Genomic DNA, 58,751 nt, shown 5'->3' on the forward strand with positions numbered 1-58,751 from the left:
TGTACTTACCAACAATAAATCCAGTTAACCCCACAATAAATCATGACCTTGAGTTCTTGCCTTTATAATCCCGGTTCACCCCAGAGCTCTCGTATGTAATTGAAAACACTTGTGAACCTTGTAAATTGACAACTGTATGATTGACAGAGGTGCTGACGCGGGGCCATATGAAAGGTGAGGGTTAATGGAACCTCGCGTTAGACAACTCAATGATTTCTGATTTCAATCAATATGAATTTATGACTGTAATATGTTACGACCATAAAAAGAACATCAATTTCGATCGTTGACAACGCGGACCTCCGATTCTGAACGTCTACTTTATTAAATGTAATGTCAAATCACATGTCAGCTTTACCGATCCGTTATTGTTTTAGATAGTCCATTACAATAGCAATCATACCATTCGACATCAGGGAAATTAATTTACTTACTATTGAAGGCAGTCAAACGGATATTTTTGTTGTTGTCTCGAACATTTCCAGAAGTTTATGGGCGATTTGTTTTACAACCGAAGCCTTAAACATTTAAGTAAAATGCAGTACGTCTCTAATTGATGGATTAAGCTGAACTTTGTTTTGTCTTCGTCTCTAAAATACAATAAAAGCAAGAGACGAAATACTAATCCCACCTACATTAGGGCGAGGATAAAAGGATTTTGTGAATGGCCCACGATTTGGGAGCATTTACTTTCACAACAAAAATAAAATTGTACAATAAATTGAATTTGTCAAAGCGAAAATGACAGTCATTGTAGATCAATTGTATTAGGCAATAAATGTTAAATGAAGACCTAATTATAAGAGAGCAGTGTCAACATCAATCAAAATGACATCCTTTAATTTATTACATTTTAATTATCTCGAAACTGAACACTAATCTTGATTAATGTTTTAAACTATTGAGCTATCATTCTCAAATACGTATTAAACAAAATTCCCCTGCGGAGAGAAATGTAAGTTATATTCGGTTCACGAAAAGCCTTTTGTTGTGTGGGACATCCCACTCCGTCAATCAGAGTCACGAGCACCAAAGTAATCAAAGTTTATAACGAGTTACATAATTATTAAATCTCGCGTATAATTTTAGTTCCTCCCCCAATTTGAAAGCAAGCTGAGATATAAAATGCATTTATTCAGTTCAAGTTAGTGACCTAAAAACAAGGAGTTAACTGGATTAATGTTTCCCAAAACTTTGTAATTAATGATTCGCTAATCTTTACGAAGACTGACATGCGGATAAAAGTTTCCGGCCTTCACAAAACTCTTAAATTTTTGCCTTAAACTTTCACGACTAAAGTACACATGCAGCGAAAATGGGTCGGACAATCGATATTAATTTATGGCAAGGAAATATCCTGGGATTGCGTACAGACCTTCCCGCTAATGACTCAATCCCTCCTCCGACTATCTAAATTAGAAATTCGATATTTTCACAAGATAGTGTGTTAATTTCGTAACTGTTTATCGAGCGGAAACGTGGCTTTAGTTTGCAATAACTATCAAAACTATGAGAATGAGCAAGTAGCCGCGGCGACGGCGAGTGGAGGCAGTTCGACGTCAGACAAGGTACGAGACAGCCCCACCAACTCCCAACTACAAGTAAAGCGCTTTAGCGGCAGATTAAGATATACATCTAATAGATGGTGCGGTTACCTAGATCAGATTACAAACTTGACAAATGACATGGATAGCAGCTAAGATATCTCTCCAATGTGGTTCGTGGGTCGATATCAATCAAGTACAAACTCAGACCTTAGCTACCCTCAGGGCTCAGAAGTTGGTACATCATTAATCACTGCTTTGAATTTGGAATTCAGACCACATTTATAAACATTTATGGAGTTTAGATTTTTCTTGTTTAAAACTGTTTAACGAATGTTCGACCTGTGAAGTTTGGGGAACTCGATAAGTCATATTTTTCCGGGTGTCCGCTGTCGCCTAAGCGCACCGCGCTTGTCGCAAGTCGCGCCGCGCAGTTCTCCAAGTGTTTGAGATAACAAGTGCGGGGGTGACAAGAGTCCTCGCAACTTGCGCCCGATGCTCACAACTTTCCCCGCAAATGCACCTTAACTAGTGTTGTCTTAGGTAAGGGGAACAATCTGAATGTTCTCTCGGTAAACTGTTACGTGCTACAGAAAAATGTTGATTATGTTTGTGGAGCTAAATTGAGTAGGTAAACATCTCACGGCACAAAGAGATGATTTTAATTATCCGTGAAAATTAAAATTAATTGCAAATAAATTGCGTTCAGAAATACAGGTATTTATCTTCGTAATTGCTGATAAGTATATTCGTTCGAATCTCAATAATTCAAATTGAAATTACTTAAAGTAGGTATCTTCTTCTGTTATAAACTTAATTGGTTGCGAATCGAAAAATAAATAAAATACAAAACGTAATTTTTGTCTAACGTGATAATAATACAAATATATCATTGAATAAATGGGCAGTGTTATCGGCGGCAGAAAGCTAGGCCGCGGCTTTCAACCCCTGACTGTTCGCGATAAATTGTTGACGATAAAGTAACAACTGAGTACCTACCTATTTCAACATTTTCTGAGAGCGGCCTCTTTGTACATATATTTTTATTCTGTGAATAACTTGTATTCATAATAAATGTATACAAAGTCTATACAGTGTCTTTCGTGAATTTGTTCGTCGTAGTTGCAGAGTAAGGTGGACAAATGCAGCGGTGCACGTTTTCTGAAGGAGCGTAGTTTTGAAGTCTGCAAGATAACAGATGCGAGCGGCTCCCCTCGCTGCGAGTCGAGAACTCGCTGCCCCACGCTTGCGTCTTGAGAAACGCTTACCAATTGTATCTCTTAGTACTTGAACTACACACACTACTTCTTTTTTAAATATAGTCCAAAAATAGAGTAAAATTTGTGTTTTATTTTATTCAATGAACGCATTTAAGATATAGTAGTAGATGAACGCATTTAAGAGATCTCTTTGACAGAGATTCAATTAATAACTACAAGGATAACTAATTGAATGTTGTTTATCTAAAACTGACTTAACCGTTTGTTTAGATTAAAATTCTGTTCTTTTTAAAACGAAAAAAAATCCCAAAGTTTTGTTTTATTTAGAACTTTTAACATTTTAATTTCATCAGTATGCTAAATGTGTGAAACATGTTCCATTTTATGTATTAATTCAACACCAGACTACACGTCGAAGCAACGAGTACACAGTGATCATACCATACAAAGCTCGCACGGCCCGTAGAGCTATCTAATTAATAGGTCGCGTTGTCCTACGTGGATAGTTTTCGTTTGAACGAAGGCAATGATAGTCTCGCGGTGCCCTTTGTACAGTCGGCAGCCTCGTTAGTCGAGCCACTTCAAAGCCACGCACAAAGGATTCCCCACACTACTCCACCTGTACCTTTATTGTTCTTTATCTCTATTTAGCGTTAGTCAGTAACGTGAGTTTACTATAGCCATTTGAAATGAATACCCAGTTAAACTCCACCTATTGTCACGTTATCAATTTGGTGGCGAAGCCGTTTCTTTGTGTCGATGTTATATTACTGTTTGTATTGTGTTTATTTCTTTGGATTTTGTGCGTATTGATAAGTCATTTTTATACATTTATATGTATCATTGCGCTAATGTAAATCTGTAATATCATACCGTTTATACAAATGTATATTATACGTACTTGATAGAAAAAATAATAATTAAATAACAAACTGTAAAATAATGAACACTGTAGATTATCTCTTTTCGTCTAGTTAGGGATCCTTTGCTTATTTTTGTGTGAAGTTGCGAGACCACGGTAATGTTACCTCTTCCCAAAAAACTGTGAAAGAGAGAGTTTAGGTGACATCATTAAAAGTTCAGTGTAAAGCTACAGATATTTGTTACGAAAACTAGGTGTAACTACAAACTAGGTTAGTTTATTTCATTCCGTATTTTGTCACTAATGCCTCGTGACCATTCAGAGTTTTCTGAGATATTATGTTGTTGGAATCGTGGAATATATAACATAGGTATTAAAACAATTTAATAAACAATACAACTATCGCTATAAAATTGTTTAAATCACTGACTAGAAGGTAGCAAAGATTTTACGAATAATGAATAAATAAATTCAATATCAAATGTTTTGTAAATATTTTTCCATATTTTTTTTTTGTTTTTTACAATTTTACAATATTCTATATCCAGTTAGCAACAACAATAAAACTTTTATGCATTGAAATTGATATTTAGAGTAAAATAGTTATGTTTTCACTCAGTTACATTTCCAATACAGTCTATGGTAATATTAATACTCTACAGAATATTATTTTGCCGAGCTATCCTAACGTGTTCTTTTATTTGTATTTGTTTTCAGTACTTTAATATCACATCAGTTATGCACCTGTTTTTCACAAGTATGTAAAGAAAATGTTTACCTATTTTATAAGCAAGAATCTTAGGACATACTTATATTAATTACAATAAATCTTTTGTTTATTGCCTTCTTGAACAAATCGGCCTTCATATTGACATTTCTTGATGAATATTGAACGATTTTGCTTAAGAGAGCTTTCACTTAGCTGCCGTTGTCGTACCTTAAGTATAAGTATCTATTATTGGCAAGGCAATTATGTTCAGGACCCCGTTTTACTTACAGATAGCTTTATGAGTATCGGCGTGTGTTCAATAGCTGGAGATATAATAATTTATATTTGTAGAAGTAATATGTTCCCGGTGTAAGTATGTACTTGAAATGCTAAGCTTCCTAAGGCGAACAAAATATGAGCAAATCTTCTTATGATTTATTCAGTTCTTTATTAGTAGAACACTAATATAATACCTACCTACCAAATCATCTTGTTGATATGTTTGTTGCTAAATTAAACAACATCTTTTCCCAAATATTTCCTATAATAGCATTAGTTATCGATACCCGTGGTGGCTAAATGTTCGCCTTAGGATGTGGATAAAAGGCAACACGTGTGAAATGACATTAAATCAGTGACAAATTGCCGTAGCTGGTGAGACTCGCGGCCGGACGGACATGACGAAATTATTTTCTCGGGTTCCCGACATCACACAATTATAGTGTCTGCGAAACCCTAAAACGAGGAAACATTTTATACAGTTAGCGCGAGGGTCGTTTATTACAAGATTTTTGTCGTGCGCTCCGCCGCAATCAAACATTTCATTTACATAGAAAAATGAAGCTTTTATTCTGAAATGCGTTACAGGAGATGACGATTCATAAATTCTTGATATTAAAGCTTTTAAAATTTATAAAAATTCAAATGCGTATTTCAGTAACGTTATAAAAGGTTTTCCGTATTTTCGGTCGTATTTATGCGAATGGAATAAAAGATTTTACTTTTTAACGCTTTTTATAACTCATGAAGCTTTGTGAGCAGATTTATATTCTTATGTGTGAGTTATATGCAACGGGTGCTATATGTATGTGTTTGTAAAGGTGTGTAATCTAGTTCAATCCGGTTCGCTAAAACAGATACAGCTGCTACCTAAGAGCAGCAAAATAAGGTGTAAGAGTGACAAGGACAGATGGGGCGCATATGGTACGTGTGAGTGAGATGACAGGAAGGTAATCCTCGCCGACACAACTCACCGCCAGACTTAGGAAATGAAAGCCAACCGAACCCAAATTCATTAATGTTATCGTGTTTGCCATTCTAACACTTGCAGAGGTATGAGAGCTGCAGATAACTAGAGCAAAACTAAAACAGTTTCGAGCCAATTCCAACTTGTTGTCGGCACTTTATTCATTATTTATTTTCTCATCTGTTTACTTAGGCCGCAGAAATATTTTGGTTGTTTAAATACACCGTGTAAATTGTGTACACTTATTATCCGTCTGGCTCTAATCAAATCTCAACTTTCATCAAATAGTTGTTGGCTTAAATTCATATTTGAATTTTACAAAATTATGTGTAGATAAACTTATTTTAAACTAGAATAATATATGTAAGATATAGAATATAGAATGGAATATATTAAAATGTTCCTTTCCAGTGATGTAGTTGGGTGATTTTCTAAACTATATTTTTACTTTAGTCGATACTATTTTTTATGATAAAAACATACTAAGTTAATGGATTTATTTCAATTCTTAACTAAGAGTGAATGTTCAGAATTTTCACCAACGATGTTTCATACGTCTATTTCATAAGATTAATAATACTAATAATTTAAGAATATTACCAGTAACAAGATATTTTATAAGATGAGTAGTTACTTCAAGATATTATTATTTAGTATCTAGATTATATCGGGTGTGTCGTTCACAATCACATTAAATCATATCGCATATACTATATGTTATTCTATGGCGAATTGTAAAAAAAATAATCTAATCCATTCAGTGGTTTAACCACAGGAGTCATTTTTCGTTTTTATAATTTACAACATCATGTGTAAAGCAGAGATAAAGTTAGGAGTATCGAATGTTTTGGTCAGTTGACAGCTGTCAGTTTTCAAGGGAGAATTTCAGTTGTTTGTAATGACTGACTTTTACATGGTGTTCTAATTTTTGCACATTTTTATTCCATTTACTTTGTTTGAAAAAATCTTTTTTTTATTATTACGTATTTTTCTTATATTTTTGTGTTAATCGACATATATTAACCAGTATATTAACGCATTTCATTTAAAGTGATTATGAACGACACACCCGATATAACATTTTTCTCATCAATGTTGTTGAGATGTTGCTAAATATTTTAATATCGTAAAATGAAAATATTATATTTCATCATCAGCCTAACTTGTTAACCTAGAAATTGTCATTATAAACTCTTTTGCAAAAAAAGCACCTGTGCGAAATCTTAGTTTTAAGGACTTTACGTGTATTTCAAAGGGTTTTGATGATTGTAGTATGTTTCTACCGTCAAAAGAGTTAGCCGAGCATGCGTGAGAGTGTATTCTAAATTTGAATTTTGTACAATTGCTAAGAAATTGGTTAAACCTTGTTTTGGACTAATTGCTGACAGAAAGTTCGTCGGTGTTTCGAAAAGTTTTTGAAGTGATTTTCAGGAAAATGATAATGCAGTTTTAATTAATGATTATTGTACTTTTTTGTTAGATCAAAACATTTTTGAAAAACTATGCGTATTTGATAAAATTTTCACCTGCTCTAAATGGGCTATACTGATGGTTGATGGCAATGTTAAGAGTTTCGGTATTTTAGTGTAAAGCGTTCTATTGTTTAGATATTGTACCCACGTGTTTTAAAATATCGCTTTTTCATAATTAAACTCTATTTAGAAGAGTATCGGTACCTTTGGCTGCGACAAAACCAATTTAAAGTAAGCAGTGCCGATCACAACTCGTCACCTATCGGACTTTGACATTTTTAAAAGATTTTTAAACAACCTCGTCTCTTGGGAAACTCCGTAGACCACTGAAGATCTATGTGTCTGAGCGTTCAAATAGCGTGTTTTCATCCCATGGACATTTTATTACATAAACTTGCCTACAATGAGATTTTCTGGCATCTACAGCACTTTCCTGCTTAAATCATAACAATAAGTGGCTATCTGCTCATTTCTTAAGAAACATCCGTTTGGCCAATAATTTTGAATTCTTGACTCCCTTTCAGCTAAATCGTCGTTTAGTAACCCGATACCTATGGAGTTATCGAGAGCTTCAACGCGGCAATAATTTGACTTTTCAGATAGCTTTAACCCTTCTCATCATTTTTCATGTGGTTAATTTTAACATTTATCACAAAATTTTGTATTTTTTAAATGTCAAAGTCCGATAGGAGACGAGTTGTGATCGGCACTGCTTACTTTAAATTGGTTTTGTCGCAGCCAAAGGTACTGATACTCTTCTAAATAGTGTTTAATTATGAAAAAGCGATATTTTAAAACACGTGGGTACAATATCTAAACAATAGAACGCTTTACACTAACATACCGAAACTCTTAACATTGCCATCAACCATCAGTTTAGCCCATTTAGAGCAGGAGAAAATTTTAACAAATACGCATAGTTTTTCAAAAATGTTTTGATCTAACAAAAAAGTACATTAATCATTAATTAAAACTGCATTATCATTTTCCTGAAAATCACTTCAAAAACTTTTCGAAACACCGACGAACTTTCTGTCAGCAATTAGTCCAAAATAAGGTTTAACCAATTTCTTAGCAATTGTACAAAATTCAAATTTAGAATACACTCTCACGCATGCTTGGCTAACTCTTTTGACGGTAGAAACATACTACAATCATCAAAACCCTTTGAAATACACGTAAAGTCCTTAAAACTAAGATTTCGGAAAGGTGCCCGTTTTTTTTGCAAAAGAGTGTATAAACTATCTTTATTAAACTTGTTATAGTAATTTTTTTAAGAGTAAAGATTTGATTATTTATTTGTTTGAATTGAATAGGCTCCATAACTAGAAAACCCATTTGAAAATTTCACAGTTGGCAAGCTACACTAACCCCGAAACGCAGGCAAAACCGCGAGAAACAGCTAGTATTGCCTGTATAAAATCTCTACTCTCAGCCTCGCATCTCTTAACATTCCGAAGCCTAGATAACTAGTACAAACACATTTCTCAAGCTTAGCTAAACTCAAATGTGCCTCAGAGAGCTTTATCAACACGCGTTCGAAACTCCTTCACGACTCAGAACATTGAATTTGAAATATACTTAAGCGCGCGCGCAGACTGTAGAATAAGCATTCGGCCGACTGTAGGCCCAGAGGACGTTTATTTTTTATTTTTGGGTTGCCGTAAATTCATTTAACAAGTTTTTAGCAGGTCTGATACTAGACAAACACCTGATCGTTGTTACGTGTATACTTCCATTCATCTTCAAACTGACTTATGAGCTCAAATAGAATATTGGCCGATTAAAAGTTTGTAGTGTGCACGCGCTCTAAGAGCTCGCAAATGTCATATTTTCATATGATTTTACCGAAAACACACTTAAGTTGCGAGACTTTATTTACAGAGTCTATGTGACGCAGAACACATATAAATGTACTTTTTACGTTCAAATGTTTGCCCCAGCGAGGTCTAGATAGTTTAGATAAGAGAGGGTAAAACATTTACCTACTCACTGAAAGGGTACTGAATTTACTCGAGAGTGATATTCTTCCAATAATAGAAAAATCGAATGTACCTACAATATGTGTATGGCGACGACAATGTTTTTTCAAAGGAAATTGTATTGCGTAGTTTCGGAGCACGTAAAATTAGGGCTCCTACGTACCTTTGTAAGAGCTCAGAATAGACCTAAGAATAATATTTCTTGTCCCAGAAAAGATATAATTGCTGCCAAGAAGAACGATCAGCCACTAGAAGTTGAATCTTGAAAATTGATAAATTGAAAACATTTTAAAGCAAGCGTTCTCTGTTCATGTTCTAGTCGACAAGGAATCAGGTTGTTACGTAAAGTGAATGAATAACATCCCCCGTAGGTATCCCAATGATGATAATACCTCTAGATTGCGTAAACCGAGAATTGAAGTTGTAAAGGTCATTTTCAATATATATTATATATATACACATTTGTGCTATTTTATAAATATATATTTATTATATGTATATGTATTTTTTTTTTTTTTTTATTTTGTCTATTTTTAGGTATTAATATTATACATAGTACACCAAAAACTACCTGCAATACAGTTATTTCTTTTTTATTCTCAATCCATCCAAAGGTTGTCTGTAAGAGATCGCTTTTAGCGATAAGACCGCCCATTGTGTCACCGACTTTTAAATCTGTAGATCAGTGTTTTGTTGTTGTTTTTGTTTTTTTTTTTTAAATTGGTGTACATAATAAAGAGTATATCTATCTATCTGCTTGTTAGACTCACTTGATGTAATGTTGTATACCTAACTCATTTCTGGTTAGTTGGTACGCTAGATAATTACATTTATATAAGTTAGGTATATTTACTTTATCAGTTGTGTTAGCACCCATAACATCAGTCAATCAATAGCTTACCTTTCTGCTAACCGACCATGTGTGAAGAGTGTCCCGATATTATATTATTATTCTTATAAAATTACTGGCAATTATAAAATTGGAACAAACAATAACCATATTCCTTTTAAGATTTTCGAGACAGTTTAATTTCGCCGACATATGCAGCGCTACGGTACTTTCGTAGCGTGTTGCTGACGTCACGGCTACGCGCTACGCGGTCGTAGCAGATCACGAAGCTGCTACGCATCGATTCAATATGAGGTACTGTTGGCAATATTTATCATTGTGATTTTTTATAGTTGTGGTTCAGTTAAATTTTCTCATAGCTTTTTAATGTGGGAATCAAGTAATTATTTGTTATTAACATTAACAATATGTCTTCACATAATGTGAATATAAGTGAATATTACAGTGGGCAGTGTTTAAGAGACTTATGAAACGTCTTTGACTCAGTCATCTATGTTCATAATTAAGCAAATTTAACTGCAATCTAATTGTCTACATAGCTCGGTTCGGCGCATCAGTCAAGATCTACTAACGAAGGATTCAAAGTTACATAATCTATAGAATTATGTGGTTTATCATATACAATGCTTGAAATCAATCAGAATATTATTTTACATTTCAGATAACATGTCATGTGATGACTCTGTAAATAAATGACTAAATAAATTAATAATCTGTTGAAAAAGTAAGAGATTTCACATTTTTCTCAGTATAAAATGTCATTTAATTACAGAACTTGGAGTAAAGCTTTCGTTAAAAGTTTAAATTGATTCCGGAAAACCATTTTGCAGTTTTTTTTTAATAATGTAAACTACGGATTGACAAGGTGACGGGGCTTAGTAAATTTCAAAGAATTTACTTGAGAGTAAATATTATTATTTATTTACTCTCTTTATTTTACGCTAAGTACCAATAGCTTCTTGGAATGGTCTTATTCACGGAGTACTATTAATGGAGTTGGATTGATATTTCCAATAATTAAGTACTTATAAGATTAAAAACATTATCCTTAATTAACTGAAATTTCGACCATGCCAGGCTAAATGAGTTATCGTATAAGAGCTGGATGGATTTCAAATTACTATTTTTTTACCTACAATTTTACCCGATCTCAAGCGCTTTCACCGTCATCGTTATCTTTATGTCCTCTCCGGAACACCAAAAAGGTCCATACAACTATCCTTAGGCTAAAATTATCTGGTGTAGATAAGCCATATTTAAAAAAATGTTAATACACATATGTCCTTCAACAGTGCTATGGATATAAATAACCAGAATAGAATTAGATATGACCACTCGATTAAACAAAGAAAAAGTTTCTCTCAATTCGTCGCATATGTTATCGAACTATAAAAATACAATACAAAGCCCATTGCAGTTAAAATTGATCGGAAACAAAATCCCGTACTCCGGGGATTTACGCAATAGTAGTTTTATTGCAATCGTCTCCAATATACGTTTCATTTCGTGAAAATGGTATAGAATTGAAGTACGTACTGCATTATAAATGCTACTCGTTTTCCTCGGTTTGCCTCGCATCCTAGGAACTATTACGCAAACATCGGAATAAAATTTCCTGTGCCTTTCTAACATTCAGCCCGTACGAGATGTAATTTGGTGATGAGATACCTAGCTAAATAACCATAAAGATGCAACAGAGCGATATATACTAACTTAATATGAAATTATAGTAAGAATGTTGCAGCTATTTAGATCCATTTTTAAGAAGTACGGTGGGACGTGGTGTGCGGAAATTTCAGCGTTTTCAATTTACCCAGAACATGCACAACCTCGACGGATATAATCTGACTTATCTAGATAATGTGAGATCACATCTCCAGTTTCACACACGTTTTACGATGCTGCACATATTGGAGATTGATGCTGTTGGAGTTTTACTTAAAATGTGTTTGCTTGTCTTATGCATTTTAAAATATGTTGGCAAGTAAATAACGTGCTACAGTTCTTCTTCTTCTTTCGTGTCGATGACATGTCTTATTATACAGTGACACTACACTTTGTCAGCCCAATACGCCGCCACAGCGAGAGCACGGCCGGATGCGCTCATTTGGTACCACAGTTTGATAATTAGTTAGGGGTTACTCAAAATTAATGATAACCGTCTCTATGGTGCAGTGGTATCTAATGCAAATTCTGTGTGAAATGTTCTAAATAGCCAATATGATAAGTAGCCTCGTCATCTTATTTGAACAGGATTTTGAATAATATATTTGAATTTCTTAAGGTCAGACTCCCCGTGGGGCACCGTGACGCACACAAATGCTCTTCTGGTCTTCTCGCTCCAGCAAGCCGCTACCAATTTACCCTTGTTGCTTGCAGTGGATTCGCGTCGATGCATTTTTGTGTCATCACGAAAAAAATACAATTTTGATGGAATCTTTTAGAATAAACTATCTCCCACACATACCTAAGTACCGTTTGGTGAATACAGACTACATTTCCTTATAATTCTATTTCCAAAACCATGTAACAGAAACAACTATCTTCTGTCATGCCTGTGATATCTAGGTCAAGATAGGCAAGATAGGCTCCGTCACAGTTCGACGGCTCGATTCGAACGATAGCCGCTGGTGGTACGAGACATGGATTTGGAACTCACACGGAACGTATGTAGGAACATAGTAATATTTCTGAGAATAGTGCATCAGTTGTGTGCTTGTGTAGAAGAGAATTCTCTTCATTGTAACAAAGTACATGGTTTCCCATCTACATTAAGTAATATTATTAAGCTGAACAGTTTAGGTATATGTTTGCTTAAAAGCGTTATTCTCAGAACATCTCTTAGGTCTAAATTCAAAATCATTTGAGAGTCAAACAAGCATACTGTTCAGCTTTATCATATTAAGTAGGTACCTACAGATTGGATCCTTTAATTTTATTACAAATAAATAAATTACCTCATTAATTATTATTGATTGAGGTTTAAAATTATTAAAAAAAAAAACTAAATTATTCACTAGTGATAGTACCTAATCGTCAAATAACCCTGTATTTCTGTTTTCTTAACATAAATCGTGGCAGATATTTAAGCGTGCCTATAAAAATCATTGAACTCGAATCCTGTAATGTTCAAAGTCGTAAATTCCGATGACATTTTGTGGCTATTAAAAGTTGTTTGTATTTTATAATGAAACTCGGTGAGTTAATTACATTAATCTTAATTAGATCAATTTTGTTAGAAATTAAACAAAAGTATCCTCAAACAAAATTAATATATCAAACTGTCCGTGTGATCAGGATTTGTTTTGTGAAAGGTCGAGTCATGATGAGCCTAACCACCGGCCATCGTTTATTTTCTTACTAAAACGATTTTCGTGACTAAAAATCTTCCTAGATTAATTTTCTTTTCTTACAAATCATTGTTAACTTATTGTAAATGGATTTTTTAACCTTAAAATGGTTTTAACGTAGAAGTATTGCTCTAACTTATAATGCTAATTTCGTGGAATCGCTTAGACCATTAAAACGTTTTCGGTAAAGGTATTCTGGGAAAGAAACGGGAGAATTCATATTGTTTTATTGAATACGTTTTGTTGTTGCTTACTCAACCGAGTTCATTGAAGTTCAACGATTTATTGCTATCTATAAATAAGTGCTTATTAGTGCTAACGATACTATATTGTGTATAGAATATGAATGAGCATGTTGATTAACAAATTATTAGACGTTTTCCTTTGGGGAGGCGCTCAACAGAAATAATATAAAATTGGAAGTTATAAACCTGTCTACTTTAAAAGAAATCATTGACTTTTAGCTATGATGTTCCATGTACGCATTCTGGAAGACCAACATTTTATAAAAAAATTTAAAAGTGTAGATATCTAGAACTTCATAGAATAGTTTTCGTTTAGATCATGTTCCTTTACAGTTTGTACGCAATTTGTAAGGATAAAGTTGAAAAAACTTTGACTAGATTGTTAAGCTAAAAAGGAAATATTATTTCTCACTTGAGAGTCACTAAAATAGGATTCTTGCCTATCATGTTGGGGTACCTACATTAAATATATAATTTTGGTGTAGAAGATTTAACAGTTGATCACATACCTAACCAAAACGTCAGAATATTTTTAGCGTAGTCAGTAAAAAAATTTATAGTTATGGAAAGTAAAAAAGTACTAAGGACTCATTATTTTTTAATTAATGGATTTTATCTATCAAGAGACAACTACCCAAGTATCGGATACTACTAATTTACATTTAATTTAATGAAAAGTTGCTCCGGTGAGCTTATATCTCGGAGTAGCACGAAGTATCTAAACAAGGTTGCCGAGATGCGACTCTGTCCCTGCCGTGCTATCTCACTTAACATTAACATATCTTACTTAGCTACCTCGAACAACCAAAATATATTAACTACGTATATTTTAGAAATGCTAATATATCTCAACTTTCATAACGACGCTGTTACAGTTGAAAACATTTTTTGAATGCGCAAATACTTTCATAAAATACTTTCTTTTCGTAATCTCAAGTTATTTAATGCTTGAAAACTGTTTAATCTAATGGGTACTCTGAAATTTTGATTTCTAAATGCAAAGTCGTTTATAATAATTGTTTTATTCTTAAATATTTTCTCAACTGTCAGACGCCGCTCAGCTTAGCAAGTTAGTCCATTAGTATATTTTAATTAAATACTGAATTCAAATAGCTTGATGTTTCTCGAGCATATCTAATTCGTTAGTGAGTTGAGTTAATCACTTAATTTAAACCTACATACTAACTACTTCAGTACACAATTAATATTCGTTTAATGGAAAGCATTATTCATATTTTCTGATAGTTTAATGGTGTTTGTTGCATTTTGAACATTACTTTTGATTTACTTCATTGGCATGGTAGGTTTAAAAGTAATTGACGTTAACTTTATGTTTGTAAATTATGAGTTAACTTCGTGCTTATTGTAATTCGAAAATCTTTTATTGAGTAAATAACCTTTGGATACCTACAGCGATTTCGATGCCAGTTCTCTTAGATTAGATTTAAAATATAATAATAGCAATTAAATTATGAATTCTTTCTTTTTCAGTTGTTAGCCAAACCCTAGGATTTCCAGGAAATGAACTTGTCGCATTATTTCGAATAGTTTGTGCGCCCCTGGCACTAATCTCTGTTGGTCACTGAAGTGTTTGTGTGCCAGACCAGCTAACCAGGGCGCACCGCGTTCATTTAAACATTGCACTCTTGCAGAAGCTTGTAAAATAATGTTTAAAAAACAGCAAATACTAATTTATACCAACATTAGATACAGAGAAAACATTCAAATAGAGAGGGGCTTTTTCATCCATCATAACGAAAGTAAACCTTAGCTTTTATTGATTCATGTTACTAAAACATAATACTTTGTTCGTTCTACGTTACGAAGGATTAGATTTCATGATAGCAACATATTATAAAACAAAGTATCTCTTTGAAAACATAACGAGCGGAGCTTCTAAATTAATACAACAGACAGTTTCTTAGTATGTTACATTACAAATATATCCCACCAAAAACATTAAATGTAAAAAAAAGCCAATCCTCTACGCAATTCCTCCACCGTAAAAAGTTTTGAGATCGCATAGAAGCCAAGTCCTGTTCAACTTTATTTATAATAATAAATCAATATTTTGTGACTATATCAATAGTTTCGTTCACTTTACAATAATATCGACTTGGCCATGAGCCCAATAAACTACAAATATAATACAGCATATCTTGGAGAGGTGAAAGTCAAACATGAAGTTTAATATCGCAGAATTAAATACTTTTAATTTATTCAATTGTTACTAAATGACCGACAGTCAGTATCATCCAACATCAATGAACTGCATGTGCTATGGCGCATGTTTAGTATATGGTGATCTCAAATTCCAATCAGTCCATAATCAGTCCAATCGTAAAATTATGTCCATATAGAATTTATCAATTCAATGGTATTTACACATTATTTCAAGGAGCGACTTTTAACTTGTGCTCATGGCCAAGACAATATTATTGTAATGTGAACAAAACTATTGATATAGTCACAAAATATTGATTTATTATTATAAATAAAGTTGAACAGGACTTGGCTTCTATGCGATCTCAAAACTTTTTACGGTGGAGGAATTGCGTAGAGGATTGGCTTTTTTTTACATTTAATGTTTTTGGTGGGATCTAATTTATTTTTTGTAGGTCTCTTTCTTCTCTAAGTATATAACAAACTAAATATGTAGACCTAAAGTAGCACGTAAACAACATTTTTTTAAAATAAACTAAACAATTTCGAAATTGTCGAATTTTTTAATCGAATATCTTTTAGAATAAAAGAGATTTATTTCAGAGGTAGATGGCGCTATCACATGAAATTATTTTTTATTTTTTTAAGTCCTACTTATACTAAGCTATGTAACGAAACCATAGCGCGATTTAGACCAGGACAACGTCATCTATCGAGCGAGCATGCAGTATTTATCGCACTGCATTAATATGAAAGATTTTATCATTATTCATTTCATTTTAACCTAGCTTTTTTATTCATACAAATGTATATTTAATCTATACTAATATTATAAAGAGGAAAGCTTTGTTTGTTTGTTTGGTTGTAATGAATAGGCTCAAAAACTACTGGACCGTTTTTAAAAATTCTTTCACCATTCGAAAGCTACATTATCCACGAGTAACATAGGCTATATTTTATCCCGGTACGGGCAGTAGTTACCACAGGATGCGGGTGAAACCGCGTGAAAACGGCTAGTACATAATAACAATACACCACACTACGTAACAATAAAACAAATAACATAACGTAACATTTTGTACATAAATAAATAACAAAGTTATCAATGCAGTCAAAATTCATACACAATGTTCATGAAAAACCGCAAATATAAATTTGTTACCTATTTTTTTATTAAGTTTTAAGGTTTTTATAATTTTCCCTTTATATGTAGCTAATAACCTATCTTGGTGCCAAATTTGAAGGTTCTAAGTTTGCTAGAAGTACCTTAGACTTTTGATGATCGGTCAGTGAGTGAGTCAGTGACAAAATGGTGTAACTTTGATCGCTCATAACTCGTAAACTATTTATTCAAATGTCTTGTAATTTTGAGACTGAGCTTGTTCTAATACTTACTCTTGATCGTCGAAAACTTAAACTCCTAGCGTTGTTCATATGGAAGATACAGAGGGCTGAAATAGCCGCGAAACGCTTCGAGAAAAGATGGTACGGCCGTGCCCGCTTTGCTCGAGTCTTGGCTGGGGCACTGCCGTGCCCTCAGATGTATTCATTACTCACAAAGCTTACCTGTTTGTATGTTTGGAAATAAAATGTTAACTGTATTACACTTTATTCTGAAGGATAAAAGGTGCTAACAGAATCAGCAGCGGTCCCATCTCCCGTCGCCTGCAGTGGTCCTTTAATTAATTATCTCATAGAATTTTTAATGTCATCTCTATGTGCATTTTCATTTTATAGCGCAATTAGAACAATTCATTCTCCCGGCACTTGGTGTTACAATGACAGAGAAGGTTTTTGTTTTCCTGAAGTATCTAGTAGATTTAGGTGGACTATTTGTAAATCTAGTCAGCATATACAAGGTGTTGATTTGCATTTGTGCCATACTTCAGGAGGAGGACATAAAATACGTAAATAATCCATTGGAATTACAATAGACGGGAAATAGCTAGATAGTAATCCCATTTTATGAATGTTTATGAATAATCGTTGCGTATGCTTTGTGTTTTTGTGAGGGCGCTGCACGGTTTTAAGGCCAGTAACACACGCGCCAAGTTTAAATACGGCTAGATGACATTGACGGAATTCCGAAAAAAATATTTAAAAAAAAATCGTACCAATTTTTTGTTGATTTGGGTCGAGAATCATTAGCATGATGACGTCCTTGAATATGGCACGGATGCAAATCAACAGCTTGTATTCATATATCTAGTATTTGTTCAGTCGTCATTTATTTAAACGCACTTAAAATACTTACGTTTCATTAAATGTTTGTAAAATTCTGTGTTCATTTTGTATTTCCATCGATTCCGAACTGAAGGATTTATTCCTATTTTGAATAACAAGTTTTTATAGTGAAACTTTAGTTATGGGTAGTGTCGGAGAGGGAAGGGTAGTTTGCTTTAGTGGAATAATATTTCAGTATTTATTCGCAAACTATTTATGGACTGGGTATTGAATACTCCGCGCTCGAGTAACTCCTCCGCTTCCAACTTTATTATTATATCTTCTAAATAATTCAAAATGAAATAAATAAAGCTATGTAAAAACAGGGATCTCCTTTATTTTAAAGTTCTTATTTAAAGTAACAGTTACGTACATAAGGTTCGTCGAAGCGAAACGTCACTATCATCTTAAAAGTCCTAATACAAGTTAATTATGTACAAGTATAAAATTCACTACGGTCAACTCACGTTGTTGATAAAATAACTTTACCTGCATCATTTTCGTGTAATTTTTCAATCACTAAAGTCTAACACTGATTTTAGATGAGAAAATGACAAGTTCGTGATTTTTGGTTTAATCTTCCGATCATCGGACAGTCCTGTAAAAGAAAATAAGATCGTCAACATAATTATAATTTTACATAGAAACATAATTTTAATCACTTTTGAAACTTTATGAATAAAATATTGTTAAAACTAAAGTGTTATAAATATTAAATGTTGTTATTAATAAACTAACACAATAGCAATTTATATTGAAACACGATAAAACGTTAAATTAAAGCACGGGCGACACAAGTTCGATCCATTCCCAATTACCTCGCGAACGAACATTGGACAACGCATGATTGTGTGAGGAATATGAATATAAAATAAATTCATTAAATTATTCTCGGAACAATGTCTTTTGTACAATAGTAAAAAATATTTTTAAAATTCGCGTACCGAAATGAAAATGCTACATTGTCTCGTAAGCATATATAATATTTGGTGCGTAAAAAAGACTTGATTCATATTTTTTTCTCGGTATTAAAATGTCGAAAACCGCAGAAGTCAATAATAATAATTAATGAATTCGTCACCCAATAAAATCCACAGCCAAAACAAATAAGTATTCAACAGATGCTCACGATTGTTTGATTTCTTTAATATTACAGTGGCATCGACTACGTAGTTCCTAACTCTATTCGTGTAATATTGGACATCCGCAATTCCACAAAGTTACCAATTTGGTCGATATTACAACAAAAACAATGTTCAGTAAGTGATACAAAACCGAGCCACATCTGTTCAATATAGACTTGTGTTCACTGCATGAAGCTCTCAAATTGCTGTGTAGGTGATTAGTAGAGAGCAGCAGATAGATTAGGAGAAAACTGTTAGTTGCTACACATAACCGTGCAATGGCGGGCAGTGAGTTTTGCATCCATTTGATCACTCCTAATTTAATTTCAACCAAGCAATTATGATTATGCATACAATAGCGCACTACAATGATCAACTAAGTGAAAGATACGCATTAGTTTGCACGTGCCTGAAATATTAGTTGCTGTATCTGTCCTAAAGTTGGAGTGACGTTGACAAAGTAGAAACAACTTCAAAGCACGTGTAAACTTGTGTTTACATATGTGTCTTGACGTTAGTGTATGGTGGTTCTTAGATGCATGTAATGGCTCCTTACCAATGCCTGTAGAGCAAACAGTTGAGCATCGCCATGATGCCGACGTGCGACGTCGACCGCCGCAGCCCTGCAACAATAAGCACGTTACAACCCGTACTAGGTCCAAATTAACGTCATCATCGCCGCTTTATAGTTATCATAAAGTTGGAATACTGCAATCTGGGACATTAACGTTCCTCGTGGCCTGAAATTGTTTTTGAGGTAACGATAATTAAATCCATTACGTTGTTTAATTAGATTTTCGACACGTTGATCACAAAATACAGTTTTGCTGTCATCAACCATGTATACCTGCTTGCTTAATTGAATTCTACGTTCTCTGACGTCATTTGTCATTCGATAAAACCGAGGGTGAGCGAAAGTTCCGCGCCGCGGACACCTCGTCGCAATAAAGTCCTGTAAAGGACATAATATATTGGTATGCGGCTCGGCGGCGCTGACGTAAGCAACCGACATCAGCCAACCATGAAGGCCGGCCTTTGGATACCTGTCAAGCCGGTTCATTAATGAAAACTGAGCAGAAGTCAAAGTGAGCACTTTGATCTATTACATGACAAAACCAGAATTTCAAATAAACGTGCTTTTGACGACGCTTAAGGTAAAATGTCGGAAAGATATTACACAAGCTTTAAAATCTTACATGTGTAAAATGTATTTTTACACTACGTAAGTATTTCTTTGTGTGGAAGTGAGCTGTTGGCATGATTCTTGCAACTAAAAGCATTGTTTGTGGAGGTAAACAGAGTATTATTTTATTTTGTGTCTTAAAATACAGGAAGAGTGTTTCTTAAAATTGTTATAATATTCTATTTCAAAGAATTTCATTGCAATTCACGTGGGTGAACGTGGGTGTCGATGAAGTAGCGACTCCTAAAGAAGGTTCCGCGGAACAAAAGAGTTGACTGTAAAAGTCAGCGAGTTCTGAGAATCAATTTTAACACATACTTTATAGAAAGTATGATAAAATAAAATGAAGCAACAAAACAATAATAAATAAAGCAAAAATTGAATGTACAATGAATCGAATGTACATATATTTCAGCCGATTCCAAGTAATTTAAAAAAGTTTTAAATTAAAATATATATATAATATTCCGCTGAAACCATTTGTTCTGTTCTAAATTCGTTTTATTTAAGTACGTTTGTACCTACTGGAAACGAGTTAAGCATAGGGTAGTAAATAAACTGAGAATGTCGTTCATACTTGGAACTGTGTTTTGAAACTATGTATGTGATAAGACTGGAGCAGTAAGTTTGTACGTGGAAATTAAATTATTATTAATGAAGAGTAATGATAATAATTTAAAGTAAACGGAAATATCAGTGGTGTTTTCGCGTGTGCTTCCGATTTCTAAATCTTTTTATTTTATATACTTATTCACAATTAAAATTAAATAGTAATAAATAAAATAAAAAAAACACTTCTTACATCTTAAAACACAAAGTGATGTTTAGTCAACGTTTTAATAAATGGTTCCGTAAGATGATATCAAAGTGACCTACAATTATAATTTACTTTAAAACACATACTTGCGCCCGCAGCATGAAAGCCATTGAGACAAACGCGTGGGAAGTAAAATATCCAAATGTTTAGTCATTACTGAGAGTCAGAGCTTTTGCATGTGTGAAATTCTCCTTATTTCAACGACCGTAAGTACTTATGCTTATTCATTGCAGAAATCCTTTATGGGTTCGTATAACGCATGCCATTATCCAATACGCTTTCCTGCCAACCATTCAATCCAAGTACTCCTTGCGTCTCAAGTTTGTATCGACCCTTAACATCTCAACAAAATATTACCCTATTTATAAGAAACATTGTTACTGTACTGTGACGAATATTCTGAAGAATGTCTATGAAAATGTCAGAGTAGGCAATAACCTCGGGTTTATTGCTACACGCTTATAATTCTAGTGACTAAAAAAGCTACTGTATTAAATATAATGTTTTGTCGGTGATTATACCTTGGCAAATAGCTCCGGGTTCAGTTCTATTTTTGAAACATCCTTATCGTTCTGAAATTAATTTCTCAGCTTTTGATGTTGTGTGCCCGTTATCTACTCGCATTTTTTCAGAGTTTTGGTTTGGAATTGCAAAATTATTTCCAAAAGCTATATTTATTCGTCCGATATCTAAACAAGACCCAAACCGTGCAAGGAGTTGTTATCTTCCTACTTGTACAATTACACAAAGTAAACAAGGGGAAACTATGGTCAAAGGCAATGGGTTAACGATGACCATGGACGTAACCAAATAAACATTTGGGGAAACTTCTGACTTAATTATCGTTTCAAGTTCGGTTACGTACTTGTCCAACCTCTTTTGTTTGAACTTACTGTTTGTCTTTATCTATGGCATGTTCCTACATGCTAGCTACATTGTAATGAATGACCATACGCCAATTCAATAACGTTTCTTCTTTAGATTGCAAGATTTATTTTCATGCCAACGGGGAAATCACTCTATAGATCTAAGAACGTTGTTCATATATCACAGTATAAAACAGTAAAGTAGTTGATTAAAGCGTGAGCATGTAGTTCAAGTAATAAGCTTCTAGACAGGAACTATGTTCCTGATTAAATCTGTTACAGGCACTAAAACTTAGACTGGTTAATAATAAGTGACAAGCCGCAGCCTACTGCGATGCCGGCATTACAACCTATTTGCATCAGCGCAGTTTATAGCCAACAAACTTTAAACAGCCATTACATTAGCACGTACTTAAGTATGTGCATGTTTTGTATCTTAATTAGCCTTAAGTATTAGATAAAACTACTTTGTCTCGGTAATTTTTTACGCTACAATTGTTGCAATTGAAAATTATGACTTATGGTGACTCAATTATTGATGTTATTCTGAAAAGGTTCTTCCTAGATGCTAAATCATTTATGATTCCGTTTTATTGCTTGTTCAGAATTCTTTCTTCTTGTTCAAAATTATAAATATAAATTGCAGCGATTGTTCAAAAAAATGCACAACTTCGAAGTGCTCATTTAAATTTCTCTTCTACATATGAATCTTTCTTAATGTTTACCTACGTTATAACACAAGCTACTTCGAGTACATACATTTATCACTTTGCGTTCTGTAATAAGATATGATTCATAACAATAATGGAGGGTAAAGCTCTAGCACATGTGATTCCCCGTCGATGTCGTTGGTCATAGAGAATACGTGAAATGAATATTCATTGGGTGGATTTCATCGATTTATCTCTTTACCGCGGTTCGGTTACGTCCTCAATGCTCGACTACCAATGTACCTATATTATTTCTTATTAAAAGTCATTTGCCAATCTGTTTGACTTTTAAATCCTAATTTACACGTATTTTTTTAACTTCTGAAATAATTATTAAGTCTTGATTGAGCTAGATGTTACTTGCGTTTTCAAGATATAATTAATTTGTGCCCGGTTAATTGCAATGCCAGCTCCGTTTCATGAAATAGAACGCGAAATGTGAAGTGATACATCTCTGTCCAACCCTTTGGGGAGAGCTAACATAATTGTATGTGCTTTTACAATACAACTTCATCCTTACTTGCAATAGATATGAAAAATAACGTTAGTGTTTTGTTATACAATACATTTTCCTCTGCTCATAACATATCGTGTAGGAGCATACTGTGAAAGTATGACAAGTCGATTGCAATACTTTGCTGCGTCATCGTGATATACGACTGTAAACCGCTCCATAAATTGTAGGAGCCGTGAGAAAGCACGAGTAGTATCGTATGTCTGTGCACTTAAATGAATCTGACTGTCAGCTGACTGCATGTAGACCGCATGCGAAACAATTAAATCTAACGGTGTAACAACGTGCGTTTAATGTATTTTCGGGGAATTAATGGGATTTCGCATTATAAAGTGACCATACAGCGGGCCTAATGGCGTAAAAGCTACAAAATAATCAATTCAATGAACTGTTTTTGTTCGCACGGATTATGAAGGTATTAACATAACAGAACATCACGCCACTCTTCTCCAGGGCTAATTAGGACCGATACTACGTAGGCTAAAATATAAAAAGATTTTTATCTAATAGGTATAATGAAGCTATAATATAAGAAGAGAAAAATCATAACAGCACTTTTCGTCACTGACTTCCGTTTGATATTAATAAATCCTGCTAACTACTACCTACTAGATCTGCGAAGTATTAATATAGGATTATTATTGTGTAAGACAAGAGCACTTAAATATGCTTTGTCAGCGCGGATTACTGATATCAAAGCGGTGTTTATATGCTAACATTTCATCACTAAATTATTTGTTCCTGTTTACCACACAGGTTATTTCACAATATTTCATCATATGCCTAAAGATCCTCAGTATATTAACTGCGAATAGTAAATGCTTATCTCCGTCTTGGTGTTATACTTTGACAGTTACATAATGACAGGTAAAGAATAGGATACCGCTTAGCAGAATCAGGAAGCTGACTCCCTATTTGTTATTCTTTACATACCTGAAGGTCACATTCGTTAAATAACAAAATGACATTCCGAATTTTCATAAACCATACCCAAGCTCCGTCAGTCGTGCGTGAGTTCAGAGTCCCTTACAATCAGAGCAGCACGCGCCGTCACACGAGCATAATGTATTTCAGAAACATGCGACTGTATCATAGAGAACGAAATTACTAGCGGAGATGTCATAACACGCTAAAATGCGAGTGTTTTGGGACGACGAACATCTAGAACTAGCTCCGTTCTAACACACTTTTTTTCGAAACCGCCAATTATCTTCAAAATAAAATCACCAGTAATACTAAATCAATCTTCAACAGATTGGTTTTGAATGACAAGGAAACCGAATGCCTACATAACGTGACCTACAAGAAGGCGCCTGACCTACCTACCATGGAATATCCGCTATCTTTGCTCCGCTATATTCCTCCGTGGCCTGTATACGAGTGTAACTCCGGGCGAATTGATAAAATGCTTGGGTAGTTCGATGTTAACGCACAACAGTCGCAATGGAATTGCAATATCGTAGCGGCTTGGTTTTTTTTTATTAATTTAATTAGCGTGACTGTATGGATGTCAGAGCGACATCGACAGCCGCGTAGCTGTTTTGTTTCTCTTTTGATATTGCGACTGTGGAATACTACGTACGGTTGCATCAATATGGGATTGCGATAGCTAGAGCAGCTTACTGCATATGTAAAAAATTTGGTACATTTATAAATAGGTAATATTTAAAATTATCTCGACGTAATACTAGGTATCATCATCTTCCTCCTGCCCTTATCCCAATTTTATTTGGGGTCGGCGCAGCATGTTTTCTTCTTAAATACTCTTCTATCTGCCGTCATCTCACAAGTAACATTCTTTCTTACCATATCTACTTTCACACAATCCATCCATCGTTTCTTATGGATGTAATAGACTAGGTACATCTATATTTAATATTTTATTTAAATAAAAAAATTGTGCAACTAATCCTGAACAGGATTTTTTACTAAGTACCGGTAACCTAAATTCACTTCGCTAAAACATTTCAGTCCCTTACCGAAATAAAACAAAAATGATAAAGCCTCTAAGTCGTAAAGGGTCTGTCACATACGTGACTCTAATGCCCTTATCGGTATTTTTATATGTGACTGAACTTTCATTCTGGAAATAAAAGTAGAAATAAAAAACCAGAACTAAACACATATTAGGAAATTAAATGTACCGAAAAGTATGGTATGTATTCGCAAAGTGCAGGTTTAAAAAAATATTAAAATATTAATATTTGTGAACTACTTAAATGTAATTACCTACAAAAAATATATACTATTTACTTATGTGTTAAAAATAAAGTGCAGTACAAAGTATTAAATGAATATTTTTAATCATAAAAATCAAAAATCAATACTTACTTAAAATGAGGCTTAACGTAATCCTCATTTGAGTATCAATCCAATATGTTTTTTTTTATTTATGTTACAATACATTAACTCGCAGGAAAAGTCTTGGTGATGATGCCCATCAATAACTTTTCTAAAAGAATCGCTCATAACCTTTCCTAATCTATTAATTTGCTTTCTAGAGATAGAATGTTGACATTAGCCCCACAACACAACTAAAGTCAAAGCCTATCTCTAGTAAGCAAAACAACAGACAGATAGAATATTGGTAACAGTCATAAGTCTACAAGAATTTGAAAATCACGAATCATACCTGAGTTAGAGTCCCGGCTGCCCATAACGGGTGCTATCTGCGGCCTTTCCTCGTCTAGGATGAGCACGCCGCTGTTCGACCATACGGACAGCACGTGCGCCACACACGTCACGTTGACCCGCCCCTGTGACAAATAACGCTAATTACCGGCCGCCATTTGTCGCTATAGTACTGGCCACTACACGAAAACAGAATGCAACAGTTTTGAAAATAGAACGCTCTGTTGAAAAAAAAAGAAAGCTTTTTATAAGAAGTGTTTAATTGATAAAAATCAAATAGTATTTTTTTCTTATAAATCTGTATTTATCTATTATGAATATATTTTTATTTTTAAGTATTTAAAGACATGAAAAATAGTGCATTCATGATATGGTTAACGATGTTTTTTTTTTTTTCAAAATATTGTTATTGTAGGTTTTTTAACTAACACGAATATTCGTATTCGTAGAAATATATTGTGTTTATTATTTCTGCGAACTGTGTGTAAAATGTAAAAATTACAACGCTTACGTCTCAGTTATAACAACTAACCTATTAGTAGATATCGGTTCTGTTAACATATATTTTTTATTACAAAAATACCAGAGAATAATTATTAAATAATTTAATTATTTTTCTTTTCGTATTTGAAAATATGAAAGTTTTTATGTATCTTGAATTTTAAAAGCATTTTAATATAACAAAATATTTTACGTTTATGCCAAATTCATGCTACAGAAAAGTTTTGAACTGTAGTTGCGAAGAACATTCTCTTTTGCACTATACGATCCATTTCACTGTTTTTGGCCTGGCCTACGTATGTGGAATATATGTACTTTTTAGGTATAGTTTTAGAAACAGTTTACAAAAATCTAAATGCTTTACCATTTACCATACGAGTATGTACAATAGTTAAGTATCTACCTCTGTAAGCTCAGAAAAAGACATCATAGCTGATAAGTATCGCTTTTTGCAGGCAAACCAGATAATTTTCATTAGCGTTTTTCACGAGACCGAATTCAGTGCCAAAACTGAAGAAATTGTTTAGCTTAATACCTCTTACCTCGCATAAAAGTCCAGTACGGAATGTATTCACAACCAATTGTATACAGTTAGCTTAACTATTTGATTAAAAAGAACTTGAATACCAATTTAACAAACTGCTATCCTTGTAAAATTTGGAAAGCAAAATAAAACCCCAAAGCATTCAAACAAGCGCAATAAAAAGTACGTAAACACTACAATGAACAGTGTAACTTACTTTGCGAAAGTGTACCGACTGTACTCTTATAACAAGCTGGCTGAACGACGATGATTTATTGGATTTCTCTTCTTCAATACTAATGTTCAATTTATTTGCTATTTGCTCTAGTCCGGGTGCTAGGCGGGTGGTGCTTTCCTCTTTGTTTTTCCGATTGCTATCAGCATGGGGAATGCCCACTACGCCGTCGATATTGCCGGGAATGTCTATTACATTGTCGGTCACGGGTTCCTCGTAACCCGAGATTGCGTCCCACGGACTGAATATAATTCTATTTGCATCTTCGAGCGACGTGTCGGTTATCACAGGTTTTCTTCGCGCGTATGATGTGTCGTGCAGCGGAATATCCAGCCCTTTCACCTAACATGAAATGTGATATGAATTACATTCATATGATTTTATATTATTTTATCTAGCCACACTGAAAACAGAGATATATTGTTTACAAATGATTACATAATACCAAACTTGTAGTGGATAATGAGATAATAATAACATTAATTATGAGTAAGAAACTTAGCGATAATAACTTTGACTTATGAATCCATAAATCTTGAATGTTGATAAGCCATGATTACAGTAAACAACAAATAAACAAAAGTACAAATACTCATTTGGAAACTTGGTCATTAGGTACATGTCGGAAAAACATACGCAGAATCGTATGTGTTTTGTTATTAGGTAATTCGTGAACGGACTAACAAGCATGTAATAACTGCGTGATTAATCATTATTACATAAATGGCTAGGTTTACTTCTTGTAGAATTTTTGTAGGAACCTATACCGACATTGTTACCACACTTTCCCCAAGGTAATTAATGTTACAACTTTGTTTCTTGATTCATCATGATACTTAGTAAAAACATGTAACATGAGCAAGTAAGAATGAATTTCCATGAACCTAATGCTATTTGGAATTTTTAATTAGCTAGCTGGATGTTAAAATGAATAGCCGCTGTTCTTCAAAAACAATTGAAAGCGGGTTGAGGAAACAACATACTACATTATTGTATTGTATGGTAGCTTCTTACCTCCTGGCCATTGAGGAGCCACGTGAGGTTCGCCGGAGGGTCAGCGGGTGGCGACGAGCAGTTCGCCCGCAGCATATCTCCGATGGAGTACCAGCTCTTCTGTGCTCGCACACTGGGTCCGGTCTCCGGGAGTTCTGTGAATGATGCTCTTTTTAAAATTGGTGGGTATAATTGGTGACTGTATAATTACCGCCTGCCTAACCTTATGCTAACTTCATTCAGGCGGATCATACTACACTGAATTCTGCTAAGTGTTACTTCGCCAAATATTTTTGTTTTGCATTTTTACCCATCTGTCAAGACTATTTATATATTGTTTTGTACTGCGATAAATTTATAATTTGCAAAATTAATTATAGGGGCGTATTTCTAAGAAGACTTTGAACATTTATTTTTAAACCATTGTTTGTAGTTTTGCGTCGTATAAATTGCTTGCCAGAGAATGGTGAACAGTGCTCTTCGTAGAAATTTATAAAATATACCCTCTATTTAAATAAACATAGTTTCTTCGTTAAGTACTTTAGTTAAAAGTTCACTATGGTGACGTGAAGCATGAGACTCATCGTAACTTATAAATCATTAATTGTTTAAAATGGCAGTATTGATATCTACATACTAGCGTATTTCGTTTTGCCCAGGTGAAAGGGCAGCCATGTAAAACATTGGTGCTGAATCCTATTTTTAACAACATTAAGGACACAAACTAAGCAGTCCTATACAAAGTTAGCAAGAAGTTAACCCACATTACAAAACATAGAACTTCTTTAAATAATGTTCGCGGTGGAAAAAGAGTCAGAATTTCATAATTTACTTATTTTGTTCTTCGTTACTTCGTACTGTCGCTAATACTATTCAACCGAGTCATTATAAATGCCGTTGCTGTCTTTATGCACCTCGTACAGTCGCACACACAAATTTTACTGCTACTCGTTGTTTCTGTATATCTCGAGAGCGTTGCCACTGCACAAGGTGATTTACGTAGCAGCTGACTCTACAGACTAATTAAATTGCCAGTCCGACATGAAAATTGAACAGAATTATTGTTTGTTTGTTCACCGAACCAGACTTGTACACAAAGACAGCGCAGACAATGAAGTAAATAGATGGCAATAAATCATATGGGTCGCGGCGGCACGCGTTTCAATGCGCGTCGCCGTCGACGTTGCATATTCATCTTCCATACGCGCGGTTCCATTTTGCCCACGAATTTCGTAGAAAGCGGTTAAAACGCCGAACAGACAAAATGGCGGCTCAAACTAAAACTCGGCATGCTTTTGTTTGCCAGCAGCGCCCTCTATTACGACGAAGCGGTGGAACTCTGCGCTGAGCAAAGTTTTAAGTGTTTACATTCCTGTTCTGTCGCTTTTTGCCAATTCTACTTAATGGGAACGCAGGCAGTTTTCCAGCACCTCGTTTAATTTGGCCACCGTGGGTATACTTTAGTGTTTATTTAATTCGTCAAGATCTCACTAAAAGCCGACTTACTTTATTGAACAAACAAATTCGGTTTTCGTTCATCATGTTATTCGATGTTCAATTACTGTACGTGGGAATGAACACTGTATTTGTCTTTGCGATTACAGAATTTATATTTTTTCAAGAAAGTAGCTCTAAAAAGTTGGATTTGCACTTAATCTTTTCACTTATAAAAACTGAAACGAATTAGTCAATGAGTTGAACAAACGTGGCTGCAATCCAAAAATATGTCGCTGGACATTCAATAGAGCGACAGCCGACAGCATCCGATCCTACATTTGTGCAAGTACTAAATTCTTAAATCGCAGATTTACGAAGTCGTGCCAAGTAACCCATGAGATCAGTGCGAGCAAAACACGAATTTGAGGATTGAAATATTATCTTGCTTTTTTTTCAACGAGATATATTACTTGAATACAATCTTGTGTTATCGTTTGACCACCGATAAGTATCGATAAGATCGATATTTAAGGCTGGTTCCACTTTTCCCCGTGTACATAACCGTTCATCTATGCTTTTGCTATGCAAAACACAAACACTGATAACATATTGTGCTCTTTACCGTAAACATGACATAAAGCACCGAATTGCAGGTTGACACTCAATATTAGGCACTCCAGCCATGCGTGGGCGCCATTATACCTGCAATAACAGCATTCATTGCGACATTGTGAGTGCGGTCCGCACTCGAGACACACTCGTACGAACACATCGGAAATGTATCAACACGCATATTGCTTACTCACACTTGTCACCGGTATTGTGCTCCACGGTTTATTTATGCAAGCCCCGAGTACGTGGTAATGTATTCCATACATTCGTTGTTCTCAGGATGGACCATGGAGAGTAGTTAGCCGAATTGTGTTTCAATTTGCTCGTGGTGTCATGATTGTAAAACATTTTCATGCGTATCTGTACTGGGTTGTACCGTACATTTTGCGATATGAGATGCGAAAGCAATTATGTATTTTATTGTTGTTGCATTAAAATCATTTTTGAAACGCTCGAAAATTCCATATAATTAAAAGTGAATGTTTTGAATTGTTGTCTCAATTAAACAATTGTTAAGTTAACAAGTTTTTCATTTTCCTCTATTCTTCTTAAAGGAACAAAAGGAGGGTCTTGAATATTTCTGTTCATATGCGTGGAAAATGTCCGTAGAGACTGCAATGAAACGCCACGGGGAGTAACATGAGATGCCAAGGAATATTATTTTAAAAGATGTTTAAAATCATATAATAACGGTACTTTTTCATAAATGCCAACGAAAACAGACAGCGGAAAAGATGAAAATTCGTCCGAATTATTGTGTGTAAATACTACTCAATTTAAACAGTTATCTATAAATATAATATAATTTAAGTAAATTCAAAAGGTTGTTTGAAATAACTAAGTAATCTTTTAAATAAAGAGGCTGAATAAAGAGGCTGAAGGCCTTTATGATTTGGTATTTTAGGAAGGCTCCATGTAACACGGAAGGGACTCGGAAGTGTTACAAATACCTACACCAAAGATAAAGTGATAAGCTTTTAAATAACTTTTCTTTATCTAAAGACGCTGAGTATTGAACTTTTGTCCGTTACTTTACAGTTGGGTAAGAAAACTTCGTGAGTGTAAAAAGATGTAAAGTCCAGGCTATGGCGTTCTAGACACCACTTCTATAACCACTGAACTCCTCTATAACCGTAAATTAAGCAAGATAAACCTTAATCAAACATCCCTTGTGTTCGATTCCTCGCATTTATTGCCCAACAATAGTTCTGATTTACGATTTAGGATTGCACGAAGCCGCGCCGGGATTATTCGTGTTATTTATATGACTGTGAAGTTAACTTGGATACTATGTATACCATGAAATACCTGTCACTATCGGAATATTATAGCATTGACCATAAAACATTCGATGAAACAATCCATTTGTTTAACGATAATACTTCGGAGTATAAACTTCTCGAATGAAATGATTGTAAAACGAACCGACTTCAGTAGCTCGTAACACGAATTAAAGAGATCATCAAACCTTTTGTATGTTGAAAACCACTTAAAATAAATAATGACATTTAATACCGCAGTAACATTTAGGTATTTCAGCGTTATTGAAGCGGTTTTATATGATAATTTAAGTACTCTTGTTCAAGGTTGACTGAACTTTAAGTAGGTAGCACGATACGTGGGCGCCTTAGCTTATTGCTCATAAGATGAAAGAATTTCTACCATGTTATCATAAATCGAATTCGGATTATTACTAGTGTTTCGTCGTTTGACCTTTTATATCATTAATATGACTTTTAAATAAAAATTGGAACGATTAGTAGTTTCATAAAAATCATGTTCCGTTTGAATTTTAAAACCGACGAGGGAATTATACGTCAACAGGTTATATTAGAGCTAAGAGCTTTTTAAATTAGAGCAAATAGCTGGTTTATTTTTTATATTAAAGGTTTGAATATTGCTTTTTATATTATTAATGGCAATTTTTGTACATAGAGAGCGAATTTGTATGAGTTTATTTAAATTTTGTTTATGACTCTAATAATAATGCAGTAAGATGGTTGATTATTACGCAAAAATATTTGAAAGCCTTATTATATAAAAAAGGCTCTTTTCTTAAAACAATAATATGTAGTTTTTCAATTTCTTCATTATTTTAATTTAAATGCCTAGGAAAAGACATAAAAGATATGCAATTTTTTAACAAAATATAGCTTTTAGCTTTTCAATGTACGAAATGCAAAAACACAAATAAACTAGTTACCATTTTTTCGTAAAATATTTGATTTTGACGTTGAAGTCAAAAGTAGACACAGAATATCGCATTTCGTTATGCAAAAAATCACATGGAAATCGAAAAATTTAATGGATAAAACTGGATATCAATCTACGTATAAAAGGTGTTTTTTTTTGTAACATTTGTTGCGAAGTATTGCTGGTTTTGGTTTGAAGAGAAGGGATATGCGAAATGTAATAAATTAAATTAAATGTAGCCACAACACCGACTACAAATTCGATTTAAAAGCTCGACCAAAAGCTTTTGATAGAATTCGTATGTCACTGTGATGAAACTGACAAACACGTATTAATATTAACAGAGGTTTAAAGTTATTTGGTGAAGCAATAAATGTTACAAATGTAATTTATTTCCATTGCTATTTTATTTTGTTTGCAGCCAGCTTTAATGACCGAAAGTAATGGGGTAACTGTTACTTAACCTGCCCTTAACGAGTGACTTGGACATTGAACAACCTTCTTACGACAGCTAATTACAAAGCTGACTTGTAATGACCCAATAACACTGTGTTATCTGGGAATCGGCCGAAGTACAACAAGTAGGCATAGGTATAGATACCTATTTACTCTTAAAATATAGAGAACTATGTTTTAAATATACTCTGATTTAGATAATCAGTAGATCTGCACCAACCCGTATTAAGCAAGCGTGGTGATTAACGCTCAATCCTTCTCTGTATGAGAGGAGGCCTGTGCCCAGCAATGGGTTGACAGACATCCAAAAAACGTAATGATGATGAAACCCTGGACCGTGGTACAATTCTTTGAATATTTTAGTAATATTAACATATTGTATTTTATATTTGATACTGACCAACAACTCTCATGTTAGCGCTCTTATAGACAGTGTGGAAGAAGGGCGCGTCGGCGGACACCTCGCAGCGGTAGCGGCCGCTGAGCCCGCGTGACACGCCCCGAAGCACCACCTGCTGAGCGCCTGACCGTGACACCTGTGAACAATAATGTATACTTTAGTTTATGTAATACTAGCTTCTTTCTGTAAAGACTATGAAACTACAAACTTTATGAGCTTCTGTGGCAGTTTCTCCCGCTTCTGAAGGCACTACTTCCCAAACCCGGATGATTAGTAGCATATATGTTCTTCTGATGTGTTACTGAGCTGTATGTATAATAGTCAAGTTTCATCAAAATACTTTCAACCAATTCAGCATAGGTATACTCAATAATATTTGTATGATTATAAAGCTAAAGAGCTGAAAAGTCTATTTACCAGTAGGAACCAAAGGTCATGTATGTAAAATTATTTCAGTGTTGGATAGATTGCTAAAACATACATGTAGTTTTTTGTTGAGGAAGGTCAGGTTTTACGGCTTTGATTGCTGCCAGTATGTACCATTAGTCGTATACAACTGGCTGGCAATAAATCAAGATCAAACATAAAAACAGAAAATCACTGAATTTATGAGTGATCCAACTATCAGTCATAGCTTCAAAGGCAACTGTTTATTTTCCTCTGATTTATTTAAGTGAAACAGAACGCTATTTGCTTTATTTTATTTATTAAGCTTAGTATTCAAAGGATCGCAACGCAAACAGATATATGAAGTTTTTTTAAACGACATGGTGTCTTTTGCCGCTAAGATAATATTAATATCATAGCTTACTAAAAAGATGATCTACGAGCAATGATAAATGTAAGAAGGATATAAAAATACTCAGGATTTTATTATTAATAATACTGCTTAGACAAAACTAATTTGCAAAGTACGTATTTGATTTATCTTATAAAAGTTCATCGTCATAAGATTCATTAATTGCCTTTCAGAATTTCCAATGAACATGCTTTTCAATTATGTGCACGCTTCTGAATAATTAAAGAGTGTAGTAGAAAAACTCGTTCAAGTTTATTTAGCTTCTAAATGAAAGCCTTTGAGCTATCTATCAAAATATTATTTAAAAACGATTCGCTATAAAACCATTTAACTTAGCTTTAAAATGCTTTAAAAATGGAGATCTGATCAAAACAGTTCACTAAAATAGATACGGATATTTAACGTCATAATGAAATTTTAAGGTGGATTATTTTGGACCGAATGAAACAAAAACATTCTCTAAAAATAACAGGAAGAATTTTGGTACAAGATTCCATTGTTTTCTTACAAAATCTAAAAATGATTGCGCCGAAATTGCCAGTCAATTTTCAAGCGGTACGGTGCCCTAAAATCAGTTTTCTCCCTCACCGAAAGAAACACTAGAATATGGTAAAGTGAAGGTGAGCGCTCTGTGACACGAATATGATGTTTTCAAATAAGCTCACGATGAGGACGCTGTCTCGAAAATGTTTTATAAACATGTGATACTGTACTTTCGTAACAAAGTTTCAAGAGTTCGATTTCCTTATTTCAAGAAGCTTTTAACACACACAAACTCTTCGTTCGTCGTTCATAATGTACATTGATAAACTTGTAAATAATGTATTAAAAATAAGCAACCAGAGGACATGCAAGAACAAACATTAATATGTAAGCAGGTGCGCGTTTATGCTGAAGCTATCTTTTATAGCAAGGATTAAAGAGACGTATAATATTTTATGTGCAAACACTGTGGTTGCAAAATACTCTCTAACACTTTCAGAATATGGTTCTTGTAGATCGATTGGGAAGGCAAAGTTTGGCCGAAGCAATGTATCATTGATTTCAGGTGGTGGCCGCGGGAATGTGCTCATGCGTAATTTATACGTGAATCAGCGAGTAATCCCATTACAAGGAGCCGTGTGCACTTTACCGTACGCAGCTGCTAGCTCAAATAGAGCTAAAAGCTTCTATCCATCTTTCGGAAAGTCGGTCCACTTTGAGAAACCGCCGAACTAAATCAAGCCCTTCCCGCGCTTTAGAGACGTCTGACCCGATTTTGAAGGTCTCTCTGCCATTCTGAGCAACGAGTGTTGCGATGTAAACGCAATGAAGGCCCGTTGCAAACTTTAAGTATACATTATTCTGTGAAAGGGTTTTTAATGTATTATTTTGGCACAATGTTATAGTTCGGATATGGCGACCTGCCAGCCGCTAAAGGTTTAACGTGGCGGCCGCTCGACGAGATTCTTAAGTGATTTTTTCAACCCTCTTTACGAAGCAGTTTAACGAACTAGCAAGATGTCGCAGAGCCATTGACCCATATATAATCACTGTTATGACGTTGTTTATAGTTGCGCCGTAAGTAAGTAAGCCATTTGCGTAAGAGTCGGTGATTCTTTTTAGTTCTTTATTAACACCGCTGGACCGTTTAAAGTAATGTAGCAGGTTTTCGCAATATTTTAATAAGTTTTATGGTAGAATTCTTTGTTAATGACCATTCCAATATGTACGAGGGGCTGAGGAGCATTTAAATAGTATATTTATCATTATACAAACTGTCTTTAATCTTCCTCTTAAACTCATCTCTTTGTTCGATTTGGTAATCCATTTGAGCTGTAATTTGACTTGATCCAGGCAGTGTGATAGATTAATTAAATTCAATTTGCATCTATTCAATTCAGGGATATCGCGAATTGAGACGAGTTTCCTATTGGGGTTCTAAGTTGTATGATTGAGCCACTTTATCGCTGCCGGGACATTTGCTCGTAGCTACTGTTTATTTGAATATTTGATTATAAATAATATTTAATTAATATACAATTGTCTTTTAACAAGAGCCAAGTCTTAAAATCAATGTTGATTTTAATTCAATATTTATCTTAAATGTAAGTTATTCTAGATCACGTGTTTGTTTACGAAAGCGAGACGAATATATGACAAATATAATAGGTATATTAAAAATTTATATGAAGACTTACATCAACGCTGATGCCGGTCTGCGAGAAGACCCTCGTATTGGGCAGCTCCTTAGGCACGAAGCGGAAGAACTCCTGGGCGCCGTGGTACCACTTGACCGTATACAGCGTCTCGCCCACGTCCAGAGCCCACCGGCAGCCCAGCGTGGCGCTCGCGCCGACTCCTACCGCTTCCGGCACGCTCAGCTGTATGTCGCGAAGACCTAACACGCCTGTGGAACAAGTAACATAGTTGAGTAAAAGAAAAGGTACCGTAACACTTCTTTTAAAATCGGAACACAGATATTGTTAAGTATACGGGTAAGCAGAAGCCAGTAAGTCTGGCTGGTTTTTGCCTTGAGATGTTGGGTTGAGACAAAGGTCAGATAGACAGACCTCCTTAACACACTCCTTCTAAAACACTGCTACTCAGCTGCAGCCGGTTAGACTAGAAGCTGACCCCAAAATAGTTGGGAAAGGGCTCTGGAGATGATGAGATATTGTTAAGTCGTATACACATAAAAATATTTAAAAAAAGCTTTGAAGGTATAAAACTAAACCCGATAAAATCTTACAAAATATTAAAGATCAGATACTCCATTCGACAGTCAGTTTCAATATCCTTTCTTTTTGTGTAGTAATGATGTACTATTTTTTTTCTTTGTACATTCCATTAGACCCTCGCTTTTCATCAAATTTCATATCAGTAAATTTTCAACATTCACGTACCCTTTAGGTTTTGATTGCCGGGTCTTGGTTGGTCTAACAGAAGAAATGCGAGTAGGTAATCATGATAAGGGTTCCTTTTTTCATTTGACGTACTGAGTCTTAAAATGATCTGGCATTAACTATAGCATACTATAGTAGGTTCCTATATACATATATTCTATCCGATCTAACAACAGACGTGATCAGTTGATCAATGTTATTTGTTTAGGTAATTGTTGCAAATGTATTTCGAAACAATTGTATTGTAACAATTAGTATGATTAGGATCGGGGCTCGTGGACAATGTGATGGTCGAACATTTGCTATTGTTGTTCTAGTAATTATGTAGTGTTATTAAATTCATCTACTGATAAATTTGTTAATTATCGATTATTCTTTTTATGGTAATGTTTGTTCAATCAATAACCATCTAGATACTACTACAAAATTGTCTGATTATTTTCTATACAGGTCATTTTTAACCGCAACATTATCCAAAGTCTTACACCACATGTAGAATTTTAAAAGCCAGTCCTTTGTATTTATTTCTATGTTCACTTTCAAAGGTCTTTTGACCTCGTTTACGTTTTAAAATCCTCTCCGCAGAAATATATAACTTCCGAAACTCCGTCGTCGTTTTAAAATAAAGTGATCTCACATGCAGCTGTGTACATGTACCACAAAAGTAAGGCACTTAACTCTCGATAAATACTATCTAAACGACCCCGTCATGCATCGCACCACTATTTTTACCTCCGAGCTTATAGAGGTCGCAGTTTAACGATCAAAGGCACCGCAGTTTGACGTAGGATAACGATCACACGTGTATTCCAACTAGGTATAACATAGTGCGGTATCAGCTTTGAATACTACCACCTATTACTTCCCCTGGATGTAATATGAGCCTGAGAGGTTACTTCGGAAGAACGGTCAGTTTTATCCTCTCGTGGAGTATTACAACATCATACTTTGATCACATGTTCGATAAAGCCCAGGGGCATTTGTTACGCGATCAACTTGAGAAGTGAGTTCTCAGCGGACGCATATGACCTGATTCCATGAAAAATAAACACTTGTGTTTAAACGTTGTTTATACTTTGTATCAAAATAAATAGACATTCGTGTCGTGTGTGGAGTTGGTTTTGTTGTGAAATTCACCTCCTTTCTGTAGCTACCTATAGCTTTTTGTTGGACTGTAGTCTCACGAGGACATGCGATGCAATTAAATGGTGAGACAGTAATTACAATGTGTGTTCAACAAACACACAGTTACATTATTTACAATATATTATACCTACTACACGGTAATTGCACTTCTAGTTTGGTAATTTCTCTCTTTTGTTCTTCATAATAACAAAATAATAGTATAAACCTATAAATAAAGCATATCAGAAGGTATAAATCTAAAAGTTTCTAAATGGCTTAAAAGAAATTTTGTTCATTGTACACAGTCGTATTTTACAAAAGTAAACTAATTTCAAGAAGTACGTGGGAAACACAGAGGCGCTGAGAAAAAGGCTTGAAGCTAGCCTTATTTCACCCTTCTCGACGTCATTAATTGCAGCACGAAAGGAACCATTTATTTGTGAAACGTGCACCTTAAAGCAATTTTATTTCCACGGTCCCTGTTTCTTATAAGTAGGTAAGTTTGCGGTCGATCCGTTAGCGGTTCGCTGAGCAGAATTTCAGCTCGACGTAAGTAATCAAATCTTGGCCTTCAGCTATACTAAAGGTGGTCGGAATACATAAATCAAGTGAACGCTACGTGATCGAATTCAAGATCAAGCGAATACACAATTCCCGTCGACATGAACTCATTACAATGTAACCAAATTCAATTTACGGTACCAGCCACATCATAATATTTCATCTCGGTGCGAGTTTAATATTTATTTGAAATGAATTTATTTCAACGTTGCCCTCTGTTTAAATAAGAATAAAATGTTTATTTAGGTGTTTGGTTCCCGTACATTTTTGCGGTAAACAAGGGCTTAATTTTCGATTTACTGGGGTGTGTTAAACTGTACTTGTTGGTTCGCAAATCCAAAATAAGTATTTGTACGAATATGGAGCTCTTATAAATACTTAATAATTATGTATTTCGTATTTGGAACAAAAATACTTATGCGTTTTTAATTAGTGTAGTAAATTCATGTTTTATTAAATGCAAATACTGCTTAATTAAAAAAGTATTTATACTGTCTGAAAGCCACGGTTTCCCTAGGCTATTTAATTTTAAATGCATTGCGTTCAAAGGTAAACCTCCTCTTTCAATAGGTAAATACGTTTAACATCTTTTTCGATTATAACGTGTGGCCCACATACTCGTGCCGGGACGAAACTCGTTCAGAATGGAGCGAGAGATTAAGGTGGAACATAATACAGGTTTACTTGAACATTTCCTGTTATACTTTTACTAATTAGATAAATCGTGTTTTCCTCCTAATTATTCTAACAAGCCACTAGTTAACTAAATTCGCTAACGATGTTGTCATACTCGTGATAATATTTTAATTAACATCTCGCATATAGAAATACTAAACAATGCCCTCACCACGGGTCTATTAAAATACAAACACAATACACTATTTATGTACAATCTCTATACATTTGTGCTCAATGAAATACCTAGGCATTACCCTATTTTCTGTACATTTCACGTGAATAAACAAATCCATTGTAATGATAATAAAGTGTTGGCGGTGAAGTTATAAACTTCTTATTCCAACCCTATCTACATAAATTTTGTAAAAAAAAAATAGGTTTATGGGGCGGAACTTCCTTTCTCATCAACAATGGCCATGTCGTAATCTGGTTACTTAATTTCCAAATACATTTCTCTTAGTTGGCCATAAATGTCAAGGAGGTGAATAATTCACGAAAAGTTTTGCAAAGTTAGATACGTTAGTGAAGCAGTGGGCGCTATAGTATCGTGCGCCGGACCCGCCCGCCTCACTAAACCATAATAAATGAATGCTGCGTGATCCCAAGCAATAATTTTACCCAACTTCTATACTGAGAGAGATTGGCACTTTGGTGAATTTTTCGAGGATCGCCCGGTCTTCGGAGGATCTCGATAATCAGCTTTACTTAAGGGATTGGATTCGAATCTCGATTGTATCCGGAGTGATTTTAATAATTCATCGCTCAGTACAGTTATTCCATGTTAGGAGATGAAAGATTTTATTGAATGCATATACTTGCTTTGATGAATGCGAGAACATCGACGGTATTGAACTTACTTTTTCATATTTTACATACCTAACATACGTACTCACATTCCTAAAGGAGTAGAATGCTAATGAAACTGTAGTTTTAATCAACTGGCTTTTCAAGTAAGTAGGTATCAAGGAAGACTACAAGGATACGAGTACATAACAAAATATCGTCAATAGCAATAATATTTACGACAAGGAAATTCATAAGTCCTATGGAATGAGTTGAGTAATAAAAAAGGCGCTGAAAGAAAAGTGAGTAACAGCCAAGGTCAAACGATCACTGACAATGGCTTTTTAGAGAAACAGTTTCTTAGGATTATAACAATATTCATAAATTGTTTTCATCTCGATGTAAATAGGCAATCAAAACCACAGCCAATTGTTTAAATCTAGAAGAGACATTTGTAAGGACAGTTGTCTCTCTGAAATGACTATTAGAACACACGAACATGAAGGTGAAATATGTAAAATATTCAACAACAGCACAACTATTAGAATATTGTGAATAGATTGCGAAACTTTTGTAGAGTAAAAGGACATTGTTCCGGCTCCATACATGTTCTGCCTAAGAACCGTTCGAATGGAAAGTGACTTCTGTAAACTCTTTAAATTATATGGAATCCTATGAAATAAGTTTTCACGAACGGACACTTCAGGAAACTAAAATAATTACGAAAAAAGTTAATATTTTGAGGTTATAAATAAAAAATAACCAAGCTTGTGTGAAATATCAGATTAGTATTAATTAAAAATCAAACTACACTATACAAAATATCAACAACACTATGTGCAGCTCTATATGTTCTCTTCTAGATCTAGGGAAAGACTACTCTACTAGATACTAGGAAAAGAGATAGTACCTAGTCAAGTTTAAGAGAATTCTTTGACAATGATCATTTTATAAAGTTGCATTTTCTGTCTGTCCCTATGAATGCTTTAGATCTTTAAAACTACGCAATGGATTTGTATGAAAAACAACTACCTAAACGCTTTTGCTTTCAACGTTACGTTTCTTAATATATAGTGAATCCACTTTGGATTTGTGATAAAACGCATAAGTATCCAAAATGGAAGAGTTCCATTCACCACAATTCATAAAATCGATGTTATTACGATGGAGAATTATTTATTAAAATGATTGTTACTACTTTTATATTAGACAGTTACCTAGCTATCTACATGCCATAAGGCGGGAATCGAACCCGCGGTCTATTACCAAGAAGGCACAGACCATACTAAAAATGTCATTACCACACAAAATAATTTAACGGTTAAAGTAAGGTTTACCAATAACAATGAAAGAGGTTTTCGAGGATGTGCAATAAAAACAATATTTATATTCAATTAAAGGTTTTTAATCATCAATATTTCTCAATAATATATTATCTAAGAACTGGGCAGGGGGTATCTCGCCCAGCTTAAATACCAAATTATAGTCATTATGTGGGCACAACAGCCCACTGTTCTACGCCCAACGATACAATTGCAACAGTAATGCCTGATGGTAGGAGCTTCTTACAAAGTACACAATTGCGTCCAACAGTGCATTGCATCTTATTATGCTCGACTGCTTCAGACCAACACGTCGTACATATAAGGTCATGAGCTTCAACCTGTAATAAATAAATACAATAAAACATTAGTAAATGTCAAGTGGCAATTAATTTGAAAACCGAGAAATTGTGTGCTTATGAGAACATAAGTAGGTAGTAACATTCTTATCAAAATTAGAAAAACACTTTCGTAGACCACTTACCATACGGGGAACAGTCCATTGTTGTATGCAACGAAGTATATCTTCGTTTTTTAATACCAAAGAACCTCCAGCAGATCCACAATTTATACAATATACTATATTCTGCATCCATTGTTGTAATTATAATACAACTAAATTCGATCACAGACAGAGCAATATCCGAAAATGCCAGGAAAACCAGTCCATTACACACAGCCGAGTCTACCAAGTACGCAATCTAATCGGAGTCCGTAATCAAGCTAAAGTTGTTAGAATAAAACCATGAAACGCATAGAAAATCACAAAAGAAACGATAGTCTCAAAGCAATCAAACTGACTTCTAGCAAACTGACTGAAGTACACCAGTGTTGCCAATTACGAAAACTAGAATCCTACTCGAATGCCAAGCTAGAAATTCGCGATTTCGCTTAAAACATATAGAATACTAGTTTTTTTCTAGCTAGTCAATTTAGGTATTAAAATAAATAAAGTGTTAGCAACTAATTCTAATAACCGACTTCGGAAAGGAGGTTCTCAATTCGGTCCGTATTTACCGAAATCGCGAAAACTTCCGAAACTGACAGCACTGGCTGACGGAAACATTTTATAAGGCATCAATAATTGTGACCCAACTTTTTATTTGGAATTTATTTATTTGAAGTGTCCGTGGAAAACGAAAATATGTTTCAAACAATAAAAAATTAAATGAAAATTATAGTATAATTTATATTCACATCGGTTCTTAGGCCAAAATTGAACAATGTCCTTTAGTAGCAAGCGAGTAAATATCAAAGGTCTGGTCTCTGCATTTGTGCTGTTCTAAACTGCAGGTAACGTCGACAGGTTTAATACTCGAGTTTGTTAAATAACAGTTAACAGTTTGTTCGAATTAATAACTTGATATTTGTTATTACTTAGGATTTTATTTTACCTGCATTTATTTAACTACTTTAACGAATGTAACTCGATACGAATGTTGAAGATATAAGTCGTGGTATTCAACCTTTATTATTCAAGTCATTAACGGAGTGCAAAATCAAGAAAAATATCAAACTCAAAGCTGCTGGTAAAAAGACTCAGGTGGACGTGTCCAACACTTTTCCTATTACTCTGCCAATCGGACACTTGTACTTCTGACGACCACTAAATTCACGAGACAGCTAAGTATCAAAGTGACCAACGATCGTATTCGATTATAAAATCGACTAAATCAGTTCTAAACACAGCAACATTTCCAACTGAGACGGTAACAATAAAACCAGAGCTACATCACATGACTGACGTCACAAGCCAAGTATTTAATCTTATTATCCGATTCGAAGTACGCTTAGTTCATATCTAGTTGCTGGAGACGCTATCCACGTCGTCAATGCAATACACGCGTATAGAATTCATTATTAAATGTTCACTCTGCCGCGATGTTATCCCTAAGTGCGAGAAGCTGGTGACTGACGTGGATTTAAACAGATATGTTCACGTACATGTATTTACCAGATTATATACTCGTAAACTGTATAAGCTCGCTGTATTAACTCTACTTAGTAAAATTTAACTTGAGAACACAAATACAACCTGGGATGACTTGGATAAGTCCTTCCATTTTGTTCGCAGAACTGTTGGACAAAGTCCTCTCCTCATCAATTCAAACAAGTAGATACGGTATCCGATAACCTCAATACTTAAATAACAAGTTTTAATTTGAAACTCTTTGCTTGAACGTGAAGCGAAACTTAAGAAAGACTTTGAGATTCTTTACCTACAGGAAGATAATCTCTGACTTTTTTTATTCTTGTACACGTATGGAAATCGATTGTACTACGTATTTCGTTCCGGGTAGTTACATATGGCAATTCCTGTTTTACATTATGTCGCATAGTTACTCACTTCCTCCGAGCCACAGTATGATGGCGGTGAGCTGTGCAGCCATGATGTTGGAGCGAGCGACACGCCCACACGTCATGTCACCACCGCCTCCAGACGGCTCTTGCGCGCCTTCCGTATATTCTCCTTCATTTTTAAACAGACTTTCCAAATATTGCGCTCTTCTTGTCACAGCTAAATTGAGTTACCTACGAAACGTGGTAACCATTTTCCAAGATAGCGCTCATCCTTTCAAGTGACCATTAAATATTCTGAAACAAAATAAAATTCATGTGAAATTCTTGCAGCAGAATGTACATTATATTTTATACAGAGACAATTAAAATAATGAGACGGAGGACGATTGGTATTGCCAATACATTCTGAAATTCACCGATTAATCAATCGGGGTGACCATATTTTCCCATATCTGCACTATATTTTCTTTGGAACTCAAGCGACAGACAGAACTACAAATCAAACGGCATGTTGGAAGCAAAGTTTTGCAGTTGCAGCGCTTCGCAATCGGCACTCCTACAGTCGCTATTATGTACGTTTATATATTTCTTTGAGAAACGAACAAAGTGCCGTTCGATAGTAATAAAACAGGGCGATAGCAGAAAGATCTTTTCATTAAACGTATCGTAGACGTCAGTGATTTATCGCCTCGCGAGACACTCCATTCACGATATGCGTTTTGTTGTCTAGAGATCGATTGGCTCCGAATAAAATACATTCGCCAATTGAATAGCGCGCCCCGGCGCAATGTTTCAGCGAAAGCGACACTTTTTCAGGCGTGCAGAGGACTAATGGCTTCACGCGCTGGCCTCCGACTTTCAATAAATGGTCGGCCCGCGTACGCCCGTCGGCAGCGTCCCGCCCGCGCCTACCCGAACAACCAAATGCCTAATCTATTCCCCTCATAATATATTTTCTTTTTCGCTTTCAATTCCACATGTAATTTAATATAAAACCAGTAACATGCTTGGATTTCGGTCGATCAACGATTCTGTTGATTAAATTCTTTGACATTCTCTTCACTTCAAAAGAAATGAAAACAGATTAGTTTCCTTTTCAAAAAAGGGTTGAGAAATCTTTTAAAATAAATAAAAATAACACGAGACTCAAATGTATTTTCTTTTTTCGATTGCTTTTATAGTCAGAAATATTCAATTAGGTAGCTCTTTTAACTTGTCCTAATCCTATAGGATACCTACTTGATATCTTGATAGAGGCAGGTATACCTCTATCTCCAAAACTGATTGCACCTTAATCGGTTTAGCTTACCTTAGACAATATACCCCCCACTATAGTATTATATTTAAATATTCTACCTTGACGTTACTTTATTACACCTAACTAGGTGAGCGTAAATGTTATCCTAATACCAACATCATTAATATTATTCACGTGGCCGAAACCATTTCCGATAGTTACACGTGGATGTGTCCTAAAGCACAAAATAATAAGGTTTAATACTGACAGGTTAATCGAAAATCAAGGGAAAAACGGAGTTCTTAAGTGGCTCAGTCAATGTTTAAAACATATTAAATGGAGGTGAAGTTATAAACGGATGCAATTGGAGCCACCTAGATGCATAGGTTGCGGGGAGCGTGTGAGATGCAGGCAGACATCCAAGCGGAGCCTGCAAGCAGGGCTTGTTTGGCAAGCTGTCTAACTAATTGCCACGTTACCAACGCTCCACTCCGACGCGTTGTTTATGGGATCCACGTTGGGAGCGTTTGAAATTTGTGTAAAGTAGTTAAATATATCTTAGAGTGTACCTTAGTTGTATGAGAAAAATAACGCAGAGTAAACATGATTTAGGCTGTCTCAAAGATTAACGTATTTTTTTAGAACTATTTAAAAATGTCGGGATCAAAACCATCAGTATGATCAATTCCGTGCAAAGATTTGTTGTGGCTATATTTTTCTAGTTCTTTTCCTACAGTGTGAGAGCACTTACGCAAGTTTTAAACATCTTGGACGATTAATGTTGTAGCTTGTATGTGAAATTAAACGTGAAACACAATCTGAGTGCAGTCTTGCGTCCCATTATTGGTGTTACTGATGAATTTGTGTTCAACATATAGAATTGCAAATATTCTTTGCCATAGCGTTTTCCCACAAAGTTTCACTCAATCCGTCCAAGAAGTTTTAAATAAAATCCAAGCTTTTGTTGAATTTTAATGTTAGGCACTCTTACTAGGACGGAATTCCGATTAAACTGTTGGTTTCGTTTTAAAATTAACTTAGTTTTATAATTAAATTGTCCCACCGCTTTCAAAGGCAGTTCAACTTCCATTTACTTTTTGTTCCAACTTTTATTGTTTATGTTATTCCAATGTTTACATTTATTTTACTATTCACCTACTGATAAATTATTGTTTACGTATATGTAAAGTGGAAATGATTTGAAGTTAGGCTGTTGATCACAGGTATTACGGATGTGGACGGAACTGGCTTCGTGGGATACTAACTTACTAATAATATGCAAAATGTTGTAGAGGTGTGTTTAGCGTGGCGACCCACTCAGCTCGGAGGCAGTAAATCACGAAGTGTTCGTCGGTATGAGCGTCTAATATTAATGGTCTCCTTTTCCGTGGTATGTCGCAATAGTTCGATTGTCATTGTTGGAGAAATAGCCCGGGAGAGCGACCCCTCACTCGGCTCCGATACGTCAGCGCCGACTATGCGCCTTTCCTTTGACACTTCATTTTATTGGTCCGCTCATGGCTCACAGAATAGTCGTTTGTCTGGAAAATGGGCTGGTGCTTTCAGATATTTTCATATTTTTTCCAAAAGGGTGAACTTATAGCGCCATTGACTCTTAGCTCACATAGCAGATGTAGTATGTATAACAAAACACTGTTTCCGTACTAGTAAAATGCTTTTATGTGAAAAAGATACTCCCAGCAACACAAATCTTATAACTGTGAGCAACGATAAGAAAATTAAGCCAAGTCTTAATTTAAAGCAATATTTAGAAAGCCCCAGCGGCGTTTAATTGTAAAAATCAATATCAACTAGCCTAATCTCCGCGCTGACTACCGGTGTCCGGATAAGAGATGAATTCGAAAACTTTTAAGCAGGCCTTATTCGATCTCCAGCGAGCGACCGAGAAAACAAAGATAAAATAAATTGTGAAGTTAGTGTTAGTTAGGGAAAACTTTTGAAAGGATTACGCCGTACTAAGAGAGGGAGGTACTCTTGTCAAACTGGGTTATTTACAGGTAAAAAGCGAGTCATCAGTGAGTCATAAGGTTGCGCGCGAGTTCGCCGCCGCGCTAAACGGCTCCGCTGCGCGCCATCCACGTCAGCGGTTAACTTTATTTTATTACGAGTTCACGCAACTTGGCCGTATCTTGACTTTCTTGCCACGTTTCTCGGAACTTTCTTACATGTTTCCGGGAGTTAATTCGTCGCGGCTGTCGATACAAAATGAAAATGTTGCTACATATAAAACTACATTTTAACCAAGCCGTGTATGGTTATATCCTTTCGTACGCTAGTAATAGTATTAGCTCCCACTGTGATGGAGTGAAAACCTTTTTCTATTTTCGAACCGTTCCAATTTTCTGCGTTTCAAAAGAGTATGGTGTAACAAAATACCCGGACTTACCTACGCTGTTGATATTTGAAAATGGACTAAATCGCGGAAATTTCCATGATTTCAGATATACGGCTTTGCTGTTAGATAGACTATTTCTTTTTTAACGTGTTCATAAGTAACGAGAAGTCTACAAAGGGAAAATAATGTGGATATATGTAACCATATACCCACATTATTTTGCCAGGAATAATGATTTCGTTTTTAAAATTGTTTTATTTAGTCGATTGAATCAACTAACACTAAAAACGTTGTTTTTTTATAAATCAAAATCCTTGTCAACTATAATTTTAAATATCACAATTATCGAATTTGTACCTAACACTGTGTGCTTGATGCAGTTTGTGTCAAAGCTAAAAATTAAAAAGGGAATGCAATCCCCACCTAACACGACAGAAAAAATACTTTTTAGTTCCCGGCCAGACACAGTGTTAGTCGTCACATCGCGGCCCTGTCCGCACGTGGACACAGCTCTCCCGAACTAACAAACAAACACTTTTATTTATTAAGAGTGGAGTAAATTCCATTAGTCAACCCGTCCAGTCTCGTGAAAATCGATTTGTATTTTTTTTACCCTTTTTCAATATTTGTTAGTCCTAAGGGTTGCAACACAGTTACGGGAACGGTCGTATTTTGTACGCTGTCCTTAATATACGAGCGTTCGCTTTCGGCGTGAGATCGTAAATGTGTGCACGCCCTAACACGTTGGTACAATGTGAGAGAGTTGTGAATCTTCTTTTTGTAGCCTTTGGTTTTCCCATTTTCATATAATGTTTTTTTATCATCATATTACCTATTCATGAACTGTCTCATTGGTCTAGAATTCGCCTAATGTGACTGCTGTGCACTGTCTCGGATTTGATTCCTAGATCGGGTGGAAATCGCTCTGTGAGTTTTAAAACATCTAATAGTCGGTGATGGATTAGATACCTGTGCCTCAGCGAGCACGTAAATGTCAGTCCTACAGATAACTTACAAAAACATTGACATTATATTGTGACTCGCTATTGATCACTTACTTGCCTACTTACTTTGTTTTTTTCAGCTTTGATCTTTTTATATTCTTTGAATCGATTTCCGAAGCTCTCATTCAAGTAAACATTCGGCACGTAGAACAAGTAATTTACTGGCGTATTATTCGACTAGTAGGATTGCTTATCAGGAATAACATTGGACCTCAAACACGAGGGATCGTCCAAAACTTCTAACGTCTCAAAGTTGTTCAAGTAAAACTATCGTTGTTGTTAGTGATGCCTGTAATGTGTGTTGAAGAGTTCTCAACGCGAAGTCTTGCCATAGTAGGCCACAGCTATAAATCCTATTAACTAGTTCCAAGTACTAAGTCTGAAGTATATGTGTCCCGGGCAGGGACGATTACGACCGCGAGGACTTTTCGATAGCCAGACTTATTCGTATTTTGCATATACTTCATTTACATGAATGTATTTGGGACATGTAACATATGTTCTGGTGAATGAGTGTATATTCTAATTGATAAGTGGTATCCAAACTAATATTATAAATGCGAAAGTAACTCTGTCTGTCTGTCTTTTCTTCACGCCTAAACTACTGAACCGATTTGTGTGAAATTTGGTACAGACATAGTTTGAAACTTGAGAAAGGACATAGGATAGTTTTTATTACAAAAAAAAAAAAAAATATTCCGGACATATAACGCCATCTATTGGTCAAATCAAAAATCTGCTGGTAGTCACTATTCCACGCGAACGAAGTTGCGGGCAAAAGCTAGTATTGAATAAATTGTAAAATATTTACAATACAACTAAACAAAATTATTTTAGATTTGGTTTACAATATTACTTTTAGCATTTACATTTTGTAAGGCTAATGCTAGTTGTTTAGAGTCTGGTGCCAGCTTTAATTCTAGATTCATCGCGTACCATTGTAACTGCAATCGTTCGGTTAAACGTATTGGTATTAAAGATGCAACGTCAGTGCCCTCATTTCGGTCAGCTGAACATCACTCATCGAGTGAAATGGGCGAATACTAGTAATCTCTCTCTCTCGCGTTTAAATTGATGCATATGAATCTAATACCATATTCCATCAGATTATTAATAAGCTAGGGTTAGGTTCGCCTTTATTAAAAGCATCCACCACAGTTAATATAGATACTTATGACGTATTTGCCCTGGATAAGAAGAATAAAAAGTGTGTCCGTAAAAGTGATGAGAGTAATCAAATAAGAAGTCATTTATGTCAGCGTAATTATTTACAAGCAGACAGCCAGTATAATGAACTGTCAGCTGTGTTACCCTACTCCTAAGGTCCCGACATTTTGAAGAGAAAGTACGCACCGTGCGACTTGCGGCGCAGAAATCACAGGGGGGCAATTTCCTTAACTTCTTGAAGACGCAGGGGTCCCTTTAATGAAGTCTCTTCTTCTTAAATAAAAAGCTACCTAAGTTTCATCCTCATGTTTACGCGTTTGTAAATAAAACTTTGTAGCAGCTCCGATGCTTCAAAACAATAAAACAACACTAGAAACAAAGCGGGTTTATAAGCAGACTTAAAACACGCGAGCTAAATAACATTGCACAAATAGGACGATTATATTGACTAACAAAATAAAGCAAAAACGAAATGTATTGGAATAGACATTATGTTTTCTCAGCTGGGATTCAACTCAGTGTAATGCCCTAATGAAGCGTAACTACCAATCTAGATTAGCTCAGATTTTATTTGCGGTGTTGTTACAAAATGTATTCGTACTTTAATGGGTCACCTTTGTTTTGTTTTGTGTGACATATGTCTAGTACACAGTAATAAAACATAAAACACTGTTTTCCCTGACATTTTAGGCAAAATGACTGCTATATAAATATAGGTACTCACTTGTTATGTTTTAATTCCATGTCACGGAATGGTATTTTACCCGCAAACGAACAAAAATCCAGACTTTTGCCTAAACACTTCGTACTACAAAAGCAATGTTACACGTTTTGCTAAACCTTTATTCTGCCAGCTTAGATGTATTCCACGAGAAACAATATATAAATTCAAACTTGTTATACACAAACTGAACTCTAATGCAGTATTCAAAGTTGTGCAAATCTAGTAGGAACACGAGATTCCTCAAATGTATTCGGTAGGTCCACTTAGTCTCTGGTGTGCGATAGTTCAGACTGTAGCGTTACTCAAGTTTCCGACGACCGAAATAAGCTTGAGAACATAATATTACATTAGAATTTAGATGAATAGGAACTTTGGTATTACGTAGGTGCAGCTGTAAACTTGTTTGTGTGACACTGTTGCACGTTATTTGCTGGTTTTATTCACACCGTCTTGTCTGCGGGTGACGTTAACTGTCTTTGCTAGAGTCGGCTTAAATATAGTTCACTGTTTATGAATTAGGTTCTATATTTAAACTTCTTTAGTGCTTATTATGCAATAGATTCTTTTAAAGAAAATTGTAAGACCCTGGAATTGAGTTCGTAGATGAATTTTTATTTATTAAACATTTCAAAGGTGTGGTCTAAAGTATCTAATATGGTAAGATTTCATAGTGTTCTATGTTCTACAATGTCTGATGGTAAATGGAGTGTAGTCAGGTAGAGTCAGGTAGATATATCCAAACTCCATTAGAGATATCTGGGGCATACACTGGCCTTAAATACAGACCAGATACCGGTAACGAAGGAAAGCATTGCTAGTTACCTAGTTAGTATATTAGTTAAAATTATACATTCATTATCATGACTAGTAATTACATCTTGCTAAGCTAGAAACTAGCTTGTAAAATATGAACTAAAAATAAAATGGTGTAGAAAAATATGCCTCTTTCTATTTTCCGTCCTCCAGTTTCAAATAGTGAAAACATACGCTTAAAAAAGAGTAACTCAAAAGTAAAAACCGAACAAATTGTAAAATTTTTATATCAGGTAGTGTATACATTATACATACAGTTCTGTATATGTACCTATATGGTATTTTTTAGATTTTTAACTAAATCTTATGTGTCAAAAATTCCTCCTAAGAAAACTTAAGGTAACAAGAATCATATCACGTTGAACTTTATTAAAATATAATACAACAATAGGAAGAATGGCACAGTTCCCTGCACAAAGCCGACAAGTTGCCCGAGATTGATCAGGTCAGCGACGAGGACGGATGCTCACAATTTTCTAATGGAGCATACGTTACGCTTCATATTTATATGCATGCGCCATCTGCACTTCGCATAGCGAAAATGGTACCTTTTTTAACTCAGATGGTCAGAATTGTTACAAGTTTATTTTTTGGAATAGAAATATAATATACCAAATAACTTTGGATTAATGAGGTTAGTCATTTGACTCTTTGCACATTTTGTTCGTACAGATCATTTCGGAACCTTCAAAATAATAATAAAATATAAACAAACTACTACCACGCACACGTCAGGTTCAGAAATGCAAACTTATTAATAAACCTGGATCCAAATGTATTATGAGTTTGATTATAGCCTTTCATCAGCTCAACAAATTACATGTAAAAGCACCATATAAACTTTTAGGTTAGTTGCTAAACTACCCGCCTTTTAGGAATATCATACGCACTCATATTCGCAGGGCCGACGGGTAACATGTAAGGCTATCACGAGTCATGTTCTATTAAGAACGCATTCGTCCCGTCAGCTATTCCTTGCCAAGACGTATTACCTAAGTTTGTCTAGAACGTTAGATCTGAGAGCTCATCCTACACTGTCAAACTATTTATGCGCTACAACGTAAACTTGGTTCATTCGACAAATTATTGATCTGCAACTACAGGGAAAAGATTAATCGTATTACCACATTTCCTGTAGTTAGATGAACACAAAACCAGGCCCTTACAAATCTCAACTCAGTATTACAGAGGAAATTTGAGAATAGTGGGTTCTCCATTTAGTTATCCTAGGAAACTAAGTCAAAACCTCATAATCATCATTCACAATACTAACGAACAGACAAGCCATAAAGTTAAATCTTGCTATTATATAGAAGCTATCCCTAATAGAATAGAGTCCTGTCGGACCGTCATTGTATTTAATCCATGATTGTACGGGGTCTTAGATTGGTACAAAGAACATTGATAACTCGATTTATATCTCTAGCTTGCACTGTTAAGCTTTGTCGGGGCTTCTCACTCCAATAAGGTTTGAAAGGTTTTATAATCTGCCAGGACAATGAAAATTGCTTTTCATAATCATTTGGAAGTAATTTTACGAGAACATGTGATTAAATTGATATACGTTTGATAAAAATGGGTTGTTCTGTTTGGTTTTTGTATGATCGTGAAAAAATATATATTGCGCGCGTATTAAGCCGTTGTCGATCATAAATGTTAAATTAAAATTAATAACAATGCTCATCTGTTTTAAATAATACCAACCAGAGTAAATACTACTAAAAATAATTTCATAATATCAATGTAAACATGTTCGCCAAAACTTGTATACACAGGATATTGTAAATACTATAACGTAGAATTTACATGCGTAGTCATTGTGGCAGCATTAAAACCGGAATCACAGGTAATGTTAATCGCAAATTGAAAACAATGTAAAACCCTGTTCCGTTTATAATGTTCACGATTCAGTTAATTTTACAAAGTAAACGAATCACCGGGAATACATAATGTAAAGAATATGAAGAAATAATCGTTACTCACTGTCTTTATGGTATGCCCGCTAATCGTGGGAGCCAGTGAAGCGATTTTATTAAGGTTCCCACCATATTGTAAGGCATTCCTTTTGAATAAGATGCATGACATTAAGCCTCATTGGTTGTGCGGGGAATGCGGGAAACCTTATAAATGCAGTAATCAAATTGCTGTTACTCCATTTGCTTTCAAACTGCTTGTCGTTGATTTATTTCCCAGGAGCACTTGCTTGCTTTTACGCATTTAATGGCATTTTCATTACAAAGGGTGTATTTCGACATGAGAAAGGTTTTAAAATGATATCGTTGAAATTAATTTCATAGATACCGATGAAATATAATGAAAGTTTAATGTTTGAATTGATTTTCTATTTTGCTTAATTGTTATTGTGTTCACGTCATACGAATGCTGCAATGGACAAATATTACAGCAATGCCGTATTTCTTATATAAATAAATAAATCAATCATAATAAATTGTTAATTTGCTTATTGAGTAACCACAGATCAATTTATTGAATTGTAGGTCTTTGACCTCATTGTTTGTGAACTGAATATCGAAATCAACCTTATTACTTCATTTGTTAAAACTATTTAATTTCATCAATTTACAAACCACTCAGCAATGTTTTAAGCCACGAATAAATACAAATATTTGTTTCAATATAAAATATATGAATAAATCTTTCTTCTAATTTTTGATAAAACCACGGGATAAAACGCTGTCTTCTACACACTCCGTTTTCATTTTACTTTGATTAAGAAACATGCATATGATCTAAAATTTGAATTTCTTTTTTTAGAGAATAATTTTTAAGTAGTATTTTGGTAACACGAACGATGTATTTGGGACCAACGACGTATATGTCGGCAAAAAATAATTTATGTCTAGTTAAGGATGAACAATGTTTTGTTTCATGGATCTGTCTATAATTTCTAATGGGAGGTACTTACATTAATTATGATCAAATTAAATTTCGCATTAAAATACGCAATTTCAATTTACGTTATCTTCAAAGCAGGCCCAAAGTGAAAAATCAAAACAAAATGTTTTAATGAGTCCTAATATACGAATTTTCAGAAAGCCTCACTTTTGTTTCTAGCTACATTCCTACGGGACCACTGTTCATCACACGAAACTGAATACCAACGAAAAGTGGGCGGACAATAACACACGTTTGGGCAAGGCGTGAGGTTATTGCATATAAATTGCATTCGTTTACACATTCATGGAAAATATACTCATTGCATTGAAATGTTTTATGAGTAATCCTGTGGTATTTCGACTAACTTATTCATATATTTTCTCTGTAATGAATCATCATCATTATCAGCCTTTTGTATAATTATTCTACTGCAGAGAACAGGCCTCATCATACAGGGCGTGGATTGGACAAAATATTCTTTGAAAAAAATAAGGAAAGTTTGAATAACGTACGGAATTATTAATAACTGTTATTCATGTGTTTCTTGTTTACCAAAATCTCCCAGTAAAATATCGACTTGTAAGGCTAACAAGTCGTTATATTTGCTTGAAGACTGGACATACTGTGACCATTTATCTTCCTATAGAGAGCTCTTCTTACCGTGTTATCCATTTAAAACCGATGTTTAAAGATCGTTGACAACATTAATCATTCAGAAGGCGGATAATTTGACAAATAGCTTTATCAGGATAATATAACTAGATTCTGGAAGTCAATCATTCTAGTAGAAAATTATTAGCGCATTTGTTGATGCAATATTACATTTGTTGAACAGAGTAGAATCATTTATTTGCCCGAACATGTGTATATGTGTATACATACATATATAAAAACAATTATATAAAAGTAATACAATTAAAGTTTAAAATTGATATTTGAAGCTGATCAAATTTTTTTACCCACCTACATATTTTTCATTAGAGATAAGCTGTGCCCTTGTACAATTTTTCCTATTATTTATTATTGTTTGTATTTTATGTGTACAAAAGTGCTAAATAAATAAATAAATATTGCCTATATGTTTTTAAATGCGTCTTTAAGGCCTCTGGTTGTATGGAAGTAATCTTGTATATTTCTCATCATAATCTTATGTACATATATATATTTAGCATTATAGTAGGTAAAATATTAACAAAAGCAGTTCTAAATATACTTTAACCAAACTACCCAAGCAACAACTTGATACCGCAAGCAATTAAGCTTCCACCAGATATACTATCAATACAATTATAAGAGGGTCGATAATAACAATTTCTTCAGCGTCGGCCGTTATTTTTATCACAATTAATGGGTATTATGGGGTCTGGTTCTTCAAGCAGGGTCCCGGGAAGGTCCCGGTTAGACGGTGCGCCCCATTAACTTGATTACCTGTTGGGTAAGCCAATTAACTGACAGCGCAATCGAACACGCGTGAAAGTATGCCGAATATTTATGTGTGTTGTGTTTTGTTTTTGGGTGTGAGAGTGTGTGTGTGTATGTGTTGATGTGTGAGAGAGAGATGATGAGGTTAGCGGTTAAAAATTAAATCAGAAAAAAAAAATTATCATAATTTTTTTATAAGGCCAATACAGGTACAGTTGTAAAATTAAGAAATGCTTTCAATATTAAACACTTTTTCTAATTGCGTATTTTTTGTCTAAATATTATTTTGTAAAGATGGGATTTTTATTTATAACTGTATACAAGAGAAGGCATAATACGGCCCTTCATATTCATTCGTTCATATAACTTACAATGTAACAAGCCCCATTTATATGATTAATGCGTAGAACTTTTCCCACACAGTAATAAAGAAATATTGCGATGTAAACCTACAATTTACGTTGTAATAACTACCCCAATTTAGTGAGAAAGTAGTTCTAAGATCATATTTAAATTAACGCTGGTTTGCTTATAAAACAACGAATGATAATTTCGCACACATAAATTGCTCGCCTTACTTAATTTGGTTATTTTAATTCTCATGTCTCTTTGTTTATAAACTAATGATTTTATAGTCAGTAAATAATTTAATTAATTTTATACTGAAATAAAAATATTTAACATTTTTTTAATAATATTAAACTTACCCCAACAAAAATAATCCAATAAAATTATGATGTACGTAAACACAATATTAATCAGTACTTAATTCGCACAGTGACTTTTATTTAGCACGCAACAGTCGAAACACTAATTTGTTTAGTAGCAAGTTCAATACACACTGGCGTAGCTCGTAGCCCACTCGCGCTACGGCGTAGGCGGCGTAGTGCGTAGACGGGCGAGCGTAGTGAGGTCTCGAGAACAACTGAGGGAGCTGCAACGCGCCGCTCGGTTCGGCGCCCAGATGCAAGCGTGCTCCGATATCCTTTTTGATTCTTACTAACTAGCACGCTCGTTTTGTATGCATCATGCTATTTTCATATGGAAAGTTAATTTGATAATTTTGTTGACTTCGCGTTTAGCACAAAATAACGCTTTTTAGATTTCCAAAAACCGATAATAAGGTGGGTAGCACTCTATTTTTATAAGTAAACACTATTTAATATATTTCCACCCTCCTTGCTGCAAAAAGTAATTATCTTTCAATTTGGACACGTTAAATAAATATAAATTAAGAGATAACACAATTAGCACAGAATCAGATTAAGCAACGTTAACCAATCCGATTTCCGCGGGCCGAATGCAACAACTTTACGAATCGCCCATTCACTATTTAAGTCAACAGATTTCGTGTTTTCAATAAAAGCCGATTCGATTCCCGGTAGAATTTGGACCGCTGTCACAATGTTTACACAAGAGCGATAGGCAATTATGAAGGGATGTAAAGGTAATAACTTCGAACAAATGGAAATATGACTATGCTCATCTTCGTCGTGAGCTTGAACCGCAAGACAAATGAAATTCCATTACGATATTAAAGAAAATCCCCAAAGCCGTCGGTGGCTTTATGAAAGAATTTAATAATAAGGAGCAGAATATTATTCAATTTTTCCTGAAAACAAAGATGGAGAAGGAAGAAAGTCTGTTCCCACCTGGGGCTCGGGGCTAGTCGAATTTATTAGCATTCAAATGATTTATAACTAGCGACTGGCAGCTGAATATTTTCTGATTCGTTTTAAATTAAATTCTTTCTTTCCTTTGGCTGGATTTCATTAAGGGTAACGAAATGCCACGGAGATGAAAAAGATAATCTGTCGGTCGCGCTGAGTAGGGCGCTCCGTCGTCAGTCGAGCCCGCATGCCGATTGTTCTGTCCAGCGCCCCACGGTCACATCATTACGTGACGTCACCGCCTGCTCAAGTCAATTTCGTAAATTCCAAACATTTTTCAATAATATCAGTCAGGAAAATAAGAAACAATCGACATAAAAACATTCCACTCCAATTGGAAAAAAAACTTGTTTGATCTTTCATCCAATAACTCATAAGGGTTTTGATGTTATAAGTCAAATTTCAAAGCTTATTATAAATGTAATTCACAATAGCATTTATAGTTTCATTCGTACTCCCACAAATATTTATCTAAAACGGGCCTTTAACTTGAGATTCGCAGAAAAACCTTTAAACAGGAAAACATAAAAGGACAGATGCTGCCATTCACGCTGATACAATCTCCGCTTCACCCCTCACGAGATCAACGGAAAGATATAACCAGTCCAAACAACACAAATTTGCTGAACCGAACTACAGTTATAACAAAATTGTACCTTCATTGATTAAGAGATAAGATTAGACGAGGGATGAGAGGCCCGCAGCCTAGCAATCAGTAACCGTGCAACAACGGAATACGAACCACTAAACATAATAAAGTAGTAAACATCTCGCTTGGTTAAACCTCTAAAAGGTGGAGAAAAGGCATTATTTTCAGTGTATTTCTAAAATACATGTAGTATCAGCCGGCGGTGCCTGCAGTGGTTACGGCAGAGAGCTCTCGCATCCGCGTAGCATTTTAAAGCTAAAATATTTAACGAGCAGAGAGCAAAGAACAAAGCCTGCCCTGTGTTTAGCTGCACATGTCTGCCGTGCCCCAAAGCCTCCGTCATTAAATTCAACGCCCCTTTATGCGTTTCTGACTTTGTTAACTATACAAGAGCTGCAACAGAAATGCGCCAACAAGCATTAATGCTGTTGTCGCATTCAAATATAATTCCTTTGATCATTTTGATGTTCTAATGAAGTTGCCTTAGTAATTATATTCAATAACTCATGTATAACTCGCTTTTATTAGTGTACCTATATGTAACTATGTAACGAAATCTAAGATAACATTTATACATACATATATGATGCGTCATGAAAATTGGCAGCCGTATGCAGTTTTGATTACAATCCATCAATCAATCAATCTGGGATTTTCACCGTATTTGCATCTAATTCACTACCTAATTAGGTGTTTACTGCAACGTAATATCAAGTTTATATGCATAGATGCAGCATCACCTTAATTAAAGCTTTGTCAATTAACGTTCATGTGTTGGTGGAATTGAATTAATGAGTATATGTATGTCAATATTTTTCTGAATTTAATTTCATTGAGGTCAAATGTACTAAACTAAATAGTTTGCCAAAAAGTGAAAAGCGTAGAACATGAAATGAAAATGCAGTGTTATTCGGGCTTGTTTTCGTTCAGAATTATGCTCAACAAAACAATATTTTTTAGTGCAGCAAATAAAAATAACAAAATTAACTGCCAAAAGTTTTCCACTCGCACCATTTGTACTGTCAAAGTGTCCAATAAAATTGTTTTAAAATGTGCACACCATAAAAACTAGCTAGAAACACAATAAACCTATTTATGAGGTGAAGTGTAAAGTATTATCAAGACGTCGCGTCATAGAGAAATAAAATCGAATGGACGCTTTACGGTCGCGTCGGCACGTCACGAACAAGAACACCGCACACTGGCGTTTGCGCACTTTTGAAGAGGAACATTTGAAAAGAAGTGAGCTCTAATTACGAAGGCGTAACACGTCAAAGTGCTAGAGAAGAGCGAAGC

The 58,751-nt window shown here is 34.8% G+C and overlaps 1 protein-coding gene and 1 long non-coding RNA gene across 2 annotated transcripts; both read right to left on the minus strand.

Annotated features, from left to right (window-relative positions):
* Positions 1-18,178: 18,178 nt before the first annotated feature.
* Positions 18,179-56,076, minus strand: LOC110375286 (uncharacterized). The gene is made up of 9 exons (XM_021333343.3): positions 55,844-56,076; positions 43,562-43,809; positions 36,041-36,249; positions 33,062-33,197; positions 27,985-28,118; positions 26,953-27,312; positions 25,713-25,836; positions 19,547-19,613; positions 18,179-18,464 (listed from the first exon to the last, which is right to left on the minus strand). Exons 2-9 carry the CDS (start codon positions 43,635-43,637, stop codon positions 18,452-18,454), a joined length of 1,119 nt encoding a protein of 372 aa, XP_021189018.1. The 5' UTR covers positions 43,638-43,809; positions 55,844-56,076; the 3' UTR covers positions 18,179-18,451.
* LOC135116848 (uncharacterized) lies at positions 41,276-42,101 on the minus strand. The gene is made up of 2 exons (XR_010276420.1): positions 41,699-42,101; positions 41,276-41,555 (listed from the first exon to the last, which is right to left on the minus strand). It is a non-coding gene; the product is annotated as an uncharacterized LOC135116848 (long non-coding RNA).
* Positions 56,077-58,751: the final 2,675 nt, after the last annotated feature.

The sequence above is a fragment of the Helicoverpa armigera genome, chromosome 4 (assembly GCF_030705265.1).
Source record: "Helicoverpa armigera isolate CAAS_96S chromosome 4, ASM3070526v1, whole genome shotgun sequence".
NCBI classification, from domain to species: Eukaryota; Metazoa; Arthropoda; class Insecta; order Lepidoptera; family Noctuidae; genus Helicoverpa; species Helicoverpa armigera.

What these genes read in the sequence shown, in the direction of transcription:
- LOC110375286 (XM_021333343.3), bottom strand. Translation starts at nt 43,637, where the DNA reads ATGACGTGTGGGCGTGTCGCTCGCTCCAACATCATGGCTGCACAGCTC. An exon ending in CATACTGTGGCTCGGAGGAA is followed by an intron (nt 36,250 to 43,561) that starts GTGAGTAACTAT and finishes CTTGTTCCACAG; the next exon opens with GCGTGTTAGGTCTTCGCGAC. An exon ending in AGACCGGCATCAGCGTTGAT is followed by an intron (nt 33,198 to 36,040) that starts GTAAGTCTTCAT and finishes TATTGTTCACAG; the next exon opens with GTGTCACGGTCAGGCGCTCA.